The sequence below is a fragment of the Triturus cristatus genome, chromosome 7 (genome assembly GCF_964204655.1).
Source record: "Triturus cristatus chromosome 7, aTriCri1.1, whole genome shotgun sequence".
Taxonomy (NCBI): Eukaryota; Metazoa; Chordata; class Amphibia; order Caudata; family Salamandridae; genus Triturus; species Triturus cristatus.
In genome coordinates this window covers 1,102,353,071-1,102,425,159 of record NC_140590.1, presented here as the reverse complement: position 1 = coordinate 1,102,425,159, position 72,089 = coordinate 1,102,353,071, and positions in this window count along the sequence as shown.

Sequence of the window (72,089 nt, the reverse complement as noted above, 5' to 3'; positions counted from 1 at the left end):
CTTCGAGAGAGTGTACCATCAAACCCTACCGATGTAACCATTAAGCCAGATGGGGGAGCCCTCGGAACCAATTGTTTGGACAGCGCACTGCGGGTGGCTCCTGTATCAACTAGGAACCGATCAGTAGAACCCAAAACCTTTGCTGAAACATAAGGACCCTTCTGATCAACCGACACTTCAACTGATTCCAACGCAATCCTACGCATGCTGCGAATCATGGTACCCAGAGCGGTCAGTCCCAGACATCTGATACTGATGTTGTCGATCAAATACGTTAGGTCTATCTTGTTGCTGCACGTTAGGTTCAAACCGAGCACGATCATTAGAATTTCCTCTGAAATTAGAAAAGCCCCCTCTACCTCTCTGTGGTCCTTGACCACGTCCCTGGCGAGATGCATACAACGCCGGGCAATCTCTGGCCCAATGACCCAACTGTTTACAATACGCACATTGATTCCTATTTACATCTGACCGACCCGAAGGGGGACCATAGAATCCTCCCCTACCTCTATCGACACCCCGACGAGGCAGACCATACACTTGCGCTAACATAGGTGATGATTTGGATGTAAAAAACTCCTCAGATTGACATTTGGCTGTCCATTTTTGTGCAAGGAGTCCTTTTTAAAAAAAAAAGTTTTTGGGGGGAGAGGGAGGAAGTGCCACAGAGTCTCCAACTTCCTGTTCCTGTCCATCAGGCTCCTCCCAGTGCTTTGTCCATCTCCTGTTCATTCTGCCTTTGGATTTCAGCTGAAAGGATCACACTGTGTGTCTGCTGCATCATTACCAGTGGATTTGAGGACTTTTGAATTTGATATTTTACAAGTAAGTTGGTTTTGTGTCTGTTTGATTGGGGGCATTGCAGCTGCTGCAACTACAATTTTGGTACTTATCATTCATTTTTTTAAATTGTTGGGGGTAGCCAGTGGGCCCAGAGCTAGTCATGGGTGGATGCATGATGAAGCAACTGTTCCTTTGTTGTGTGTTGAATGTTTTTCCAACATCATTTAGTTCATGGATGGCATTGGATTGAGTTGGAAAATGTATTTTTGGGAAGATATTTCTGTTTTTGGGTGTGTGCTAAAGAAATGCCTTTGTTGTATGTGCCTGGTGTGTTGGTGTGCAACCTGCAGACCTTGTTTTGCCCTGTGTATTTTCGTTTTCGCATTTTATTGCATTAAAAGGGCACAGCAGTGTGGTTTAGCATGCACCTTTTGCCTGGCTTCTTTTATAGGCCGTTTGGCAGTTCATTGTTTCCCATGCCTCCTGCTTGTTGCTTGTGAGTGTCCATGTGGCTGGTGGCCTTTTCTGGTGGGAGTTAATATGGGCCTGCATGGTTTTCCTATTGGCTTCCTGCTTCCATCCATCCCCTTTGCCAGCAGCAGCTCCCTTCCATTACATTTGTATTTTGGTTGTTGTTCTTATTCTTTCATATCCTTCCTGAGAGTGTAGTGTGTACACTGTACAAAGTAAGTAGTATACCATAGCCCTTGTTGCCAAAGTCTCACAAATGGCTACACTATATATTCTATTTGTTTGTTTGTACTAGTAGTAATTGAACCACAACAACAAATGCAATATTTCACTGCGGTTCTTCTCCTGGCTTATTTGCATTTAGGTGCACAAAAAAACAGAGGAGGAGGAAACTATCAACATCATCCATTGCCAGACAGAAGTCCTGCTGCGCACCACATCACGTCCAACTGTGACCATAGGCATCTCTGCAACTTGTGCACCTGTGTCCTGTCTGACCTCTGAAGAAAATGGGCCCAAAGAAAGGTACAAGGTCCTCCAGTACCAAGAAAGTTGCCGGTGAGAAGAAGAAGGAACAGAAAAAGCAAGAGGCACTAACCACGACTGGGGTGCCGGCATATATGTTTTTTGGGACCAAAAAGCACACGCCTGCAGCAGCGTTGTCCGGCAGGAACCAAGGTGGGAGCAGCACATCCGCACCAGCGGGTCAACCCCACCAACCTAGGCCCAGCCCATGAGTGTCGCAGGTGTAGCCAGTCTAGTAAGAACAGCCGCCGCCACAAGAACAGCCACAACAACAGCCCACAATAGTAGTTGTTCCTCCTGAAGGAGGGGCATTTCAGGAAATCAAGCTTCCTGCAGACAAAGAGGGGCAAGCCACTGTTTCAGACGATCCACTGTCTTCCAGACCCCCAGCAAGGAAAAGGAGGGTTAGTCCATCATCTTCTTCTTCAAGCCCCGCTTCTGATGATCTTGATGCCACTTGGAAGCCACCAGCTCAGTCTGAGAGTGATGCACACCACAAGACAAGGCTTGTGAAAAGGAAGGTTCCAGAAAGTCTTAGAATTATGGAGGTAGATGTACAAGAGGGGGATGATGATGATGATGAGCCAATCATCACAGACATCACTCCCGGCCCAAAGGATATGGAGACCAACATTATTACCCTATCCAAAATGGCTGCAAGGGATGTAGCACGGATACCGCCAACACAGGTAACACCACCACAACCTCCAGCTTCCATATTTTCATTTGCAAAGGAAAGGCAGGGACCTACATCCAGCTCAACCACCACCTCAGGTAGTGGTAGAAGTCACAGTGTAGCTGCGCAGAGTCACATTCCAAGCACACCCTCCAGTTCATCTGGTATTAAAAGTGGCACATCCAGCAGCACCAGAAACTTTTCCTCCCCAGTTTGGGACTTCTTTTCGGTTAGCAGTAAGGAGGAGAACATTGCTATATGCTCAATTTGTCGACATGCTGTTAGGCGGGTTAAGCTTGGTACAAACTATGGTACCGGAGGCCAAACAAGTCATCTCAAAATACACCACACTATCGTGTGGGAGGCTCACCTACTTCGGTTAGAACAAAGTAAAACTCAACCCATTGTTGTTGAGCATGAAGAATCAGGGAACGATATTATCGTGGTGGAAGGTGAACAAGAGGGAGATATTTCTAGCCCTGTCCCCAGTAGTTTAGTGGTACTGCCCACATCCTCCTCAGCAACATCTCAGTGGCACCACAGTAAGAGTCAGAGTCAGGCTAAGACACCAAGGTGACCGAGTAGTTCTGCAATGAAACAAAGTGCGTTGTTGAGCCTAACTGGGTTAAAGAAAACAACTACACCACAAAGGAAAATAATCCAGCCTACCATTGACAGCATGCTTAGGTTGGAGGGGCAGTACCAACGCAACCACCCAACGGCACGGTTGTACAATGCGAAGCTGGCTATAATGTTAGCGCTGGACCTTCTCCCTTTTTCTTTTGTGGAAGGGGTGGGTTTCCTTGAATTTTGTGTAAACCATCTGCCCTAAATGTAAGGTTCCCAGCCGGTCCTATTTCGCAAGAGTTGCTGTTCCAGCACTACATCATGATGTGCTGGAATTGGTTAGACAAGCTTTGCAGCAGAGTGTTGTTCACAATATCCCCCTAACAACAGACATGTGGACCAGTTGCCAAGCCACTGATTACATGTGCATCACTGTACACTGGGTCTCATATGTGGGGGTTAGAGATACGCTATCTGAAGTAGTTGCTGTTGACACCGCTGAGATTTTTAAAGCTATTCGGAATCATGCAACTGTATCCATGTTTGCCCTGGAGAAATCTCATACTGCTGAAAACATATTGGAAGAGTTTCACAGCAAGGTTTTTGAATGGCTGCACCCAAGAGGGATTAAGATTGGTTTTGATTCCACAGATAATGGCAGTAATGTACTTAATGACATGGAGCTTGGTTCCTATTTCAGGGTTCCATGTTTGGCGCACTGAATTAACATTATTGTTCAAGCCTTTCTGAAAAAAGAAGCCATAGTCAGCGACTTACGGACCACCTGCCGAAGAAGATGCAATAATTTCAGCCATTCTTTTAAAGCTCAGATGCAGCTGAGGATCATTCAACGTGACTATAGAATGCCAGTCAAAGCACTCATCCAGGAGGTGGCCACACGTTGGAACTCAACTTATTACATGCTTGACCGTCTGTTTGAGCAGTACAGGCCAGGGGATGCTACTGTGAAAGGCATGACCCTTCAGATGGACCAATGGTGCCTAGTTAAATGCCTGACTGAGATGGTTCTTCTTTTCAAGGTCTTCACACGTGAAGTCAGCAAGGAGGACTGTACTATGGGCCAATCTATCCCTTTGTTGCAAATGCTAGAGCATCAGCTGAAGGAGGTGTCTGAAGCAAACAAAGATGTAGAGGAAAAAAAAGAAGCATATGAGTTGGTGGAGAACATTGAGTGGATGGTCCAGGCCTATCTGGACGACCCAGCAGAGGTGTACATTGATCAAAACCCATTGCAGTATTGGTATGGGAAAAGGGGCCAATGGCCACTGCTCAGCAGGCTGGCAATAAACTATCTGGCTTGTCTTGTCGCAAGTGTCTCTTCGGAACGTGTTTTAAGGACTGCTGGTTCCATTGTAACAGTGAGAAGGACCAGTCTCTCTCCCAAAAACGTGGAGAGGTTAACAATGATCAAAATGAATTAGCACTTTATACTCCGAATTACACAATACATGAATCAAGGGAGGAAGATGAGGACGGCGGCTCAGGTGACGGAAGTGGTGTATTAGATGATGATTATCTACTTCTGGTTAAACCCCCAGAATTTGAGAACGAGCTATACTTCCCTGACAATTAGGATTGCACTTCCTGTTCTTACTGTCTTCCTCCCTTATTTTCTTTTATTTGTGTGTCTGTCTTTCTGGTTAGAAACTTCGAATCATAACAAATCCATCACCACCGTCTTCTAATTGTTTTAATGCCATATAGAAGTTTCGACTGTCTGCATATCTCACAGTACACTTCTCCGAATCCTGCTCCTCCATCCTCCTGAATCTCCCTAAATCCATTGCCCTCAAGAAGACAGATGATGATTGGGTGATGCAAAATAGAAGAAAAAAGAAAATCTGTCCTAGTCCCTCCAAAAGAAGTGGAACATGATTGATGATGACTACTATAGCTGTCCTCCTTTCTGATCAGAGAGAGACTGCCCATTAACTGAAGATGAGAAGGCACAGGTAATGAATGATGCCATGCATTGGACGCTGACTGAGTGATTTTGTTGTTGTTTGTTGTGCATGAAGTTACTTAATTGTGTACTTTATGTAATAATCTACACACTAAAAGTAACTCAAGTCCCTTTTCCCTTATTGTATTTTTAATAACAAATTTGTACTTCTACTGCAGGCCGATACATTGCATTTTGAATATAGGAAGGTGACTTACTCCGTACACTGCAGACTGAATTGAATAACACCATCATGATGACCACAGTGACATAATATCTTTCACAGTCACTCAGTACACGGATCCGATATGATTGATGGAATAAGTCAGGGCGTTTCTTGAGTGGCATAAAAGGTAAACAAGTAAACAACAACCACAGCAGACCTAAATGTCTGTGTAGCGGTGGAGTCAAGTGTAGCGGTGGTATGACTGTGGTTCATTGATTGGTTCATTGATTTAGTCACTTAAATTGTAACATGCTATGTTGCTGGATGTGTGCTTTGCCCAACTCTTTTAAAAAATGTACGCGAAATGGAGGATGTGCAAAGAGTGCCGTCACCGTGGGCCTGCTCTGTCCTGTTGGTGTTGTAGGTTACTGCTGGAAACAGACTAGAGTAGAGATGATGCATCCATGCCGCCTCGGAAAGTGTTCTTGTTGCACTACACCATAACTTGTGCATTTTTTTCAACTTGGTTTCTCAATATCCCTTTTGTTTTTGCATCTACAATTACAGGCCGGGCCTTACCCTGTGCTATACTTGGGAAAACAATGCACACTTACCTTACCAATGAATCTACATCTGCCAGGCAGGCAGTGGCGTCACCCAAGATTGATGGACGGAGCATCCATGGAAGGGAGGACCAAGAGAAATGCCGAGATTCAACTCCCCATTTGACCAGGATAACACAGTAACATTATCAACTTTCATCATCTTTTAAATAATTTGATTCATTTTTTTTCTACAATCATTACAACAGTGTGTTCTTGTTGTTATTTCTATTATTATCATTAGGTTTGCTCTGCCTATAACTCATCCCTACATATCTTTTAACATTTTCTTTGCTATCTGTAAAAGTAAGCCCGGTAACACTGAACACAAACTGTATGTAATCCGGGTCTCCTTATCATCATCATGCATGCATTTACTTTTTCTCCCTTAACATATTGATATGGATATAGTAGTCTAGATTCTGTCGTTTGATGTCTGTCCATGCGTACTGTTTTTCTTTCTCAAACCTTTCCCCAAACCCCCCTTCCCAACCATTCAACAAACCCTAACCCTCTTCCCCGGACTGTGTGACTTATTGAGGTATAACTACATTAAATGTACACCAACAATTTATCACACGCTTGCTGGGGCGGATGTGGCAAAAGCAACAGTACTTCAATTTCAAGGCAGGGGGGATCTTCTTCTGCTTGCCGTATATTTGTGAGGTAATTTTTTTACTAAAGGAACCTAATACATCAGCATTAATTGCCAGCATTAATTGGATTAATGGATTTCATTTGTTGTCATCCTCCTACACAGCACTAACAGTTACGCTTGTGTCCAGTGTACTGTAGGCCTAGTCAAGTGACTCGACACAACTGGAGTTTATAACTCTGTGTACTACTAGGCTATCCCCACCACCATTATGTTTTGTTGTATTTTTGCATACTATTATTTGGCAGTAAGTTCTGTACTGTACTTCATTCAACTTCTCCTCGACGAGTCTCTCTCAGGCTACTGACTGTCTCATTTTCTTTTTTTGAAAATTCTGCTGCCAGTGTCTACTACTACTTCTACCACCACCACAACCATGGCATGTTAGGAAAGAAAACCATCATCACCATGCAGTTATCACTGTGCCTAAGATAAATATCAAGCAAAGGTAAGAGAAGTTTGGGGGAGACATAATTAATAATGGACATGTTTTCAGTAATTCAATTTCACACACCCCTTTAAGTCCAGTTGCAGAGTACCTAGAGTAGAAGAGACTGACAGTGCTAGTAGGACAAGTCACTCAGTGAGGGGTGCTGCATCTATCTGTTTCTGTCTTACAAAGTCATCCAATTATTAAAATCAAACACTGGCTGTGGGCAGCCCTGCACCTGCAAGGAAAGAAGATACAGTGTGATGTAAAATCGTAACCTAACCCAGAAAATATTAACAACATTGTATGTAAAGTAGAAATATATTATTTAATACCCTAACAAAATAAACTATGTAAAAAAATCCCACAACACCTGACCCACCCCTCTCCCTAACCCCAACCAATGTCCTTAAAGAAAATGTCCAGTTGTCCAGAAGAGAAAACACAATGCCCGATTCCCACCCACCCAAAGAATAATTAAAAAAGGGGCAATAAACAGGGTCTAAGTTTGGCGGGATTGACTCAGGTGGACACAAGCTTGCTCCTCCAGGCGGGCAACACGGCGCTTCTATGCGTGGCAGTTGCATCCACAGGGGGGGCAGCACTGATGGAGGGGTGGTGGCGGGTGGCTGCCAGATGATGGCACCGTATCACTGGAGGGTGGTGGATGGAGCCCGAGGCATTGGAGGAGGCTGCAGCTGCTCCTGCCTCCTCCTCCTCCTCTTCCAGAACCACCAGCCGACGATATTCAGTCTGTATGGCCTCCAGCTTCCGGCGCCGGGCCTTGTCTGCCAACTCCTTCCGGTCAGGTTTCCCCTTGGAAGTAGTAGCTATATATGAAGAAGAAAAAACAAGACTATTGTAAAATATAGTCTTTGCAAAGCAGTAAGACAAATTATTTCTACACATAGTGTCACGGTATCACTAGCAAGCACAGTACATAACATTTGTGGTATGTATCTATCCTCCCACTTTCTTGGACTTTACCATTTGTGGGAGTTTCAGGCATTCAATCAACCATGCATCTGATTCCTATCAGCCACCTATGCATGCTGCATGCATCCCACAAATCCTTCTCTGCCAGTCATAAATATTAAATCACTCCTGTCCTTCTTCCTTCCACTGTTCTTTCCCTTTTCGTTAAACCCATCCATCAAGGTCATCTGATCTGCATTTTTAGTCTTCTCCATAAAACTTTCACAGCTGAGTTGCAATCAGATAGAAGAGGCCATTGGTTACTCAACATTTCAGCCACTAATGCTTTTACTAATGCTAAGTAAAGGATGTCTTCAACCGTTCACAACAACTTCTTACTTAGTAAGTCTCAACTGTACAGTATTATACAGTACACCCTTGCAGTGAGTGTAAGTTCAATAAGTAAGGATTAGGAATCTAACTTACCACCGCCCGCCACTGCTGCTGGCTCACCCCCTGCAGCTCCTCCTGCAACTGCCACATCCTCTCTTCCGTCAGCAGCCACGTCGCCTTCGCTGCTGGCCCCGGCACTGGTGGTTGATAGTGCGCCTTGAAAAAACATTACACATTTTTTAGGTGTCATATCTACCTCCCCCTATTTTTGACTAGCAAAATTGAAAAATGAGTTTAGTAACACATACTTATACAACATACATCACTGGTACAAATCAGGTAGTAGTAGAGTAGACACTAGTAGTTATATGGTCCCTAGGGTTGTTCTAGTCTTTGCTTAGTTAGCCCGAGCCATGCTACCATTTTACCTTTATGTCTTTTTTTTTGCACACAGTCATTACCTCGCAGCTTGTTGTATAAAGAGTGACGCCTTTGAGCCCACATGAGCTCATACTGCTACTGTCTAAGCGCTGCGTACAAGGTCAAACAAAACAAGCCACTTTGTTATAGAGTTCTGGTGTTAGTCCATATTGCTTATCCAAAATGCTACACTTTTTGGCACGACTGAGAAATGCTTGCAATATACTAACGCGCACCATTTTTCTCCTAACAGGCTGAAGATTCCCTTCTATGAAACAGAGCTTTGCAGAGCTTATGATGTAACCAGTACTAGCTTCTTCTAAGGTGAGGGGTCCACAGAATTCGCTCAGAGATCTTCATTTATAATTTTATATAAACTATATTCCTACAAAGGGGATGGTAGTGCTTCCACCACTGTTCATTTATCATGATTTCGCATTTTTATTTTCTTCGCTCTATGGACTTGTAGTTGTAAGTGTAACTAAGTGTGACAATGTTTATAGTTTTATTCTTATGCATTTTTCTGTTGGTGCTGCATTATAGAACAACGTACAGAGCTTGTCAGTTGTAAATAAACTTTTTTAACTTACATAGACTCTGTGGTATTTGGTGTGGATGGAAGGGTGTGGAAACTGTGCATGTGCATTGCTTCCATGACTGAGAGGTCGGGACTGTTATGCTCTGGGTTGTCTACTAATTGGGTATCTTGGGGGGGTTCGGAGAGCTAATATTAATGAAACACTATTATAACTAGTCAGGCAGGGGATTGTGGTGGGTTCTGTTCTGATTGAGGTATGAGGAAGGTTCAACCTCCCATCACCATCATCCTATTTTCTTGTGCAAAGTTCTGTATGTGGAAAATCCCTACAACAGTAGTAGTATGTCCTATCCTATCAAAATAGTAAAATCTGGTTGGGCATTTTGTTGGTGGGAATTGTCAAAAAACATCAAGATTAATGAAGCCTCAAAGATTAAGAAGAATATAAGTAGTACAAGAGGACAACCCAAAGGACTGGACTCAATGGCTAGAGCTACTGGTGAATCTGAGTTTTATTTAAAACCTTTTAAATAAAGAGTGGTCAACTGGGCATGCTTAGCTACAGACAGACTAATATTAGTAGTACAGAGAGTCATAGCAGAGGCAGTTAGAGGCAGGGATAACAAGAATTTAGAAACAGGTAGATCGAAGGATAATTGTTGGTCAAAAATAGCATTAGGAAACGGAAACAATAGTTCAGAAAAAAAATACGGTGCAGTAAAATTTAGTGAAAAAGAATTATTAATATTAAAAACAGGAAGACTTACTGGGGCCAGCAGAAGAGCCCTCGTTCTGGTCCTCCTGTCCGACTGGAACTGCTCCCGTCAACTCTGCCCCCGTCTTCTTGCCCATGGGTGCTGATCATGAAAGATATAAGAAAGAAAGAGACAAACATTGATGATTGGTGTGAAACAAATAAAATATTGTTCTAAGACTGTCCCAAAAAAATTGTATATACAACAATTGCAATAAAATTGACCTATCTAAACTGGTCGACAAGTAGTATCTGGGGATTCGCGGACCGAGTAGTTATTATTTATCTACACTAATCCAGTGTTCCATTCTGATTCCAGAATACTAACTAAGCCTAAGTAGTATGTACCACCTGACCTAGCCCACATATTCCAGGCATGCCAATTGTACATTAAGTAAGCATTTCCACTTCTTTTAGTCCTCAAAAATGCATAAATGGAGGACATATGCCTGCATTTTGCATACACCAAATTGTTGGTTGGTTGATGCTGATGTTCTGCTAGTGCTAAGCCTATTACCACTCACTGAACAAACTACAACAGGTTCTACTAAGGACTGAGGTAAACACTAGCAGCACTCAGCAGCATGTGATGTAACAGAGGGGATGTCACGCGTCGCAGATCAGTAAAAAATTATACACCTATAATAAGTAACTAAACCTAAGTATCAATCCGACCCTATCTCTTAGTGACAGGACAAAGGAAGGACTAGAGTCACTCTAGCATTACCTAACTTAAGTTTTCTAAAATAAACTCTTACATAATTGCACAAATCGAGCGCAAACGCAAAGTTGCAAATAACAAGATTAGTATTAGGATATCGGACCACCAGTGCGTCAGCTGTTTCTGGCTGCGCTGGACACTAGAGCAGCGAAACACTGCCAGGCGCACCTTTCCCACCGCTGCCGACGCTCCCGGAGCCCGTACCCGGACCCAGACCTGCCGCCTGCTGCCGGGGTTAAGGGGAGGTGGCGCTGCACATAAAAGTACAGTGCGGCCAACTCCACCTCCCCAAATAAGGCCCATGCCTGCACCCCTTGTGGGCGCCGCCTTCCGCAAGGAAGGAGGTCACGGCTCTGGCTGCGATGCACCCTGTGGCCCTTTGCCATGGTTCTGGGGTAGCGTTACAACAAACAAATGATGGACGGAATGCTGACAATGCATACATTCTCCCCCAGTCAAGAGATCTGGGTTAAATCCATCGTTCTTTTGCCCACTACACCACCCCAGTTTAGACATGGCCATATGCAAATCAGTCTTGACCCTGTGCCTCATGGGAACAGTCCAGCCCGAACTGCCAAGCCATGTCTTCCCTGGACCGGAATCAAGCATCCTAGGACCGGTTTCTGGCTATCAGCCGTCATCAGCCAGGATAGCTTGACTCCAGTGGCGTAGTGAGCACGGGTCCCACGTCTGGGAATACCCATCCCACTTAGGGCGAAAAGCGTTACAACAAACAAATGATGGACGGAATGCTGACAATGCATACATTCTCCCCCAGTCAAGAGATCTGGGTTAAATCCATCGTTCTTTTGCCCACTACACCACCCCAGTTTAGACATGGCCATATGCAAATCAGTCTTGACCCTGTGCCTCATGGGAACAGTCCAGCCCGAACTGCCAAGCCATGTCTTCCCTGGACCGGAATCAAGCATCCTAGGACCGGTTTCTGGCTATCAGCCGTCATCAGCCAGGATAGCTTGACTCCAGTGGCGTAGTGAGCACGGGTCCCACGTCTGGGAATACCCATCCCACTTAGGGCGAAAAGCGTTACAACAAACAAATGATGGACGGAATGCTGACAATGCATACATTCTCCCCCAGTCAAGAGATCTGGGTTAAATCCATCGTTCTTTTGCCCACTACACCACCCCAGTTTAGACATGGCCATATGCAAATCAGTCTTGACCCTGTGCCTCATGGGAACAGTCCAGCCCGAACTGCCAAGCCATGTCTTCCCTGGACCGGAATCAAGCATCCTAGGACCGGTTTCTGGCTATCAGCCATCATCAGCCAGGATAGCTTGACTCCAGTGGCGTAGTGAGCACGGGTCCCACGTCTGGGAATACCCATCCCACTTAGGGCGAAAAGCGTTACAACAAACAAATGATGGACGGAATGCTGACAATGCATACATTCTCCCCCAGTCAAGAGATCTGGGTTAAATCCATCGTTCTTTTGCCCACTACACCACCCCAGTATAGACATGGCCATATGCAAATCAGTCTTGACCCTGTGCCTCATGGGAACAGTCCAGCCCGAACTGCCAAGCCATGTCTTCCCTGGACCGGAATCAAGCATCCTAGGACCGGTTTCTGGCTATCAGCCGTCATCAGCCAGGATAGCTTGACTCCAGTGGCGTAGTGAGCACGGGTCCCACGTCTGGGAATACCCATCCCACTTAGGGCGAAAAGCGTTACAACAAACAAATGATGGACGGAATGCTGACAATGCATACATTCTCCCCCAGTCAAGAGATCTGGGTTAAATCCATCGTTCTTTTGCCCACTACACCACCCCAGTTTAGACATGGCCATATGCAAATCAGTCTTGACCCTGTGCCTCATGGGAACAGTCCAGCCCGAACTGCCAAGCCATGTCTTCCCTGGACCGGAATCAAGCATCCTAGGACCGGTTTCTGGCTATCAGCCGTCATCAGCCAGGATAGCTTGACTCCAGTGGTGTAGTGAGCATGGGTCCCACGTCTGGGAATACCCATCCCACTTAGGGCGTATGGCTGGGTTCAAACTGGAACGGCATGGTGAGCAAAAAAACTATGGATTTAGGCCAAGATCTCTGTACTGGGGTGAATGTATGACATTGTTCTGCATTCTGTCCATCAATTGTTGTTTTTGCAATTGTCACCCCGAGTGGGAAGGGTATGCCCAGACGTGGGTCCCTTGCTCTCCATGCCACTGGAATCAAGCTATCCTGGCTGAAGAGGGGTGAAACCCCAAAACCGGTCCTAGGATGCTTGTTTCCATTCCAGGGAGGACCTGGCTTGGCAGTTCGGGCTGGTCTGTTCCCATGAGGCACAGGGTCAAGACTGATTTGCATATGGCTGGGTTCAAACTGGAACGGCATGGTGAGCAAAAAAACGATGGATTTAGGCCCAGATCTCTGTACTGGGGTGAATGTATGACATTGTTCTGCATTCTGTCCATCAATTGTTGTTTTTGCAATTGTCACCCCGAGTGGGAAGGGTATGCCCAGACGTGGGTCCCTTGCTCTCCATGCCACTGGAATCAAGCTATCCTGGCTGAAGAGGGGTGAAACCCCGAAACCGGTCCTAGGATGCTTGTTTCCATTCCAGGGAGGACCTGGCTTGGCAGTTCAGGCTGGTCTGTTCCCATGAGGCACAGGGTCAAGACTGATTTGCATATGGCTGGGTTCAAACTGGAACGGCATGGTGAGCAAAAAAATGATGGATTTAGGCCCAGATCTCTGTACTGGGGTGAATGTATGACATTGTTCTGCATTCTGTCCATCAATTGTTGTTTTTGCAATGGTTCTGGGGTAGGCGAGGGGTGGAAAAGAAAGGTAAAAATTTAAGTAAGTAAAAGAAATGAAAATAGCAGGTAATAGAAAAAGAGTGAAAAAGTAGTTAAAAAACACACAAAAAGTAGACAAAAACAAAAATATAGAATCAGGAAAATAGAGAGAGAGATAATAAATAAAAAAGATCAAAAAAGTTATCAAAAACAAAGGATTGAAAAGATAGAGGGAGGATTGAAAAGCAGGCCCCAGAACCATAGCATAGAGTGAAAAACAAGATGGCCGCGCCCATTGCGACCGCATGGGCAAGTTCGCAAGATATTTTCCCCCCGAGCATGCAACTAGCGTCGCAAACACGTAATACGCATTCCCGAACAGCAAATACCTATCACGAACGGGCGCGAGCCAGAACAGGAAATAGCATCACGAGTGGGCGGGACAAGTAAAAACAAGATGACTGCACCCATTAGTGACCGTATGGGCAAGTTGGCGACACATTTCCAACGTTTTCGCGAAGATTTGCGTAACGCGATTACGCAATTTCCGTCCACCCTTATTGCTTAGCCATAACATGTACATGTTACACTTTTTGGCATGACTGAGAAATGCTTGCATTATACTATCTAACATGCACCATTTTTCTCATAACAGGCAGAATATTCCCTTCTAAGAACTAGAGATTTGCAGAGCTTATGATGTATGTAACCAGTACTTCTACTTTCTACGGTGAGGGGTCTCCCAGAATTTGCACAGATTTTTTGTCTTCTTGTTCTATCATGCACTTGTAACAATGTTTATTGTTTTAATCTTATGCATTTTGCTGTTGGAGCTGACTGTAGTACACTGAATTTTATAGAACAACGTACATAGCTTATTAGTTGAAAATAAATCTTTTGAACTTACACATAGACTCTGTGGTATTTGGTGTGGTGGTGGACTTACACGAGTAAGTGAGCGAAAGTGTGTTATGTTCTGGGTTGTGTTATCATTGGGTATCATCGGGTGGGGGTTCGGGTCCTAATGAGACACTATAGCTAGTCGATCAGGGGATTGTGGGTTCTGACTGAGGTGTGAGGAAGGTCCATTTTCCCATCACCAATATCCTACTTTCTTGTGCATAGTTCAGTACGTGGCTGTACAGAACCCCCACAACAGTAGTAGTGTGTACTATATCCTATCAAAAATAGTCAAATATCTGGTTGGGCATTTTGTTGGTGGGAATTGTCAAAGCCTCACGATTAAGAAGACTAGAAGAGGACAACCCAAAGTACTGGACTCAGTGGTTAGAGCTATTGGTCAATCTGAGTTTTATTCAAAACCTTAAATAAAGAGTGGCCAACTGGGTAAGCTTATCTACAGACAGACTAATAGTAGTAGTACAGAAAGTCATAGCAGAGGAATTTAGAAACAGATAGTCAAGAAGATCAAAGAAGCTTTTGTAAAAAATAGAATTAGGAAGTGGAACCAGAATTATTATTTCGGAAAAAATAAGGTGCAGTAAAAGTTAGGGAAATATAATTGGTAATATTAACCACTGGAGGACTTACTGGGGCCAGAAGCAGGGCCCTCGGTAGAGGAGCGGTCCTCTGGTGGTCCCACCGACTCAGACCATGTCTTCTTACCCCCGAGTGCTGCTCACGTAAGATATAATAAAGAAAGAGACAAACATTAATGATTGCTGTGGTTGTGAAACAAATAAATTATTTTAAAAAACGCTCAAAAAATATTTTAGGAAACAACAATTTGGCCTATCTTAACTGGTCAACTACTGGCTTGCAGGAATCACGGACCGTCCACTTATTTATGAACACTAATACAGTGTTCCATTCTGATTCCAGAATATTAACTAGGCCTAAGTACCACCTGACCTAGCCCACCTATTCCAGATGAGCCAATTGTTCACTAAGTCTGCATTTCCATTTCTTTTAGCCCTCAACAATGCTTACATGAGATTGAGGACACATGCACATGCATTAATTTGTGCATAAACCAAATTGTTGGTTGGTTGCATCTGATGTTCTGCTACTGACTGACACTGCTAAGCCTACCACTCACTAAACAAACTACAAAAGGTTCTACTAAGGACTGGGGTAAGCAGCACTCAGTGACAGAGGATGCGTCATGCAGACCACTAAAAAATTACCAACTAATACTAACTAAACCTAGTATCAATCCATCCACCACTATTTGACAGGAGGACAAAGGAAGGACTCTTACATAATAATCAGCCCAAGCAAATGCAAAGTTGCAAACAAGTAAGAGTAGTGACGAGCACCTGTGTCCTACAATCACAGAAGATTTTGAAACTTAATTTAAATGCAATGTAAGCAGCAGTATTCTTGTTATTCGTAAACAAATTATACAGAATACTTATATTACTATATATTAGCTACTCACTAAGCCCACAACCTCGACACTTAGCAGGTCCAAAAGGTCCTGCTCCCAGTCCAGGATGTCTGACCACCTGTGGGCCAGCTGGTTATGGGTGTGCCGGATCCCTGAGCAGCGAAACACTGCCTGGCACACCTTCGCCCACTGGCGGTGACGCTCCTGGGTAAGGTACCCGGAACCTGGCCTGCCGCCTGCCGTCTGCTACCAAGGGCAAAGGGAAGTGGCGCTGCACGAAAAAAACAAGGGCGGTCCCCTCCGCCTTGCAAAAAAGCTGCCGGGCCTGCACCCCTGCAGGGCGCAGTCTGCCACAAGGCAGGCGGCTCTTGGGCGCTGGCTCCTTGCCCTTGGAGCCGCTAGTGCTGCTTCTAGCCTTTGCCATGGCTCTGGGCTGTGTGGGAGGTGGAAAAGAAAAGTTAGAAGGACAAAATAAAGTTAGGGGAAGAAATAGGAGCTTAAAGAAGGAAGTAATATAAAAAGTAAAAAAACACAGTAAAAGTAGAAATAAAATGCAAAATATAGACTTAGGGACAGAAAGAGATAGATAATAAATAAAAAAAACTGAAAAACAGAGTAAAAAACTAAGGTTTGCAAATATTGAGGGAGGATAGAAAAGCAGGCCCAGAACCATAGCAAAGAGTGAAAAACAAGATGGCCGCACCCATCACGACCGCGTGGGTAAGTTTGCACGATATTTTCCTCCGAGCATGCAAAAAGTGCCGCGAACAAGTAAAAAGCGTTCCTGAACATGAAATGCGCATCAAGAACACGCTATACGTGACCCGGAACAGGAAATAAGGCATCGAGAACGGGCGGGACAATTGAAAAACAAGATGTCCGCTCCCATAGGCGACCACATGGGCAGGTTCGCAAGTTACTATCCCCCGATCACGCAAACAGCATCCTGAACATGCACAACACGTTCCCAAACAAGAAAAACGCATCGCAAAAAGGTGAGACAAGCAACTAAGCACGCTCGCGTAGCTACGCTTAGCTCATGTAGCGCGGTAACAACTTTGTGTAGCTTCACATAGCACGACTACACGAACTACGCCCAGGGTTAATAGCCACACACATAGTTGGATGTAACTCTAAGAACACACATAGAACATTCTCTTTTTATGGTTTGATGTCACACCCAAAGACCCAAGGGGAATTAATAGGGAATTAACACTCAGGAGGAAAGAGGCGCTATGGATTATGAGACTTAAAAGTGTCGAACAGAGCTTGAACATGAACTATGAGCTTCAATACTTCCTTGGGGATTAGCCCGTACCCATGTCCAAAGAACTGAAAGGCTTGCTGGCTTACGCCATGCCATCATTACAGTTTATAGAGTAAGCCCATTATCCTCCCTACTTTTCTTGGTAGACTACATACTTTTGCAATAAATGACTGTTTCTATATTAATTAAGTGATTTACTTGAACTGGATACTTAACTTGCTATAGACTATATACTGTGAGGAATTGAGACCTCGAGACTTAACATGCTGTAGACGATGTGCACCTTCACAGTTTATAGAGTACTCACATTATCATCCCTATTTATTTTAGTAGACTACATACTACTGGAATATATGACTGTTTCCGTGTTAATGAAGGGATTTACTCGCACTCGATATTTGTTGTAGACTATGTACAGTGCGGAATTGAGACCTTGAGACTTAACATGTTGTAGAGTATGTACAATAAGGAAATGAGAATAAATGTTATGGTCCCAACCTAGCTATGGCACAGAATACACTTTTACATTGCATTACACTTCATAAAATGCTTTGGATCAGATACTAGCGAGAATTGAGACCGGCTGCTGTAACAAGTCTAAGAATTTATAGTTAAATATGAGGTTCACCCAGTTATGTCATTGTCACACGTCAAATGTCACAAAATACACTACCATGTTGATTAGTTTGGGTCAGAACGACAAAGCTCTTGGATAGCAAGAGGAATTTCTTACAAGGATGTACTTATGTATAAACACCGCATGTACTTTGCCACAAATGTCACACTTGTTTGGTAGTGCACCGCAATGCTGTCATGTGCCCTTGCAGATACAAATTACTGGCAGATAGCGACTATTCTTATGGGCTTTCCACCAGCCCGTTGACACCGACATTCGCAAGTTCACAATAATATTGAATCCAGTGCCCCGGGGGTCCCGATACACCACTCCAAGATGGTGCCCAAAATGGGTACAGGGTTTGCACTGCCCCGGGTTCCCGATACACCACTCCAAGATGGCGCCCAAAATGGGTCCAGTAGCGGCTTAGTCCGCCCTCATGCTTCATTATTTAAGACAACGCCGGGGTTGCCAGCTGCAGACTGCTGATTTGCACAGAAACACGCCACGGACTGGTGATTGGAAGTTTTCTACCTAATACTGTCGGTAAGGAATGATAAAATGGACGGGACAGAGGAGTAAGAGATACAAATGTTAATACACTGTTAATTTTACCTTAGGGTGGGGCAGCTCTTCTAAAAGAAACTCCCTTACATTTGGAAGCATATTTAGCTTTCCGGACACAGGACTAATTGGTCTAACTCACCAGGAGCAGTACTTATAGGAACCCCTTCCGGGTTGGAATTTTCTCCGGAATTAGGATAGGGAGATCCCTTCATGGTACATAGTATACCTTATTAGAATGTACCGACTGCTACTCTTTAGCTGATGTGCCCTTTTCTGTTACTTAGAGACTACTTGAAACTGACTTCAGATATCGTATTATAACAAAATACGTTATTTTATACATGTTTGATTACACTATATAGTCAGCATGTATGTACTATTTAGTGACAGCATGAGGGAGCACTACTTCTCACTACGAATATAATAAAATAGATTATAAAACTAAATAGGTTGATTGCATGCCTGCACTTGCCAACCACAGGATTACTCCTATAAGGGAATCTCAAACACCAACTGTACCTGTATGTTTTATAGCGATAACATAAATGATTGGGGGATTTGCTTGTTCTTTTGTTCCCCCATTGATATACGGCTGCACAAAGAAGTTGTATGATAAGCATGTACAACACCAGTTTCACATTGATTTCCACACAGTTCCATTCACTTTTTTGAAAATTCACCGAAGTCACTTTGTCAATACTCTGAAAAGTAAAGTTTTCTTACTACATTGCATACACGGACAAGTACATGTTACATATTCACTTAGCCCTGAAGGAGTTTCGGGGTAATCCCCTGTAACAGCTCCGAAAAACGTGTTGGCTAAGAAGGCTTAAAGATCTTGAATTAAAGACATCTGAAAATATATAAAGACAAGCTTTATTGTGATATTTTGTGTAACTTTATGTATTTACTTTTGAACGTGTGCAGAGGATATGTATATATAGCATAAGTGGTCTGACGGCCACACACGTGGGGAATCTGGTGGTTTTTCCCTACCTTATGCACCGTGCCAGATTACCTGCTATAACTGATTTGTACTTGTGATAGACCTTAGAGTGCCATTATGCCTATTACTGACCACCGACTGTATAACTAATGCCCTCACACAAGACCTGCAGGTCCTATCCAAGGGGCCTGAATGAGAGAAGAGCAGTGGCAAGTTTAATTGCTCACTATGAAACAACACATATACCCCATACTATCCCCCATTTTCAACTTTTTCTTCCTCTCTCTCCCTTCTCCTCCTGTCCTTCTCTCCCCCCTCCTATTGTTATTTCGACCCTGAGCCTGTGATCTCACTTTCAATATAGTGTGCCCTTGCCTGCCTTGGTGCTGGAGTGATATGTCCTCGTATACTGTCTGCAAGCAGAGTGGTACTGTGGATACTTCCCAGCATGTGCCATGGACATCTGATCTTTCGGCGCCTAGCTCTTAAATGGAAAACTATTAGTGTCCTGCTAGTTACTTGTGTTGCATATGTTGCTTGTTGCACATAAGAAAAAGAATATATCCTGTCACAACTGTCATTGGTGTCTGTAGACGTTGTAAAAAAGAAATACAAGCATTTTGTACAATTCAATTTTAAAATCAATAAAATTGGTTAAAAACAAGGAAACTCTAAACCTGCCTTTAGTCCTCTATACATCCTCACCATCGACTCGACATACTTAACTTAGGTAGAGGGTAAATCTCTTGATAATGCCCCTTTCACATTTTCCAGTATTGCTTTAGAAGATATGGGTATAAACAGATGCAGTTTCTTGTCTTTTCTGAAAATAAATATGGTAAGTGGCAGCTTTATCGTCTCCAGTAAAAAGCTGCAAAATGTGAAAGTGTGACGTGAAAGGCTAAGTTTTCAGTTTTGGCTTTTACCTGATTTGGTATTTCTGATAATGCTTTTGATCAGCTTCCGTTATCTGTGATCCTCCCGAGAAAATCAAAAATACTTGGGGGCAGATTTACAAGCCCCTTGTGTGACTTTTGCGCTGCAGTTGCATCACTTTTTTGTCGCAACAGTGGCGCAAACAATGCGGCCTATTTACAACATGACGCATCTAGGGAGATGCGTCACGTTGTAAAGCCCTGCGTCACATTATACCTGCGTCAGGTATAATGTATGCAGGGTGGGCGTTCCCATGCAGGATGGCCTCGTAAAAGTGACTCAGTGAAATCTACAAGATTTCACTGCGCCACTTTTAGGACGCCACTGCGTCCAAATCTTACACCTGCTTCAAGCAGGCGTAAGTAGTGACGCAGTGTAGTGGGAATAAGCCTCAACACGCATTGCTGGATTTGCGTCGTGCTTGCGACACGACTCCAGCAATGCGTGACTTTTCCACCAACAGATGCGTCATAATTTCTGACGCATCTGTCAATCCTTGTGCCATAGTGCGCCGTATTGTAAATACGGCGCATCTATGGTGGCGCAAGGGTTTCTAAGGGTGGCGCAGGGAAAGTGACGCATCTGTACAGATGCGTCACTTTCTTGTAAATCTGCCCCTTGATTTGCAAACTACTATTGTCTCCAATATTGGCAAAGGCAGGCTAATTCCTAAAAATCACCAAAAATGCATTGTATATGTATTAAACTTTCTCCATGTTGTATCATTTCTACCAAAGATTCTGAAGGAACTGCTCCCCAGTTCCCATAACTGATTTTTCCCTTTTTGTTGTTGTTATTACTTGGGCTAATTTCCACCAAATCATACATTTGTGTGGACGTTTTAGCAGTAATAAAAATCCATGAAGTTATAAAGCTTGAAGACAATTTAACTGAAGGACATTATTTTCTCCAGTGTCAGCTACAACATCCGCGTCTCAATACTGAAATCCTGGTCCTCCTCCAGGAAACATTCCAGTCCAAATAATTTTTCTTGCTGGTGCATCACACCCTGTGCCAATATTTACTTTCATAAGCTTTTGGATTGCATTGTTTATCTTTCAAAAGAACTTGGACATGGGAGAACATTTTTTAGGGAGATGTAGCACATACTGTTCTTTAACCCACTTAATAGCTCAGGGATCTCCCCTTAAGGGGGGCTAAAGACTGCTCATAGGAAACAATGCAATCCTCCTAACCGAATTGCATCCTTCTTAACACACATGAATTAAAAAAAAAAAAAACTTAGGTACTAAGTTGAAAATATCTGAGGAGACTGATAGAAATGGACAACAAATACATTATATATGATTTATTTTCACCAAATCAATAAGCTTGCAAAAGAGCTCATTTACTTGTTAAGTAGTTCCCTACCTTCTCTTGGAAGCTTCATTATTGACAAAAGTTAATATATATAGGGCAGAAGGAGATATTGTGAAATGATTGGGAGACGGTAGACATATGGAGAGTAAAAGGCGTAAAAATAGAATAAAGCCAGAATTTCAAATGACAGTAAAACAATTTCTAAAAACACCAGAATGCAGGTACATGCCGCTATATCACCATTGGTTCATTCTCAAAAGAATTATGCCCCAAACACAAGTTAGGTGCACAAAAACAAACATTGGTAGGGCAAATCACATCCAGAAGTAATAAAATAAATAATGTTCAGTTTGTGTCTTTCTAAATGGAGTCTGCTACCATACTAATATTGTCAGTGTGGTAGAATGTCTGTGTGAATAAATATGCTGACATGGGCTGATGTGTGGGCCTTTCTGAGTTGGTGCACCAGCAAACCCTGTTTGATACCCATACTTTGAATGTTTATTTGTCTTCACCGGTAATTGTCAAGAAGTTCCCCACACCAAAACATGTTTAAATTCAAGCAAGTCAAGGGCAGGATTAATTTTTTTTTTGCAGTATGAAGGGAGAGAGTACCACACCTCATATTGAAAAGGGACTGAAGGAAACTTTCTCTTTAGGGAAAAGTTTGTCAATATTGAGAAAAAAAGAGTTACAATAGCATTTGCTATCACATTGCTACTGACTGGATGTATTCACAAACATTGCCACATGCGCTATTTCTTTATCAAGTGAACACTCTTGAAAATCTGAAAGAGCTACACAATTGAAGTCTACCACTGAAATCATCTCTGAGTTTAAAAAAAACCCTGTAATTTGCTCAAAACACCTGAATACCCATACAGAAACAAGCCCACAACTTTCCACAGAGAGCATTTCTGAACCTAAGACAAAAGCAAAATAAACTGTCTATCCCGCATGTATTAATTATTAGATAGATGGGTTATAACAGTGAAAATATGCAACCAATCTATTCCACAGGTATAGTATTACCCTAAGATATGCAAGGCCATGGCAGTGCTCCCTGCAGACAAAGGGCCTGGTTATGAGTATGGTGGACTGCCAAATCCACATTGGCGGTGCGACAAACGCCCTGTTATACCCCAAACCTCCCTGTTTGATGGCTGTCTGGAAAGTATTTACAAAGCATAGCTGTCACTCTATCATAGATGTGAATTTTGAGCTGCAAAACACATAGAGTTAAGCACAGAGAAATTCCCACTTTCTAAAAGGGGTATTTCTACAATAGTGATGAAAAATCCACCTATACCAATAAGCAGGGTTTATCACCACTATTACAAACATACCAAACATGGCAGTGCTACTATAGGCTCCATTGTTGTGAGAAACCAAATAGGCTGTTTGTCAAAAAGGAAATGCAACACAATAGAGGCACATGTCCTACCTTTTATTTACACAGCACCCTGACCATAGGGTTACCTAGGGCCTACCTTAGGGGTGTGCTATATGTAGTAAAAGGGGAGTTTCGGGCTTGACAAGTAATTTTAAAGGGCAAATCGATGTAGAAGTAAACTGCGTACGCAGGTCCTGTGCGTGGCACAAGCAGCGCTGCAGGACCAACCAGTAACATTTAATATAGAGGCCCTGGTATATGGGGTACCACTGTACAAGGGATTTACAGGTAAATTAAATATGCCAAACAGGTTTAAACCAAATTATACCATGTTTAAAGGAGGGAGCACATGCACTTTAGCACTGATTAACAGTGGTAAAGTACCTCGAATCCTAAAGCCAACAAAAAAAGGTCAGAAAAAACAGGAGGAGGAAGTCAAAAGGTTTGGGGATAATCCAGCTAAAACGGGTCATATCCAACATAACTCCATTCCAACATAAAGCCAGGGTAGACTAATAAATACCATGATGGGATTCCCTGTTTGGGGTGATAGAATGTGGACCCTGGCCCACAACTGCAATGGCACATTCCAGTTCTATGCCCCTCTGAACCCAGTTGGATCCCTCTGTCTATGCTCCCCGGACAGACCAAGCTAACCCAGAGAGGTAGCTTAGCTGAAGGTAGCCATAACCAGGTCCCAGGCCATCCAGGGGTTTCTGATATCTGTATTCTTTCAGAGTGGGAGTTGGTAGCCCCAGGTGCTTTCCATCCTTGCCCCACTCTACCTCTTACCAGTTAAGGGGCTCTACCCTGCCACTGATCCCTAACCCAGGGCCTGCACTCTTAGGTTGGACAGGCATTCAGGGAGAGTGTTTCCTCCCCCTATCCATGCTTGTGGGGTGCCACACTCTCCTCCTAGAAGTGGTACCACAGAATCCAGAGCACTCGGTTCTGAACAATTCTCCCACCAGTACACGGTGCTACCCTGCAACTTGTTCCCCCAACCCATAGCCTACAACCATGGGATGAGCCTGTGCCTGGAAAGCCAGCAGTTCCTCTGTAGTACTCCTCCACCCGAGATAAACACATTATTCATGTGCTGCGTGAGAGTGTGCTTGCCACTGGCCTCCTGAACCTTGGCCATCTGAGAGAGCAGGAAGACCTACCAGAGAAAATATTGATTCAACAAGGTAATTCCTGTGGGGGCTCTGAACTCAGAGCTGGCACCTGCTACTCTGGTTCTCCCACTGGGGACTGCCTCCCCCTCTCACCAATCCATCTGGACTTCTGTACCCTCCACTCCGGAGTCATTTTGCCAGACACCATAACTGGTGGCACACTTGTGACAGCTGCCCCCCAAGTTAACCTGACACTATGGGGTTCCCATAAGGAGATCGTCTCCCGGTACTAGTCCAACACTCCTGGTGCTCCCTCTGGAAACAATCCAGGCTCTGGAACTGGGTTTTGGGCATCCGGGGCCTCTGTCAACCCCCACCTCTCCTCCAACTCGGAAATATGACATGGGACCCTCTACCCAACCCACTACATTGGTATATTCCATATAGGTACCATATATAGGTGTAGGTAACATTGCAACCTTTCACCTTTATTCTTCCCTACATTACATTAATAACGGTTCTTAGTGACTGACCTTTTACCTAGATATGACACTGCATTCAGAACGCAGGTTTTTCCCTAGTTTGAATCTCATACATTATCCATGAGGTTTATTGGAAGCACAGCAGGTCTACCATCTCCTACATAATATCTCTGTATAAAGTTCAGGCCCGTTGTCATCCTTTAGGCCGACACAGTAACACAGCAAGGTAGGACCCCTGGGGAGACCAATGGGTATATATACATCACATCTTGCATAGAAAGACAGAGGAGACCAAGACTTCCTGGCTGACACACTGACCAGAGACAATGAGGTTCTTGCATGCAGACACTCCAGCTAGCAGTGGACTAACATCCCTTGCGGGGTATCCAAACCGAGACCAGGACAGGGTCCCATGTTCTCTCATTTTCAGGTAATGGGATTGACTAGATCCTAGAGGGATTCTTGGCATAATACATACACAGATGCTAGGTACATTTAGGTACATCTAGTTAGGGATGCATAGTAGGAGTAAGCACTTGTTATCATGTATTTTATGTATTTGTGTATATTCATGATTACTGCAAAATGGTAGAACTGTACCATCATTTTACTTTCATAGTACTTCTCATCATATATCTCTGCTACTGTCTAATGGTTGTTGCAGCTCAACTATTCTACACTAGACTAAAAACTGTCCAACAAATTCTTATTGACAAACGCCCAGTATGTTTATTCTGTGTATCTCTGAGACAAATTAAGTGAGCATGAGTGACTGAGTTAAAGGTGGTATATTGTTTCGACGATTTTGAGGGATCAGGTTTGTCATGTTCTGATGCTGCCAAGAACTACTCTCTCCCCGATAAGAGGATATTCTAGTGGCACTGTGAATTAGCTAATACAGACAAACCTACATACCCGGTAGGGGTGCACAGATTCAGTCTGCCACCAATCACACAGTTTATGTTATCCAAACACGCAAATCCTGTATAGTTTATATAGCAACTACACAACATGGCACCGTCAACTTTGGTTGGGTACTTATTTAATAGTAGAATCTGAGTAGTTCAGTTGTGCTATTCTTAGAGACCCCTACTCACAAAACACCAGAGACGTCTGGAGTGGGTGGGCACAATCTCTGCCACAGCTAAGTAGGCAAAGAAATCCTATTTATTGGCTGTTGGTTAATTAAGCTTGATGGACACATTGTTTCTAAATTGTGCATAAACACCTTATCTTGGTTCCCTTGAAAAACTATTTAGTGTTGTAAAAACAATGACAGACCAGGTCTTAGACCCACTGCAACAAGCACTGCGCCTCAGGGAAGATGCAGACACAATACACATTCTGGCACATGCATCAAGCAAAATTGTCCTCGCTAAAATAGCGAATCATTAAAATCGGCCGTTGGCGAGTGCCAAACAACAGATGCCAATGCATCAACCCCAATAGCGAAAAAACTAAAGAAACGCTAAAATAAACCCCGGTACATTAAAGAAGCGCTAAATAAAAAATCGGAAATAGCAAAAACACCAATAGCGCATGCCAATAGCGATTAGCAAATAAATAATAGCTAAAGAATGCATCAAAAATCGCTAATACCGAAAACCTTCAAATTCGCTATTTAGCGTGAGCAGAATAAGGGGAATCTCAAACAGGAGGTAAAGTTGCAGACACACCCAAAAAAAAATAATAAAGAGTTTTAAAGTGTACCACAGGTGTAATGAATCAGAAAGCCTTCAAAAATGGGCCTGGAGACCCCGTATTCTTCTACAAAATGGCAGCCCTCTGCGTGCTCGCAAGGAGGATGAGAATAAATGCAGCAGCACAGCGCAGGAGGAGGATCCAGGAGAGGGTATTAAGAGTGCACATTACAATGCTGGGCCAAAATGAGGATGAAGTAATATGACAAGTACCGTCTTAATCGTGCCACGATAATGCGCCTAATTGCTGACCTGGAACCCCTACTGCAGCACCAGACACGTAGGACCAATGCCATTCCTGTGCATGTCCATGTTCTATGCAGCCTGCACCTACTGGCGTCTGGAAGTTTCCAGGGGGTCGTAGCGGTAGCAGGAGGTGTATCACAAAGCACACTTTCATGCTTCTTCCGTAAATTCATTGATGCCATGCTGACAATGATACATACCCACATCACCTTCCCCACAACCCCACAGCAGATAGACCAGACCAAACAGGACTTCTACCAGGTGGCCCAATTCCCCCAAGTCATAGGATGCATTGACTTCACGCATGTCCCCATCTGTCCCCCCTCAGCCAATGAGTACATCTTCCGTAACAGGAAGTCCTATCACTCAATCAACGTGCAGGTCGTGTGCAATGCCAAGTACATAATTACGGACATAGTGGCACGATTTCCAGGGAGCACACACGACTCATATATATTCAGACAGAGTGGCATCCACTCAATGGTGAATTCAGAGAGGGACTCCTGCTTGGTACATACTCATACCTATTCAATACATCAGTATCACATATGTATTAGCATTGCTGCCGGTAAGCCTTTGCTTCCCCCCGTAGGTGACAGCGCATACGCCTTGTGGGAATGTATCGTCACCCCCTACCTCAACCCAGCAACACCACAGGAGTAACGCTACAACGCGGCACATATTAGCACCAGAAATGTGGTTGAGAGATCATTCGGGATCCTGAAGAAGGATCTTACATAAGAGTGGTGGTGCTTTGCAATATAACCCCGAGACCTGCTGCAGGATTGTAGCAGTATGTGCCATGCTGCACAACATTGCAAACAGAAGGGGTATACCCATAGAGCTGGACAGAAACGACAACAATCGGGATGAACAACCACCCGCACAACACCGACAGTCACACGAGCCAAACACAGCTAAAGGTCAAAGGAGGCGGAGATACTTCATACAACATAATTTCAGAGCCAGGTAAGAATGAGCCATGACAATATATTGTGGAGTGCTATTGTGTACTTCACATGAGCACTTGTCAAAGTGAATTTACATGAGTAGAATAAATGACAGTGATTCTACACATTGTAGAGTAAAACAGATCTGTTGGCATCATGGGAGTGCAAACGCAAAATGCAAGTGGCCCATGGTTACACCACCATGGACAAAGATATGGGACTGAATGTCTAGTGCCACTTCCCACGTACCCCCAGCCTCCTGTTGCATGTCTTCTCTACCTCACCACGCTGTGTGTCTGTAGCTGTAGACCTGCGTGAACTGTGCCTCCTGTTACAGGTCTCCGGCACGGACACGCTGCTCACACTTGATGCAGCCTCACTGCCCTCCTACCCTCCCAAGTTGCTGGCACTAAATGTGCCAGACTGTAAGTGTTCAACTGCAGTGGTCACCTGGCCTAAGGCCTTCGCTACATCCTCACATTAATGCCCTAGGTCCACCTGCAGTGACACGGAGCGGCGGGACAAAACTGCAGTGCTGTTGTAGAGCTTGGTGATGGCCCTGGTAGATGCAGTAGTATGGTGCAAGTTCTGCCGATGCCTCCTGCGCTCGCTGTGTTGTCCTGCTAGGATGGCACGGGTGAGCTCCTGTAGGCTCTTGTTGATGTCCCGATTCCCCTCAGCCACAACTGTGGTCATGTGCCGCAGAGCGTCTGTCGGAGTGCACATGTGTTTTGCCAGTTTGGAGATGTTGAGGTTCATTGTTCCCATGTGTCTCCCCTGCAGGCGCTGAACACGCAGCATCTGGGCCTCTACACCACCTAGATGTTTCTTGGCTGTTTGGGGAGCTCAGCAATACTGCGCATGGACCTGCGCTGCTGTGTGACTCGGCCACTTGCTGGTGGTGGAGCTGGCGGAGTGACACGTGTCTGACTGGGGACACTTGTGGGTGCTGGTCTCGCCTCTGTATCCATCACCTGCAGGAAGGGGACATGTGCCCTGCGTCTTGGTGGTGTTGTCGATTGTGGTGGTATTGTCGGTGGTGGTGTTGTCAGTGGTGGTGGTGTGGATTGACGTTCCTGCGGAGTCTCTTCATCGGTCTCTGCCGGTGTCTCGGAGATGATGAGGCGCTCACTGTCATCAGAGTCCACCAGAGATGCATCTGTGTGTGAAACAGTGCATTGTTAGTTTATTTTGTGACTATATCTGTTTGTCATTCCGCATACTTTTACTACAGTAAATGACATATTTAGACACACTTTTGGGCCTGTACTGCTGATCTCATTTATTGTGCATTGGTGATAATACATGCACACTTGGCTAACATGACTACAACTCCCATGATGCAATACTAATGTGATGGTATATGTGTTATGCACTTCTCCCTGCACACTGTGATTGACCTGGGGGGATGGGCATGGGTATACAATACGCAGCGTATAAGCGCAGGCATGCATCTTACCTTGTTCTGTGGTTGCTGCGCTGGTGGTGTCCACCTGGGTTACTCTGACGACCGCCTCTGGATCAATGGTCCCCTCAACAAGCTCCTCCAGGGCTGTGTTGGCAGGTACTCTGGATTGCCCCCCTCCTGTGCCAGCTGCTTCCTTGACCCTTTCGGCAATGCGCTCCTTTGCCCTTTTCCTGAGGTCATACCACCTTTTCTTAAGGTCGTTGATGCTGCGGTGCGTGACTCCGACAGCATTCACCCTGTCCCTAATGTGAAGCCATATCTTCTGCTTCTCGGCTTCGGGCACCTTGAGTGACAGCTTCCCAAACAGCTTATCATGTTTGCTGCTCACCCCCTCGATCAAATGCTCCAGTTCCCTGTCACAGAACTTTCTCTTCCTCTTCCTGGGCGTGTCTGATGGAGAAGATGCATTCTTGTCCATCCTGGATAACTGTAGTCTGGATGGGTTCTGAGGGTAAAGTCTCTTGGCTCAGCTTGTATGCTCTGCCTCCTCCTATGAGCTCCTCAGGGCAGTGAATGAGGCATGGGCTGGATGACTTCCTGGTTGTGATGTCATCAGTCTGCTTCAGGTGCGACCCGTTTTTTGCGAATTCGCTATCGCTATTACCGATTTCGGTATTTGCTATTCTTTATTTTAAGGAATCGCTATTGTGTTTTCCGTTAGTTTTAGCGATCTTTACGGAATCGCTAGATTTTACCAAATCTGTAGATGCATCCCGAAACACGAATCCTTATTTGCAATTCCTTATTTATCGCTAATAAGGACTCGCTTTTCTGATTTTTGATGCATGTGCACCATTGCATTGTATTTTAGAAATACGGTCACCCTGAAACTGCTAGAGAAGTATAGTAGTATTCGGGATTGAGGCACATGAATCAAACAGAACAGAGGTATTTTATTCATGGGTCACATTCCCAGCAGCAAATGCCAGAACAAAAACATTTCACTCCTACACAGAAGGAGATGCACCAGCAGAATGCTGTCCATTTGAATACATAGAGGTTCCGCTCACGTACCAGGAACACTTATACTGGTTTAAAGGCACACTAACCCGCATAAGAAGAAGAGCAAGACTTGGGCCGCTCAGTGGAGAAGGGGCAACATGGCCGATATTAGCCGCCTACACACCACATTCCGATATTGAAACAATGCCAGTAGAAGACTTACTCATACAACACAAAGATTTAATTAAAATCTATAGAAACTTGACGCAATTCCTAATAAGGACACTTGCAGTCCAACCAGCAATAGTTTCAACAAATGGAACTCAAGCTCAGGGTACCGCAACTAAAATCACACCTCAAACATTACACGCACTGATGGGCAAAATCTCCACAAAACGTGAACAAATGCCATTCTGGGTAGCTCAGAAAATAACACTGCTAGAGGCAGTATTCACGAATACTACCCCGTATGATGAACACAGAATGCTAGCAATCTGCTTGCCGATGGGGATAACACCACAAGTAGAAGATTGTGCCAATTGGGGTAAAGTTGATGCTGCCATTTATACCAGGACTCAATGTATGCCTTCATTAGCAGTGATACCAGATGTATTGAGACAAATACAAAACAAGTACAGAGCAGAGCCTGCTCTAAACTTAGGGATGAAGTTACTAGGTAACTATGCCCAGGTACCAGTCATAATTTTAGCTAATATTAAAGGAGAAGCAGCTTCAGTGACTATCCACCAACGCCTAAGAGAGTTCAGTCCTTTTAGAACAGGAGCATGAACTACCAAAAATAATTGAAACTGCATATGGAGAATTAGGCAGAGACAGTTTTGGGTGGGATATCTTTAAAATCACAGCTAATGGGCAGTCCTGAAAAGGACACTTCCAAGCAGATACCTGCTTCAACTAAGAAGAAGTGGGACAATAAAAAACAACAAAACTTTAGAGGAAACAGATCTCAATCCCGGGGTAGATCTCCTCCACAGGAGCCCTCCAAAAATAGGTATAACCTCAGGGTTAGGGATAATATTAGGAAACCTGACAGGTATCAGGATACTGATACACATTCCTCTCGTTCCTTTCAGGGTTCATCAAAAAACTCTAAGAGGGAAGGACGGTCAGACAGACAAGAGATGTGTAGAATGTCCAGAGACAAGCAACACTCTCAAGATTACACTTCTAAAAAAGAAGAGAAGCCAAAGCAAAAGCCACAGTTCAAAAAGAAGATTGCATATCTAAAGATAAGACATGCCCAGAATTCTGAGAACTCGACTACTGAACGGGGAATGGGCTCTGATGATGCTAGACAGTGTGGCAGGTGTAACAATAGCTTGCCAGAACCTGATGGAATTTCTGGTGATAGAGGACTTGAATGATTATATCATGGTAGAATCGCCCGATACTAGGGTAAGTGTCCCACATAAAGTATATGAAATACCGCTCCAGATGGAGGGGGACAAATGTAGAACAGTGAGAGTTCTCTTTCAGGAGAACTTGATGTTTGGCTATAACATTGTGTTAGCTAAACAGGATTGGCTGCCAGCATTCGTCGTGGATTGCTGTAAGGGGAAACAGTAATTATACCGGCATATTCATATCATATTCCCAGGCACCTAAAATAAACTGATGCGCAGGAGTGGGCATTAGCCCAGGCTCCAGCATTATCCAAAAACCATGTTGGATGGGATGAGGATTCAATTCCTTTAAAAAATACTCCAACTGCACAGAGGCAGTATTCAATAAAGCAAGAAGCTAAAAAACAGGTCAGGGAGATCTTAGATCAACATTAATACCAAGGGGTGATCGAAAATTGCACCTCATCAATGAATAATCCCTTGTTTCTGGTCAGGAAACCCGACAATTCATATTGTCTAGTTTTAGATTATAGACATATTAACACTTGCACTAAGACATTTGCAGTCCAAAATGCACACAGTGCCGCAATAATGAATAACATTGTGCAGAAAAAATATAAAACAACACTTGATACACTATGGATTTTTCTGCCAAAATATAGCGCCTGAAAGAAGGTATCTAACACCATTCTCAGCGCTAGGGTCCCAAGGGCAATTTTATCGACTGCACCAAGGGTATAAGAACAGCCTGGGTTTTTTTTCGGCCAGAGTAACTGAGTTACTTCAAAATTTGGATGAAGAGGCATTGTCCTATGTGGATGATATTTATTTGACGGACAATGAGCTAGAGGAACATTTTAACAGAGTCCATACCATCATTTTGGGGTTTGCATCTGAGGGCTACAAATTCAACTTTAAAAAATCAAAAATTGCTCACCACAGTGTGCTGTTTTTAGGATATGAGCTTTAAAGTGTAGGAAAAAGCCTGGCAGACGTTTTAAAAAAAAAATTTGCTCTGCTTCATTTTCCTATGTCATTACAAAATCTACAATCAATCCTGGGATTTGTAAATTTTGGTAAAACATGTATTTTAGATTACGCTGAAAGAATAAAACCTTACTACAACTTAATAAAACCTGATTTTCAGTGAGAAAATGGACACAGGAACACACAGATACACTTTGTTCCTTATAAGCTGACATGATAGTATCCAAACACTTAGAGACACGCGTAAACGTATGCTGCCTGGTGATCCGTATAATTGTGGGTCAGTGTGAGTACACCTATCTGACATATAATTAAGTTGAAACAGTACCAATTGCATACAAATCACATTTGTGCACAAATGATGATATGCGCTTCGCATCTTCAGAAAAGATCGTGACAGAAGTACAGACTGCTCTAGTGAGGGAAAGGCAAAAGCAACAGTTGATGGACAGAATGCAGAACAATGTCATACATTCACCCCAGTACAGAGATCTGGGCCTAAATCCATCGTTTTTTTGCTCACCATGCTGTTCCACTTTAAACTCAGCCATATGCAAATCAGTCTTGACCCTGTGGCTCATGGGAACAGTCCAGCCCGAACTGCCAAGCCAGGTCCTCACTGGACTGGAAACAATCAATTGTGTGTCTTTTGCTTTCTCGCCCTAAGTGCGCCAGGCATGCCCAGATGTGGGTCCTGGGCTCACTGTGCCACTGGAATCAAGCTCTCCTGGCTGAAGAGGGGTGAAACCCCAAACCCGGTCCTAGGATACTTCGTTCCGTTTGAGGGAATACCTGGCTTGGCAGTTTGGGCTGGACCGTTCTCATGAGACACAGGGTCAAGACTGATTTGCATATGGCCAGGTCGAAACTGGGGTGGCATGGTGAGCAAAAGAATGATGGATTTAACCCAGATCTGGAGGTGAATGTTTAGATTTGTTCTGCATTCCGTCCATCAATTGTGTGTCTTTTGTAGTGAGAGAAAGAGCACTGGCCCAGGGGAAACAAATAATAGTAGTGACTCTAGTTCCAGCCTTAGAGGCTGCGACAAAAGCAAACATTCCTAACTCTAGAGCCTTACATCCGAGATGGATACAATGGGCTAATTCTCTCACTGCAACAGATGTAGAATACAGATACGACCCAAAAAGACACAATTATTCCTGCAATACGAACAAGAATATCCTCTACAAAACAAAATAATGCCTGTAGATCAGTATGAATCTATCATTTACACTGATGGATCTGCTCAACCGGCCATAGGAAGTAAGCAACAATATAGCACGGCATGTGCAATCGTTAAAGGTCGTATGCAAGATGGAAAGTTCCATCCAAGTTGCAGGAAAACATTATCTCTAGGAGAGTGCACAGCACAGCTGGAAGAGTTAAAAGCCTTGATACTGGCACTGGGAAATATGGATTGAGAATTCCCCACACGAATTGTGTGTGATTCCTTTTACCGTGTGCAGTCATATAATTAATATTTAAATCACTGGGTTCAAAACAGGTTCAAAGATGTAAAAGGTGGCACAATTAAGCATCAAATGCTATGGGAACAGGTAGTGGAGTTGAAAACCGAACTACCAAGGGGTCACATGATACAAACACTGAGTCATCAGCGTGATGGTGTTCACATTGAAGGGAAATCATTGGCTGATGAACCCACAAAGGGGGCTGTATGTACGGAATCAGTAGCTGCAATCACTTGTTCTAAAATTAAAATATAGAGTGAGATTATGTTGGTTGTCATTGCTTCATGCAAAAACAGAGGAGCAGTACCAAAATGATTTCCACTCAAGTAGTCCCACAAGTTAGATGCCAATAACATTCCATTTGCTCAGATTCCTGGAGTGGCGGATAGAGTAATTCCAAACATGGATCGTAGATTAGGTTTAATTCTAACAGCATTCAAAGGGATAGGTTCTGCACATGCAGGAGTTATGGTGACTGTTTCTTTTTTGAAACAACGCTAATGGTGGCCTGGTTTAACAAAGCAGATTAAAGACTATGTCTTGAAATGCAACATCTACCAGCAGATGAAAGGTTCCACCTTAACACGTCCAGCGCAGACACCATTATTAATATCTGATAAACCACTAGCATGTGTTTACTTGGACCACTGCGGCCCCTTACAAAGAGATGGGGCTTACAGGTATATCATGCTTGCAGTGGATTCCTGCTCAAGATTCCTATGGGTGTGGCCCCAACGTCGCCTGACGCTCGAAGTGTTATAAAAGATTTGCGAGTTTTCATAGGGACATACGCAATTGGCACATTACATTCTGATCAGTGCCCTGCATTTAGCTCTCAGTCTTACAAGGAGGCCATGAGTGGATTGGGTGTTGCATTACGGTACTCCTCTCTGTACCATCCTGAGGGAAATTCAGTTGTGGAGAGGAAAAACCAAAACTTAAAGCAGTCTTTAACAGCTATAGTATTAGGCACGGGTGAGAGCTGGGTAAAACATCTGTATGGAGTGCAGCAGGCTTTGAACAATATGCCAAGAAGTTCTCTGGGGGGTCACTCCATATTTGGGAGAAGAATGTGGGTACCTGATCTTGATGGTGAAGGCGCAGTGGAGGATGAAAAACCTTTTGACATCCATGATCGTTTGGCTGTTTTACAGGATCTAAATGAATTCAGGACACACCAAAGTAATGTCCATCTGAAGCAGACCACCACTGGGGAAGTCAAATCAGTCACGGCAAGACCTGTCTGGATCCAAAAAGTCAGGGATCTGGTCAGAGAGAATAAGAAAGGCAAGAAAGAATTTGGGCCATCCTACAGAAAGCCTGTACAGGTCCCAGCAGTCGAACAAACAAGAATTGTACTTCTACCACCTCTTGCCGGAAAAAATAAAACATTTGTCTCAATTGAACTAATCAAACCAAACTATGTGGCAGATACTGAGTAGTAGGCCATGTGGACTCCACAGTAGCTGATGCCCTCCTCTCGCTTCAATTCAAGAAGTTAAAATAGAAAGACTCATCACGTTTGAAGAGTCCCCTGTACGGAATGATGGACTATGCAATAATGATATAGAACTCGTTCCTCTTGAACCTGAAGTTCAAATTCAAAATCAAAATGAAAGACAAATTTCTGTTCGACAAAATACTGATGTCTACATTAACATGCCTCGACAAGAGCAAACTACGATTTCCACAAATCCTAATGCAATACCAATAATTGATCAAACTGCTTCTGGCTACTTCATGAACTTTGATACGTTTTCTTTGGATCCAAGTGAACCTTAAACGATGCCAGACCAAAAATCACGCAAGCAGCATGTTAAAGACTTTCTGAACTTTCTTAAAAAGTCTTACCTGGTGTCACCTTGGGTAGAACTTTGGGTAATCACTGGGATACTTTTATTCCTATTCTGGGTAGCTTAGTAATCGTTTTTAGCATGCTTAATAATGGAAAATACCATCGACAAAGCTCTGCAGCCCAAAAGGTGAATTTGATTTTAAAACCACATCAACCATCTCATGAAGAACAAACAGACTTGTCATCAGTGAACATTATAGCAGTTCCTGATGGTATAGTTTGGGACAAGGTTGATTTTGATATATTTGGTCTGAACGTCCTTTTAAAATTCCTCATTTATTTAAAATAACCCTGGGTGTAGTCTGCGTAGTAGCGCTACGCGTAGCTACGCAAAGTGCACTTCTCACTACGCGAACTGCGTAGTGCGCTGTTCACGATGATTGCACAGTGCCAGATGCTTGTCCGCTCTGTGCAATCATTGAAATCGGCATCTTGCACAGTGCGAGCTGTCGTTTTCTGCCGCTTGAGTAGATTTTCAACGCGGACTGCTAGTTTCTCATCGCGAGCGGTCGCGAGCATACGCGAGCACTCGCAATGAGAAACCTGACCTCCCCGCGTTGAGAATCTCGCCAGGAGGTTTATTTTCCACACTACATCAAGTTGCTGATCGCGAACGAGGAAAAGGTCTTGCCGGGATGTCATTTTGCTCACTCGCAGTCGCCAACTTGAGGTTGAGGACCGTGAGCGAGCAAAAAATGCCATCTACACTACGCTACGTGTTTTTGAGTTGTGTTTGAGTTTAATGTATTTGTAAAGCGTGCTTTCACCGGCGGTTTCATGGCGCTGCAACAGACAGATTCTCAGAGTAGGAGAAGGAAAGCAGAATAGAAAGGAGAGAAAATAAGTGGTCTAGTTAAAACATTTTGCAAAGAAATGGGCCTTGAGTTTCTTCAGAAATTGAGGGTACATAGTTATAGATCTGAGCTCAAAAGGAAGGGAATTCCACAGGAGTGGGGCATGGGTTGCGAACTTTGATCCTCCCCATTTCTTTCTCCAAAAATGGGGGGCTGACAGCAGGGATTGCGTAGAGGAGCGCAGTTCCCTGGTAGGAACATAGGGAACAATCTCAGATGTAATACAGGCCGGGGCTGCGCCCAGTCGTGCTTGAAAGGTGATAGAGGCAAGCTTAAACTGGACGCGTTCACGGATAGGAAGCCGTTTTCGCCACCGCTGACCCGCTCTCCTCCTTCCTGCTCCCGCCTGCAGTCCCCGCCTCCCCCCACTGCCCATTGGACAACCCGCTCCCGCCTCCCAGCTGACCCTCCCTCCCGGCTCCTTATTTATGACGCCCCCTGAGCGACCGCGCAGCAGACGCGCGCAGCGGGAGCGCCGACTGAGCGCCGAAGGTGCGCCAAAGGTAAGCCCGTCTGTGCCCGTCTGTGCCTGGACCGCGCCCAGCGCCAGACCCCCTGGCCCCCGCGCCCGCCAGCCTCCCCGCAGGACCTACGACTTCACTACGCTCATCGCACTCAAAACCGCCCGAGCCCCCGGGTGCTACCGAGCGTCCCCGCGACACACCCATGGACCCTTCGCCTGCCGATCCTGCAACTTCTCCTGCCTCCAAACAAGCACCACGCCCACCAAGACGGACAACAGCAACCACCTCAAGTGCATCCTGATCAACACACGCTCCGTCCACAGACACGCCGTGGAACTCTGGAACCTCCTCGACACCGCATCTCCAGATGTCGCCTTCCTCACGGAAACCTGGATGAACACCTCCTCAGCCCCCGACATCGCCATAGCCATCCCGGACGGCTACAAGATCATCAGGAGGGATCGCGTCAACCAGACCGGAGGAGGGATCGCCATCGTACACAAAGACACCATTCGCATCTCGACTGACTCCACCGACGCATTCAACACCGCCGAATACCTGCACTTCCAGATCCACACCGACCCCAAGACTACCCTCAGAGGCACCCTCATCTACAGACCCCCGGGACCACGCGCACAGTTCTGCGAAGACATCACGGACTTCATCAGCCCTCACGCCCTCCCCTCCGCCGACTACATCCTCCTCGGGGACCTCAACTTCCACCTGGAGAACAACAACGACCGCAACACGACCACCCTGCTGGACAACCTCGCCAACCTCGGACTCCAGCAACTGGTCAACACCCCCACCCACCACGCCGGCCACACGCTCGACCCCCTCTTCTCATCCAGCAAGCACGTCACCTTCAGCCACTGCACCGGACTCCACTGGACTGACCACAGCTGCGTCCACTTCAGCTTCAAGAAGAACACGGTCCAGCACCACCCGAAGCAGGTTCCCCACAGAAACTGGAGCAAGATCACCGTCGACCAGCTCACCACCTCCCTCAGCCAGAACCCACCGGTCAGGACAACGGACCCTAACACAGCAGCCCTCGACCTCACGCAATGGCTGACCTCCTGTGCCAACGACCTCGCCCCACTGAAGAACCCTCTCACCAGGCCCAGAAGCAAGAAGGCCCCCTGGTTCACCGACGAACTCAAGGACTCCAAGAAGGCCTGCCGCACCCTCGAGAAGGCCTGGCGCCTCGACAAGACCACCGACAACAGAACCGCCCTCAAACTCGCCACCCGCAGACATCATCAGCTCATCCGCACCACCAAGAAGAAATCTTTGAAGGAACGACTGGACAAGAACGCCCATGACAGCAAGGAGCTCTTCAACATCGTCAAGGAGTTCTCCAACCCCAGCGCCGGCAACAACGACATCACCCCCTCGCAGGACCTCTGCGACTCCCTCGCCTCGTACTTCCACCGCAAGATCGCCGACATCCACAACAGTTTCGGCGCTCCACCCCCGCACCCATCGACCGAACCTACACACCCCGCCGCTATCCTCCAGACATGGACCAAAGTGGCCACCGAAGACACGACACGCATGATGAACACCATCCACTCCGGATCTCCGACCGACCCATGCCCCCACCATGTCTTCAACAAGGCCGCCTCTACCATCGCACCTCACCTCCGAGACATCCTCAACGCCTCCTTCGACACAGCCACCTTCCCGGAGAGCTGGAAGCACGCCGAGCTCAGCGCACTACTGAAAAAACCAACAGCGGACCCGACCGACCTCAAGAACTTCCGCCCAATCTCGCTCCTTCCATTCCCTGCCAAAGTCATCGAGAAGGTCGTCAACAAGCAGCTGGCCGCCTTCCTCGAGACGAACGGATCCCTCGACCCATCGCAATCCGGATTCAGAGCCAACCACAGTACCGAGACCGCCCTCATCGCAGCCACCGATGACATCCGAGCCCTGCTCGACAAAGGTGAAACAGCGGCACTCATCCTCCTTGACCTCTCCGCAGCATTTGACACGGTCTGCCACCGCACCCTAGTCCAACGCCTCAATGACACCGGCATCCAGGGGACTGCTCTGGAATGGATCATCTCATTCCTCTCCGGCAGAACACAGAGAGTACGCCTCCCTCCGTTCCGCTCTGAGGCCACCGAAGTCATCTGCGGCGTCCCGCAAGGATCGTCGCTCAGCCCCACTCTCTTCAACATCTACATGAAACCCCTCGCTGCCATCGCACGCCAACACAACCTCAACATCATTTCCTACGCCGATGACACCCAGCTGATTCTCTCCCTCACCAGAGACCCCGACACCGCCAAAGCCGACCTACACGAAGGGATGAAAGATGTCGCCGAATGGATGAACATCAGCCGCCTGAAGTTGAACACGGACAAGACAGAAGTCCTCATCCTGGGACCGTCGCCCTCCGCATGGGACGACTCCTGGTGGCCCCCGGCCCTGGGCACCGCACCCAAGCCAACGGACCACGCACGCAACCTGGGCGTCATCCTGGACTCCTCCCTATCGATGACCAGACAAGTCAACGCTGTCTCCTCATCTTGCTTCCACAACCTCCGCATGCTCCGCAAGATCTTCAGATGGATCCCGACCGAGACCAGGAAGACTGTCACCCAGGCCCTCGTCACCAGCAGACTAGACTACGGAAACACCCTCTACGCCGGCACTACAGCCAAGCTTCTGAAAAGACTTCAGCGTATCCAGAACGCCTCCGCCCGTCTCATCCTGGACGCCCCCCGACGCAGCCACATCTCGAGCCACCTGAGAGACCTGCACTGGCTCCCTGTCAACAAGAGGATCACGTTCAGACTCCTCACCCACGCACACAAATCCCTCCACGACCTGGGCCCAAGGTACCTCAACGACCGCCTGACTTTCTACACGCCCACCCGACAGCTACGATCCGCAAACCTCGCCCTCGCCGCCGTCCCTCGCATCCAGAGAGCCACCGCCGGAGGAAGATCCTTCTCCTACCTAGCGGCCAAGACATGGAACTCCCTGCCCGTCCACCTGCGGCTGACCCAGGACCACTTCGCCTTCAGGAAACAGCTCAAGACCTGGCTGTTCGAGCAGTAGCAGACCCCCTCCCCCAAGCGCCTTGAGACCCTTCCGGGTGTGTAGTGCGCGCTATAAATTCCATGATTGATTGATTGATTGATTGATTGTAGGGATTTGAGGAGGGGAGTTACGTGGTGGAATTTCGGAATATTGAATATCAGCTGTGCCGCCTGGTTCTGGATCAGCTGCAAACACCGTAGACTATATGCAGGAATACCCGCATATAGGGCGTTGCCATAATCCAGGCGGGAGATGACCATCGCCAAAATGATCATTTTCAGGGCGTCGAAGGTAAAAAAACGGGATACCCTGCGGATGGTGCGAAGTGTCAGGAAGGAGGAGGACACCACAGAACTAACCTGGGAGTGAAGAGTGAGCTGAGAGTTAAGTTTGATACCTAGAGTTTTAACTGAGGCAGAGGGGACCGGGGATGAGCCTAGTGAGGGAGGCCAGAAAAGTGAAGACCAAGGACAGGTGCTACCACCTGTCAACACCAGCTCGGTCTTATCTGGGTTAAGTTTCAGGTGGTTGTAGTTCATCCAGTCCTGGATAAAAGTCATGATAGACTGAAAGTTAGAGATGGAAGTAGGGGAAGAAGACAGATTGAAAACAAGATGAAGGTCGTCCGCATAATTGTATATGCTGACATCCATTTGCTGTAGTGAGAAAATAAGAGGGGCAATATAAAGGTTAAACAGGAGGGGTGAAAGGGAGGAACCTTGGGGAACCCCGCACTGAACTTTCCGGAAGTCCGCAGAAAAGACACCCAGGTGAACAGCCTGGGTGCGGTCCCTCAGGAAGGAGGATAACCATACCAGAGCGGTACCCCCGATCCCCGCCGCCCTGACACGGGAGAGTAAGATGGTATGGTCAACCGTGTCAAAGGCGGCTGAGAGATCAAGTAGAACCAAGGCCTGGGCCTGGTTGGTATCCATTCCCTCCCTGAGGTTGTCTAGGACTGAGAGAACTACGGACTCCGTAGAGTGTGCGGGGCGGAAGTCAGCCTGGCTGGGAGCCAGAATCCCATACTCCTCCACAAAGGTGCTCAGGGACCTGGTGACATGTCGTTCGAGCACCTTAGCCAGAAATGGTAGGAGGGAGATAGGGCGGTAGTTGGCGGGGATTGAAGGGTCTGCGCCAGGTTTTTTTAGAATGGGGACAATGACAGCGGCTTTCAGTGGTGTGGCAACAACCCCCTGGGAAAGGGAACTGTTAAGGAAGTGAAGGGGGGGGTCTGGACAGGATGTATAAATGTGGCGAAGGATATGCGCAGGGCAAATGTCCAATGGGGATCCAGATTTGACAAGAGGAATTATTGTAGTCAAGGAATCTTTAGTCAGGGGAGGAAAGGTGTCAAGTTTGCCGTTAGGTGGAGGGCGCTGAAGGTCAACAAAAGTCGGGGGGGCGAGGGGATGTTGGCTTTAATAGTAGCAATCTTTTCAATAAAGAAATTATTTAAAGATTGACTGAGGTCCTGGGAAGGGGAAGGCTTGAGAGATGTCCTGTCGGAAAATGCCAGAGTGTGGACAATCGAGAAGATTTCCCTCGGTTGATTCTCAGCTGCAAGAATCTTAGATTAGAAATAAGCTGTTTTTGCAACCAAGATGGCCTTCTTATATTGAGCTAGAAGAGTGGTAAACTCAGCTCTGAGTGAGGGAGAATAGTTCCTCCTCCAGGCTCGGCACGGCGTACTGCAAGTTTGGTGGTTTTAAGATTCTCGTTAAACCACAAGTTGGCGTCTTTCTCCCGCTTAGAGGTCACCCGCTTCAGCGGGGCGATGGAGTCACAACTAGAGGAGAGCCAGTGTTCAATGGCAATGGCCTGGGAATGAGTGGAAAGGCCTTGTAAGGTAGGGTAGGAGGAGGCTAGTAATGTAGATAGGTTCTCCGGGTCCACTCGGCTCCATGAGCGGACCCAAACATTCTTTGGACGCGGGGGCCTGATAGTGGGATTGAGGGGAAGGGTAAATGAGATCAGATGATGGTCGGACCAGGTGCATGGCAAGATGGACAGAGAGTCTACCGGACAGTTCAAGGACCAAATCTGATCTAGGATGTTTCCTTTGACGTGAGTAGGAGAGTGAACATGTGATACGAAATTGAGGGTTTGGAGTGTATCTGAAAATTCTCTGGAGGACGGACATTCCGCTGGGTCTGAAGGCCAAAAGTTAAAATCTCCCAGTAATAGAATGGAAGAGTTATGGACCGTCAGTGTGGAAAGTACCTCCTGAAAGTCAGGCAAAAAAGATAAGGGTGATTGAGGGGGGCGGTAAGTGAGAACACAAGTGAGAGGGGGAGTGGTAGAAGTAGTGCGAATGGCAAGGTACTCTGTTGTAGCAATATCTGGCAGAGGTAGACATTGGAAGGGAAGGTCGGTCCGGGCGATGACCGCTACGCCGCCCCCATTCCTACCATTGAACGGTCTGCTCGAAGAGCATAATATGGAGCGGGAAGGGTGGCCAGTAAGGTAGGGAGAGAGTCCTCACTGAACCAAGTCTCTGTTAGGAAGAGGAGATCAGGAGCGTGGAGGTCTAGCAGTACCGACAGCTCGTGTGAGTGGGCCACTGCTGACCGGGTGTTGAGATAATAGGCAATAAGAGTCCTAAGTGAGACTGGGCTGGCGTCTTCTGTGAGAGGGTGAGAAGGAGTGGGGGGAGCGAAAGGGTTGGAAGATGAGGGAGAGGGGGACAGGTCATGCGAGGATATGAGAGAGCAAGTGGAAGCGGAGAGAGGCCAGGGGCCATGAAGACTGTGGAGTTGTGAGGAAGAGTAAGTGATGATTTGAGCAGAGTGACATGCCCCTGGCCCCGGTCGGCCGCGGACGGGCGCAGACGGGCTTGCCTTAGGCGCGCAATTGACGCGCCCTCTGCGCTCGTCCGCTGCATGTCCGAAATCTACACATGTTTTATGGATCTGTAAGAGGGGGTGGGGGGGCGTGGCCTCGAAAAGGGGCATGTCCGCGGCAAGCGCCGGAAATGGCGCCAAGAGTGTCCCGGTACCAACAGCCGTGGCAGCGCTAAATCCGCTGCACGGGTGGTCTGGGCGAGTGAGGTCTGCAAGCAGCAGTCAAGGAGCAGATGGTGAGTGAGTTAAAAGTACAAGAAATAAGGTGACACTCAAATATTTTTAAAATCAATTTACACAAGGTTCGTGCTCCCGGCTTCCGCCTCAGGAGTATCTGTCAATCTGCCTGGCGCTCGTTATTTAGCACCTTTAAAGGCTAGAAGGAGGGCGTGGCCTCGAAAATGGGCGTGTCCGCGGCAAGCGCCGGAAATGGCGCCAAGAGTGTCCCGGTACCAGCAGCCGTGGCAACGCTAAATCCGCTGCACGGGTGGTCTGGGCGAGTGAGGTCTGCAAGCAGCAGTCAAGGAGCAGAAGGTGAGTGAGTTAAAAGTACAAGAAATAAGGTGACACTCAAATATTTTTAAAATCAATTTACACAAGGTTCGTGCTCCCGGCTTCCGCCTCAGGAGTATCTGTCAATCTGCCTGGCGCTCGATATTCAGCGCCTTTAAAGGCTAGAAGGAGGGCGTGGCCTCGAAAAGGGGCATGTCCGCGGCAAGCGCCGGAAATGGCGCCAAGAGTGTCCCGGTACCAACAGCCGTGGCAACGCTAAATCCGCTGCACGGGTGGTCTGGACGAGTGAGGTCTGCAAGCAGCAGTCAAGGAGCAGAAGGTGAGTGAGTTAAAAGTACAAGAAATAAGGTGACACTCAAATATTTTTAAAATCAATTTACACAAGGTTCGTGCTCCCGGCTTCCGCCTCAGGAGTATCTGTCAATCTGTGCTACGTGCAATTCGTGTGGCGCAAAGTAGCACAAACTATGCAAACTACGCGAGCGCAGCGTAGTTGTCCACCCAGGGTTATTTAAAATATCATTGAGTGATATCATTACCTTAAGTACATTTTCCGATGATTGGGACTTTGAAACTGTAAATAACATGTTGTCTGATTTAGAAAAATCTGCTGCATTTTCTAATAGTGAAACATTGGAAACCACATCAGATTTCGAAACGATATATTGTTTTCAACATTTTGGTCATCACTTTTTGCATAAATCTGCTTAACCTAGAAATGTGCTCACATACCATCAGTGGGAACATTGTCCAACACCGCCGAAAGGCAGTTCAAAAACATTTGCACAAAAGTTTCCATATTTTTCAGAGTTTAATATGCCTGACCCAGCCTCATATTATTATGAGGTTTCACCAACACCAGCACAGAAAAATATGTTAGCAAATACCAAACAGATTTTCTCTGCCTCCTTTATTGCCCAGTTGTCTGAACAAGGTTACGACTTATGGAAAGACGCCATAGACTTAAAACCAGTCTGGGGTACTAGAGAATGACAAGTTCATGGAACGGAAGCTTTGTTTAGAGCATGCCTTATCCCTCAACAGATCATCTTTTTGAATGAAACAGTGCAACAGACGTCTTGCCTTGGACTAGCCAAGAACAAAGACTTGAACACACCTCGGCTGCCAACTCCCTCACACACCGGGGGTAATGAAACATCACAGAAAGAGATTACAGTAGATGACATTGTACAATACAATAGATCAGACCATTATTGGAGGAAATTGTTGATTTGGCCCACAAGTGACATCCTGCAGTGTTGGGAAGTTGTGCCTTGATTGGCTAAAAACCTCAACACTCACACAGGTGAAACAACACTATCCTTACTGTCACGGGAGGTGGATCTTAGGGATCTTTTACTAGGTCCCAGGAAGGCACGTCAGAAATGTTTCATTTATGCTGGCATTTTTGCTGCCTACAATGAAATATGGAAAATATCCCAACAAGAGGCCGCAGAGAGACTACAGAAAATAGACCGTATAAATCTAGAAAAATCTCTAGCAGTGGTAGACAATGGGTAAACAACATTGACCTCCAGGATATTTTCCTTAGGAAACATTGTATCTTCTGTAATAGATACACTGGACCAAGATTTGGCCATATTTCAACACGGGCAATCTCAGTTATGTTCTATTATGTTGTTAAGCTGGATGCTGCAATCTTTGCGTGCAGGCTATGTGCCTGGGTGTTTTATCAACAGCACGTCTCTGTTTTCTGAATACAATCTGACAGATAAGCAGATAGAAATGATACAAAGGGGAGCTAAGCAGATAGAAATGGCACAAAGGGGAGCAAAATATACAATGCTGGGTAGCGAAAAACTGGATGGATTACCATTTACAGTGGCAGAATCACTGTCCACAGAATGGCTAATCTATGGCCACAAAACTCTACCGGTCACTACTTTTCAGTTTCAGTATCGCCTTGAATAAGAGTAGACAGGCAGATGTGAAAAAATGGGTAAGGAATACATTAAGGAATCATGGGAATTACCATACAGATTTCAATGATGGAGTGGGGATCGAGAAGTGTTTCTAAGCAGTACAAACTGTGAGAACGCCTTAAGTGGATAACTCATATGTCAGTATATTTTGTTCCACGGGGCTTGTAATGGTTCTGTAGCGAACTTGTCCTGTCATCTGAGGGATGCTCCAGCTCAGTGGTTACTCCAGCATTTAGGCTACTTTCAAATGGGAGTTACTTAATGCTGAACACTCAAGGCTGCTGCGGAATGCTCCCTGGCATTGCATATCTAGTAACCATGAGCTCCAGGGTTACTTGTTGTGTGCAAGTATTGTTTACATTGACACATACAGTCAGGGAGGCACTGTTATGGCCTTCACTAAATGTTTCTTTAATACTGTTTGATACTCTAAGCAGAATGAAAGCCATGCTTTTACAGAAGTCTGTGCCCTTAACCTCTGCACTAGAGACTTTTGATCTCCTAAAGGCAAGGTCTTCAGCAGAGATACAGGTGCTTATCCATACAAATAGGCCGTTCCATTTCACAGAAATGGTAAATCGTTTGATATGACAGGCATAGACTGCCTATTTAAGACCATAGGTTCTGGACTTCTAGGCACCTTTCAGACGGTACTTGGAGCTATACCAAACTTCACACACTCCGTTTTTGGAAACAATTTTGGAGGACTTCCGCTAATACTGTTTCAAATAGCAGGTATCCTGATTGTTTTCTATCTGCTACGCAATGGACGTCCCAGTCACCATTTAGATGGAAAAAGCACGCTTGGAGCGTAAATACCATGACCGCATGGTACAACATTGCGGAACGCCTCGCCAAAGAGAACTAAGTGCATCTTGGTTCTTGTAATTTTGACCAGTTTGGATGGACTGCATCTTACCTGCCCTCCAAAGCCTATTTTGCAGAGAAGAATGCGTGGTAGACATTTGTTTGACACTCCCATCATGTGCGCAACCGGATGTGAATGCTCTACTGGACCCGATAATGGCCCATGTTCTGTAGTGTCCTCAGTGTATTCCAATGTTGATGGCGGCATAACTTGAGCCACCACAGGTAGTAACTGCACCTCTTTGTATGGATACTGGCTCCCCCACTGACACCCAGGCTTTGGACGGTGCACAGGCTGCCCCAGCACCAGCTGCGGACAGCATGGAACATCATCTGTGCTCAATTGACATACTCTGCGAGGTGCTACAGGGGCTGTCTACTGCGGAAGAAAATGTTGTGTCTACCAGACAGGATACATATAAAATTTACTCATTTGGTTTGTCATGTGCTGGAAGAAATTCGCCCTTTTAAAAAACAGGCTCAAAATTTGGAACTCAAAAACAAAATTGACATTCCTTTAATTTATTGGGCATACATGGCTTTCTAATGCTTATAGTGGTTCGGACTATAACTACGGAGACTTTAGCGCTATGGCTTTCAAAGATTTTCTTTTAACATTTGTACGTTTTTTTTGCATTTTTTTGGGAAGTTTTAAACATTCTAGCAAAACTAATGTTTTTATGAACTTTGTGCACACCTATATCAATGTAAAGGCTAGTAGGACGGTAATAAGTTACATATGTTGTCCAGTTCGAAGAGGAGTGAGTGTTATATTACATTTAGGTACCCTATATGGGCATACGTAAAATTGCAACCTTTCGCCTATATTCTTCCCTACATTACATACATAACGGTTCCTAGGGACTGACTTTTTACCTAGATTCGACACTGTATTCAGAACTAAGGGTGGGCGTAGTTCGCGAAGTAGCGCTTCGCGAAGCTACGCAAAGTGAAGTTCGCACTACGCGAGCTACGCGTAGCACTTCGCGAACTGCGTAGTAACATGTTCGAACTGTGCAAGATGTTGTTTTCAATGATTGCACAGTGCGGACAAGCAACCGGCACTGTGCAATCATTGAAAATGGCATCTTGCACAGTGCGAGCTGTAGTTTTCTGCTGCTCGAGTAGATTTTTACTCGAGCTGCAGCTTTCTCAACGCGAACTGGTAGTTTCTCATCGCGAGCGGTCGCGAGCATACGCGACCCCTCGCAATGAGAAACCTGACCTCCTCGCGTTGGGAATCTCGCCGGGAGGTTTATTTTCCATGCTCGCGATCGCGTACAAGGAAAAAGTCTCGCCAGGATGTCATTTTGCTTGCTCGCGGTCGCCAACTTGACGTTGAGGACCGCGAGCAAGCAAAAAATGACCGCAGCACTACGCAACACTACGCTACGCGTGTTCGCACTGTGCTACGTGCAGTTCGCGTAGTGCGAAGTAGCGCGAACTTCGCAAACTACGCGAGCGTAGCGTAGTGCTTCGCCCAGGCCTATTCAGAACGCAGGTTTTTCCCTAGTTCGAATCTCATACATTATGCATGAGGTTTTTTGGAAGCATAGTAGGTCTACCATCTCCTATATAATCTTGTATAAATTTCAGGCCCAAAGTCATCCTTTAGGCTGGCACAGTAACACAGCATGGTAGTTCCCCTGGGGAGACCTATGGGTATATATACATCACATTTTGCTTAGAAAGACAGAGGAGACCGAGACTTCTTGGCTGACACACTGACCAGAGATGCTGAGAATCCTGCATGCAGACACTTTAGCTCACAGCGGTCTAACATCCCTCGCGGGGTGTCCAACTCGAGACCAGGACGGGGTTCCATTTTCTCTCATTTTCAGGTAATGGGGTTGACTAGATCCTAGAGGGATTCTTGGCATAGCACACACACAGATGCTAGGTACATTTGTGTACATCTAGTTAGGAAGGCATAGTAGGAGAACACACTTTTTTCATGTATTTTATGTACTTGTATACATCCATGAATACTGCAAAATGGTAGAAGTGTACCATCCTTTTACTTTCATAGTACTTCTAATCATATATCTCTGCTACTGTCTAATGGTTGTTGCAGCTCATCTATTCCACACTAGAATAACAACTGTTCAATAAACTCTGTTTGATAAACATCCAGTATGTTTATTCTGTGTATCTCTGAGTCAAACTAAGTGAGCACGAGTGACTGAACGAAAGGTAGTATATTGTTTTCACGATTCTGAGGGATCAAGGTTGTCATGTTCTGAGGTTGCCAAGGACTATTCCCCCTGATAAAAGGAGATTCTAGTGGCAATGTGAGCTAGTTGATACAGACAGGCTATCATACCCAGAGGGTCATGGTATCAGTCTGCCACCAATCACACAGTTTATGTTATCCAAATGTGCAGATCCTGTATAGGTTATATAGGAACTACACAAAAACACTTGGACCTATCTCGGTTACTGCAAACCTCCTCCACCCTTGGTTGGGGGAAACTGAGCCAAAACCTTTAGCATCACTCGCAAATGACTTTCCAGACTCTCTGGAACTCACTCAAAGTTTTGCATCCTTTGTGCAAAACAACAACAGAACATGTGCTCTCTGACATTCAGATTGAACAACCCTTCAAAATTGTTTGCTGGGCAATTGTTCCTCCACAAACTTCTCCCAAGACTGGTGAGACAGTTTCCTACTTCCCCAGAAACTCAATCTATGCTCTTCAGGGGCAAATCCATTCCTCCTTGTCAGTGTTTCTTTCATGGGGTTGTAACTCTGTCTTTCACTCCTTTTGTAAGGCCAGTAGGGCATCCCACCCATCCTTAGTAATATAGCCCTCCATGACAGTTCCTAAATCTTCCTCAGGTATCCTGCGCACTACCAGAGTTCCCTCATACTCCTGTAATAACTGATGTATGTCATCCCCTCCTTCAAGCTAGGCACTAGGTTTGTGGGTATGTGCGTGGTTTTCCAAACACTAGAACCACAGTTTTTGCCAACACTGAACTCCACCTGCAGAACTTTCAAGATTTGCTCAAGAGTGAGCATTTCCCTGACTAAGGCTCTTTCAGTCTCTGCACTCCTGTTCCGAACTAAGGCTCTTTCAACTTCAGCCGTTCTCTCCTCCAAAGCCAGCTGCGCTAACTGCAACCTGAGGTCCCTCTCCTACCATCTATCCCTGGGAGACAGGGCAGGGGAGGTAATACTGCTCCTGGCACTGGACTCAGCAAGGCACTACCAATCTATGGGGTCCTCCCTGTCTACTGGCGTCCCTTCCCGGTCATTCTCTTCCTCCCCCTCAGAATCTTCAGTGTCATTGCCCTTTTGGTGTGCCAATTGGGATCCCTCCCAGTCAGGATCCTCTAAGTGGCTCAATCACATATGCTGCCATGGTTTACCCGGAGTCCCGCAAGGAGTTCCCGCTCATACTTCTTCCCAATCTAGGGATCCTCCCAGGGTCTTCCCTAAACCCAGCACTCCCCGGTTTTCTTTTAAGACTGCCACCTTGCATTCACTTTCAAAATAGAACAGGGTTGTCAGAAGGGCTCACTCATTGACTTCCCCACTCACAGTGAGTCCCATGACCCTGCAGAACTCCCTCAACTCCTCCTGATTATAATCCAACATGTAATCTTCATCATAGATTCACCCCATTTTGACAAGGTGCACAGATGTAAGTGCAGCAAGCACATTCCCATGTGTAAGATCTGAAGCAGAAATAACAATAAAAAAATGACCAATGAGAGAATCAGGAGAAAAACAAAACATGTAAACGTTAGAAATGGGGGACTCTAGTTGCAATGGTTTGCACCTTTGTCCAAATAGGGACCCTTCCTTATAGTCAGGATGAGTGGGGTATACTAATGAATAACCCCTGTTCAGCCCCTTGGTAGCTTGGCATGAGCAGTCAGGCTTATCTCACAGGCAGTGTGCAAAGCATGTGCACATAACCAACAGTAACACAGTGAAAACACCACAAAAAGACGCCACACCAGTTTTGGAAAAATAACCAATATTTATCTGTGCAAACAAGTCCAAAAATAATAAAAGACCACCTTACAGTAATTAAAACTATGCACTTTGCAAGATTAACTTTAAAATGCGTTTCCTGGGAGTCAGTAGCTCCGTCCGGGGCTACAGGGGTGCTGAAAACAACAGAATCCAAAACTTCCAGCCGACTCTGCTGGTGCGGTTCAGCTGTAGCGTCAGCAGACTCGTAAACAGTACCTTAGGTTGCAGCTGTTTTCGTTGGTGCAGGCAGGTCGTGGCAACCAATACGGTTGTGATAGGAAACATAGCGGTGCAGTACCTTCAGGTCACGGTGCAGGCAGCGGATTGGTGATGATTTTCAAGCACTGTCGATGAGACCAGGGCTGCGGTGCCAAGTGAGGGAGTGCTTGTTGCAGTGCTGACAAGTCACGGTGCAAACTACAGAGTCGGTTGATTGGAGCTTGGGTTGGTTGGCAAAGACTGCTGTGTGGGACGGGGTGGTGAGTCATAGGACTCACAAGCAGTACCCCAAGCCACGGTGCAGTCACTGGGAGTCGAAGAAAGTGTGCAGCAACATCATCAGTGAGACCAGGGCGACAGAGTAAAGCAAGGCTGTGCAGAGTGTGGTGCCCATAGGTCGCAGTGAAAGCAGTGGCTTGGTAGCAGCGGCGGTCGTCATCGTTAGTGAGGCCAGGGTTGCCAAGTGAAGTGTGGCAGTGTCTTCTGTGGTGGCTTCAGGACACAGAGCCAGCAGTTGAGTCAGTGTCAGAGCCGGTGGCACTCCCTCTCTGTGGTAACTGAAACCCATGGTTCCAGAGGCGGTACCCAGAGGTAAGTGAAGTCTTTGTTGCCCCTGAGACTTCCTGAACAGGAGGCAAGCTCTATTTCAAGACCTTGGGAAATACTCACTCCAAGTGGAGAAAGTTCATTCCAGTCCTTTCACTGCCCAAGGCTGATGCAGCTACTGCAGGTCAACCCAGCAAAGCATCAAAATAGCAAAGGGGCAATACTCCTCCTGACAGTTCTTATAGCTCTTCTTCCTGGCAGGTTCCTTGATTCCTGTGAGTTCTAAGGTTCTGTGGTCTGGGCCCCAATATTTATTCTACAATTCTCTTTGTTCTCTCGGGTAGAGAGTGTCTGTGCTTAGTCCAAACCAGTTTGGTCATCTCTGACCCAGCTTCCAGGCAGAGAGAGTGTGGAGACAGCATTGTCCAAGGCAGACCAGGCCCATTCAGGTGCAAGGAAATCTCCTCCCAGTACACTAAATGAGGCCCATGTCTATTCAGCCCAGCCCTGACTCATCCAGGAAAGGTAGAACATACCTCAACCCCCAGTGGCTTTCTGAAGAGAATGCACATCCCCAACCCCTTTCACTCTAAAGGCAGACAGTCAATCCACAAACCCAGCAGAGGCACACGGGATGGCTAAGCAAGAAAATACCTACTTTCAAAATGTGGTATTTTAAAAACATGGGATATAAAAATCATCTTTAATAAAATATGCATTTCTACATTCTGAGATCAGGCATACTAAACTCAATTTCTCTATCTTGTCCCAATGGAAAGTTATAATAATACGATGATATGAGTAAACTTCCATACTATCCTATGGGACAGATGGCCTTTCAATTGTGAAAAATGAATTACACTGTCTTTCACAATCAGGACACGTTACTCATACACTGCACTCTGCCAATAGGGGTGCCTTGGGCCTATCTTAGGCAAAAAAAAGGGACGGTTAGGGCTTGGTAGTGGGTGCACTTGCCAAGTCGACATGGCAGTAAAAACTGCTTGCAGACACTGCATTGGCAGGTCTGAGAATCCTTTGAAAGGCTGCTCAAGTGGGTAGCAGAATCAGTACTGCAGACAAACTAGCATAACTGCAACAAATGATGGACGGAATGTTGAATGATTCAAACATTCTCTCCAAGTCAAGACATCTGGTTTAAATTCATTGTTCTTTTGCCCACTACACCACCCAAGTTTGGACCCAGCCAAATGCAAATATGTTTTGACCTTGTGACTCATGGGAACATTCCAGATCATACTGCCGAGCAAGGTCCTCCTTGGACTGCAAACAAGCATCATAAGTAACCCTGGACGTTGTGCTCCACTTTGCCCACGGAGTGCACGTAGCGCTGCCTGCTTCCCCGTTTACGAAGTAGGCGTAGCAGGCAGCGCTACGCACACACCGCAGCGAAGCAAGAAATGCGCATGCGCGGGCGTCCGCGCATGCGCATTTGCGTGAAGAAGTTACCGTCCAGCATGAAGAGGGAGCCCCGGGACGCCGCACTGAAGGTAAGGTGGTTTATTTACCTTTAACTTTCTTTAAATTATTTTAAAATGAGGGTGGGCGGGAGGTGGGCGGCGCGTAGTGGGGAAACGCGGAGCTCGCGAGTGTGCGTAGATTTTGCCACACTACGTGCTGCTTCACGTAGCCCCACTACGCCCACTACGCCCAGGCTTAATCATATGACCAGTTTTGGGCTATATGTCACCCTTCATCAGCCAGGCTAGCTTGAAGGCAGTGGCACAGTGAGCAAGGGACCCACCTCTGGGCATACCCATCCCACTGATGCAAAAAGTGTAACTGCAACAAATGATGGACAGAATGCTAAATGATTCGAAAATTCTCCCCCAGTCAAATGAGCTTGGTTAAATCCATCATTCTTTTGCCCACTATGCCACCCCAGTTTGGGCCCAGCCATAAGCAAATCAGTCTTGTCCCTGTGCCTCATGTGAACTGTCCAGAGCGAACTGCCAAACCAGGTCCTCCACGGACCGGAAACAAGCATCCTGGGATCAGTTTTGGGGTATGTCACCCTTCATCAGCCAGGCTAGCTTGAATCCAGCGGCACAGTGAGGAAGGGACCCACGTCTGGGCATACCCACCCCACTTAGGGTGAAAAGTGTAACTGCAATAAATGATGGATGGAATGCTGAATGATTCAAACATTTTCCCCAGTGAAGAGATCTGGGTTAAACCCATTGTTCTTTTGACTACTACGCCACCCCAGTTTGGACCTAGCCACAACCAAATCAGTCTTGACCCTGTGCCTCCTGGGAACAGTTGAGACTGAACTGCCAAGCCAGGTCCTCCCTGGACCAGAAACAATCATCCTGGGACTGGTTTGGGGGTATGTCACCCTTCATCAGCCAGGCTAGCTTGAATCAAGTGGTGCAGTAAGTAAGGGACCCATGTCTGGGCATACCCATCCCAATAACAGCGAAAAGTGTAACTGCAACAAATGATGGACGGAATGCTGAATGATTCAAACATTATCTTCCAGTCAAGAGATCTGGTTTAAATCCATTGTTCTTTTTCCCACTACGTCACCCCAGTTTGGATCCAGGCATATGCAAATCAGTCTTGACCAAGTGCCTCATGGGAACAGTCCAGACTGTACTGCCAATCCAGGTCCTCTCTGGACCGAAAACAAGCATCCTCAGACCAGTTTTAAGTATGTCACCCTTTATCAGGCAGGCTAGCTAGAATCCAGTGGCACAGTGAGCAAGGGTCCCACGTCTGGGCATACCCATCCTACTTAGGACAAAAAGTGTAACTGCAACAAATGATGGACGGAATGCTGAATGATTCAAACATCCTCCCCCAGTCAAGATCTTGGGTAAAGCCATTGGTCAATTACCATCTATGCCACCCCTGTGTGGACCCAGCAATATGTGTTACAGAATTGACCAAGTGCCACATTGGAACAGTCCAGACCGAATAGCCAAGCCAGGTCCTTCCTGGACCGGAAACAAGCATCCTGGGACCTGTTTCAGAGTGTCACCCTTCGTCAGGCAGGCTAGCTTAAATCCAGTGGCACAGTGAGCAAGAGACCCAGGTCTCGGCATACCCATCCCACTAAGGTCAAAAAATGTAACTGCAAATAATGATGGACAGAATGCTGAATGATTCAATCATTCTCCCCATGACAAGAGATCTGGGTTAAATCCATTGTTCTTGTGCCCACTACGCCCCCACAGTTTGGACCCAGGCATATGCAAATCAGTCTTGACCTGGTGCCTCATGGGAACAGTCGAGACCAAACCTGATCATACCTGGACCGGAAACAAGCATGCTGGGTCTGCTTTTGGGGTGTCACCCTTCATCAGCCAGGCTAACTTGAATCCAGTGCACAATGACCAAGGGACCCACATCTGGGCATAGCCAACCCACTTAGGGCGAAAAGTGTAACAGCAACAAATTATGGATGGAATGCTGAAAAATCTGGGATAAATCCATTGTGCTTTGGCCCACAATGCCACCACAGTTTGGACCCAGCCATATGCAAATCAGACTTGACCCTGTGCCTCATGGGAACAGTCCAGACCGAACTGCCAAACCAGGTCCTCCCTGGACCAGAAACAAGCATATTGGGACCGGTTTTGGGATATGTCACCCTTTATCAGCCAGCCTAGCTTGAATCTAGCGGTGCAGTGAGCAAGAGACCCATGTCTGGGCATACCCATCCCACTTATGGTAAAAAGTGTAACTTCAACAAATGATGTACGGAATGCTGAATGATTCAAACTTTCTCCCCCAGTCAAGAGATCTGGTTTAAATCCATTGTTCTTTTTCCCACTATGCCACTCCAGTTTGGACCCAACCATATGCAAATCAGTCTTTAACTTGTGCTTCATGGGAACAGTCCAAACCAAACTGCCAATCCAGTTCCTCCCTGGTCCGGAAAAAAGCATCCTGGGACCAGTTTCGGGGTATTTCACCCTTTATCAGCCAGGCTAGCTTGAGTCCATTGGCACAGTGAGCAAGGGACCCACGTCTGGGCATACCCATCCCACTTAGAGCGAAAAGTGTAATGGCAAGAAATGATGGACAGAATTCTGAATGATTCAAACAATATCTTCCAGTCAAGAGATGTGGGTTAAATCCCTTGTTCTTTTGCCCACTACGCCAAACCAGTTTGGACCCAGCCATATGCAAATCAGTCTTGACCAAGTGCCTCATGGGAACAGTCCAGACTGTAATGCCAAACCAGGTCCTCCTTGGACCGGAAATAAGCATCCCCGTACCGGTGTCAGGGTATGTCATCCTTCATCAGACAGGCAAGCTTGAATCCATTGGCATAGTAAGCAAGGGACCCACGTCTCGGCATATCCATCCCACTTAGGGCAAAAAATGTAACTGCAACAAATGACGGACAGAATGCTGAATGATTCAAACATTCTCCCCCAGTCAAGAGATATGGGTTAAATTCATCGTTCTTTTGCCCACTACACCACCCCCAGTTTGGACCCAGCCATTTTCAAATCACTCTTGACTCTGTGTCTCATAAGAGCTGTCCAGACCGAATTGCCAAGCCAGGTCCTCCCTGGACGGGAAACAAGCACCATTTGATTTACAGGCCCTGGCACTCACAGTGCACCTTATTAGGGACTCACCAGTAGATCAAATATGCTAATCATGGAAACACCAATCCATGATACAATTTACAATAGGAGCACTTGCACTTAAACACTGGACAGCAGTGAGAAAGTGCACTGAGACACTAATATAGTAAAAACAGAAAGTCAGAAAGTAAAAAAAAGGGGAAACATGCCAATATATACCAGTTCTAATAGTAGTGGTCTAAATGCAGAGTTTGTAGTGCAACAATGACTCACTGTGGCATCACGCCAACGCAAGTCCTATCCTCACTGCTGATTAAAAATTGGGACTTTGATTGGCTAGCATATGCACCTAAGCCAGGCAAAACCCACCACTCTAGTCAGGGCAAGGGAGTTACAAACCCAAGATAACATCTGCTCACCCCCTTGGTAATATGGCACGGGCATTCAGGCTGATCCCAGGGGCAATGTGTGAAGGTTTTGTACAACACACACCAGTAACACAATAAGTACACCAGAAAAGAGACCCCACACAGGATTTATAAGAATATGTCATATGTTGTTGATTAAACATACACAAAAAGACATACATCATAAGTGCTGTGTATCATATACGAATTCTTAATCAGTACTTGTTATCCTGAGAAGGCAAGAATCAAAATGACATACATGATTCCATCTCGGCATGAAATACACCAGGTTGGGGGTGTGGCTTGGTGCCCATGTTGACGGTAGCAAGTTTCAGAGCTCTGACCCCGGACTCCTGTAGATAACATTATCCTGAGCCCCCGGCCCTCGGAAATGCAGGGAAATCGGTGCATGTCCACCCTGGGAAGCAGCTGCGATGACCTGAGGCGGCAATTTGCAGTATCCGGCCGGTAGTGGCGGCCGATGAGGGGGTGACGATCCTGAGGAGCGGGATCCAAAATGGCACCAGCAGTGTGAGGCACAGTTTGCTGCCTGATACCCGACCCAGCGGACCGAGCCATGTGGCGGGCAGGGAGCGCTCGCATCGAGGGGCAATAAGCAGTGGGGGTGGAGGCTGATGACCCACCCCCTATGTGGAGCTTCTCCTGACTCCGAGCTTGCAGTTGAGTAGCTGGACTCCGGGCAGGCATACAGAGGTGAGGAGCGAGACACAACGTCCAGCCGTGGCTATGAATGGCAGAGTATGGCCGACACGGTAGGATGGGAGAGGAGAGCACTGAGGTTCTGTAGCGATCCGAACCCGTGAATTCGGTATCGTAGTACTGACACGATTTCGGTACCAATGAACCGCAAATGATCCATTGTATAAATGGCAGTGTTTTCGCTGCGCAACTAGCATGAATTCACTGGAAAATAGGGCATTCTGTCGTAAAAGTCATGGCATCCATTTTGTGTTACGGCATCCATCTTGTTTCTTGCCCTCACATAGTCAATGAACGGACGATGACCCCGGCAGAGTCACCTTGTTAAGGACACGTAAGCTCGAGCCCGAGAAAGGCTGACGCTGCATGACTAGGCAGAATCAAGCTGCCTCCCTTGCCTGAGGCCAGTCCTGCTATACTGGTTCTCGTGTCCGTTGTCCTGACTGAAAGGCCGAAGACGGTAGCCATGCCCGTTTATGATCCATAAACACCTCTTATCCTACATTTCAATCCTTTGCACCTGGCTCTGCTCCTTTCCTTCTGGGCTTTTACAATGGGGAGGTTACGATTTTTATGATGGGGAGGATCGGGCGAAGAATGGAGAACTGTCGAGGGGACCTGATCGAATACCGAAAACCTGCAACTAATTATTGTTTAATGTCAAATTTACTGTTTGTTTGGGATACCGGGTTGGGCATGAGAAATATTCGTGTAATGTTGCCTAAAGACAATTTGCGTGTATTTAAGGAGTGACCCACTTAATGCAATCTCGTAGATTCTGCCTCTGTGTGGTTCCTATGATTTCTGTGTGCCTGCAGTAAATAAACCTTGGTCTTTGACGCCGCCATCGAGAAGCCCGTGTCTCTGTTTATTTGTGCACCGAGACAGGAGGAACTCAGGGGTCTTCGGGTGTTGTTTCCCTGACACCTCTGGACTCTTAAAAGTCCAGAACCTCAAATTGGCGCCCAACGTAGGGCGACGTCATCCGGTACCGGTCCAAAGCCTGAAAAGTTCGAGAAGTTTCGTGTGAAGATTCCGGAGGGAGGTACCCCGCTTCATCGATCCCTGCATGTCGTAAAAGTGGCCCGACGATCTCTTCCACGAGGGTTCCCGTTCCCAGACGGCTACAGAGGACCGCTGCCTTGACTGTCGCCCTGTCTTGGACCCGAGGTGCAGACCTTAGTACGGCGAGACGTAGACGGGTTCTCCTTGGTGACGTCTTCCACATTTCAGTTAAGTATTTAGTTACGCTCGATTTGGTTGTTCCTTGTTGCTCTGGTTTGATTCGTAGATTATCATTGGTTGCTCTTGTTTAGATAATCTTTGTTTTGGTATAGGTTCATTTTGGTAGGCCTAAGTTCTCTGCGCATATTTGTTGGAATTTGTTTTTTTCATGACTACCAGTAGTAATTGTTTCCTGTCCTGGTTACGTTGCAATGGGGATTCCCGGTTGGAGGATTCGTGTTCGGTTCCTCCGATTGGAACTCCTACGTATGAGCTCTATTGTAAACACGGTGTGGGTCCTATTACGTATAATGAACTATGGGTCCGTTATACCAAAAAAGATGGTGTCCTTAGTTGGCCACCGCATGGTAGCTTCGAAACGGAAATACTAGATAATTTAGAAATGAAGTTATTCAAGAGAAAAGCCCGGCCGGCAATGTTTGATTCTTTTCGCGTATGGCGCAAAGAAGCCAAACAGAGAGAAATTAGGAAAACGAAGAAAGAACAGAAAGAGAAAGGGTTGACTTTAATGGAGTCTGCTAGGCAGTTGCATGTCAACGAGACTGAGAAAGCAATGGAGGTGGCGAATAAAAAACATAATTTGGCAATTGATAAATGTTACCCTGTATTGCCATCATGTCCTGCTAAGCCGATGGAGGATCAAGAAAAGGATCCTCTGTTGTCTTACCTGTTGAATTCACCTCCACCGTATGCACAGGGTATTACAGTACCACAGTTACTACCTGTTGTACAGCCAGCTGCTGGCCAGCTTGGAATAGCTGCTCCACTTCCCTTGATTGCAGCTCCTATCCTTCCCGTGGTTAATGTTCCTTCGGCACCCCCTCTTCCTGGGTTGCCTGTTCCGCCTTTGCCTGTCGTTTTGCAAACTGCTTTACCTGCTACTCCCTCCCTTACTATTTCATCCGCTCCAACTACCTTGTCCCCGAACCCTGTGAACACTCTGACTCCGCTTTCCGTTCGTCGGAAAATAACCGACTCTGTAACTAATATCTTAACTCCTCTCTACAGGTCTTTAATTGGGACCCCCGTTTCTGACTCTATACAGAGACGTAGCCAGCTTCCTGGTTCCCAAGAACGAGACAATTTAGATTCGACAGCTCTTAGGTGGATGTCGAAAGCTGCGAAGTATGATGCACGAAGAGTGTTAGAGACATTTATGCAATGGAATGAACCGACTCAACGTTATGTTTTTGATGTGATGTGTTCTCTTGTGCGTGAGGAATGGGAAGATGATGATTTAGACTCCATCCCCACTGACCTGATAAATATTCAGCAGAAATTTGCTGCAGGAATGGTGATAGGTCCAGAAGTAAGAGGAGCGATAGAACTGATTTTAGCTTATAGGGATGAGTCCCCTCTTCGAGCGACAAGAGACCCTGATGGTTCACCGAGTACTACTAGGAAACGACGAGGACAATATCCAATGAGGGAAGTTCCACCGATATGGCGTGATGCAGTTCAAGCTGATGGGAACTTGGGTATTGCAGCTGCTCCGGCACATTTCCAGAGAGTGTGGATACACATCCCTTGGAAACGGGCTGAAGTATTAGCAGTAAAACAAGCATTACCAGACCCACGTAAAAATCCTGCTGGTTATTACAAAGAGTTAACGCAGACAGTTCAAGCGTGTATCATGAATTTGGCAGACATCGAAATGTTATTTGGTAATGTGGTGCCACAGCCTATATGGGCCAAAATTCGGCAAGAGAACCACCCAGTCGCCTTAGGAGGTGATTGGCCAGCTATTATAGCGGCAGATACGCAACAAATTGGCGGTGCTAAGCCTGAACCTCTGATTGCTGACTTACCTGGCAGAATAATTACTCTAATGAAAACGCTGATGCCAGCGTTACGAGTCAATTGGGATAAATTATCAGCATGCAAGCAAAAGAAGGACGAAAGCGTCTCTGACTTTTTCACTAGATTTGAAGAAACCTTCGTAGATCACAGTGGGCAAGATATGAGTACTGAGGGAGGCCAGAGATTGTTTGTCGACAAGTTCGTGTTTAATTTATTACCTGAGCTTAGTAACAAGTTAAAGGATTCTGAAAGTGCATGGGCAGTGTCGACGACAGCACAGATACTTGCAACTGCTCAGTATTACGAAAATAGAGAGAAAGAAGAGAAGGAAAAATCAGAAAAGAAAACGAAAGATTTAAAAACCAAAGTTCTTTTGCAACAGGCGTATCCGCCTCGTTCAAATCAGTCAGATTCACAGCAGCGACCTCAGTTTCAGCAGCAGCCACAATTCCAGCAAGGGATGGCCCAAAGGTTTAATTATAGTTTTCCCCGGCAACAGTTAGCATGGAATCAGTGTGCTTATTGTAAAAAGGAGGGTCATTATAAGAATGAGTGTCCAGTTCTGCACCCACAGACTAGTGGTGTCCCAGCTCAGAGAGGTAATGTTGGGTTTATGCAAGCTCCTAGAGGTAGAGGGCGTGGTATGATGACACCACAGACTGATCGCCAATCGAATTATTTCGATCAGCGAAATATACAACCTACGCAACCAGGTAGATCTCCACAGTATCATGTTGAGGATTACTATGATCATAATGAAGAGATCCAAAGAAGCGAGCAATAGGACAGCCGCAGGCAGAGAGAGGGAGTAGTATCAATTCCAGTTGATCAGAGTGGACCTTATGTCGCAGTAGTTACCTCAGGCGTGGTCGAACCGTTTCTGTTGGATACTGGTGCGGCAAAAAAGTTCAATTATGCATGCGAAACTCCCTGGTGCACCTTTGTCTGGCTTAACGAACACTTCAGTAGGTTTCTCAGGCGCCCCTGTTCACAATCCTGTTTCTAGTCCTTTGTCAATTTCTGTTGGGCCATGCGAACTAGAAGCACCCCTTATCCTAACAACCGGTTGTAATGAGAATCTGCTTGGTTTAGATCTGTTGAAACGCCTGCATGCGACATTGTACTGTTCTCCTTCGGGAGTACAGCTCACATTAGGCAAACGAGTCATCTCTCCAATGTATATGTCGATGGATAAGCTCCCACCGGAGCTGCGTTCTCTCCCTGATACTCTTTGGGCAACTGGTCCTAATGATGTAGGCCTCTTGGAAATTCCCCCTTATGTGGTAAGCCTGAAAGCTAATGTTAAATTTCCACGAATCCCACAGTATCGGATTTCGAATGAGGGTGAACGAGCACTCTTGCTGATTGTGAAAGACTTAATACAGAAAGATGTGATAGAGGAAACTAGAGGAAATGTCTGCAATAGTCCTGTTCTGCCGATTTTGAAACGTACTGACCCTTCCAAACCTCCAATTTACAGATTTGTGATTGACCTCAGAGAGGTTAACAAAATAGTGATTCCGCAGTTTCCTGTGGTACCAGATATCACTGCATTACTGACGTTGATTCCTGCCTCAGCTTCATGGTTTACAGTGATCGACTTGAAAAATGCCTTTTTCAGCATTCCCATAGCCGAAGAAAGTAGAGACATTTTTGGTTTCTCCTTAGGAGGTCGCAGTTTCAAATTCAAACGCGCTCCACAAGGTTATTGTGAGAGCCCTTCAATTTACAGCCAAGCATTAAAGAGTCAATTAGATACCCTCGTACTTCCTCATGGTGTTGCTCTGATCCAATACGTAGACGATCTTTTACTAGCCGCTGATGACAAGGAAACTTGCAAAGCAGCTACAATTTCTTTGTTACGTCATTTGTCAGACTTACATCACAAGGTGTCACCTTCTAAACTGCAATATTGTTGCCAAGAAGTGACCTACTTAGGTCATCTTTTGTCAAAGGAGGGAAGGAGGTTGACCCCAGAGAGAATCAAAGCAATTTCGCAAATGACTGTACCAAGCACACAAAGAGAAGTGCGTGCGTTTTTGGGTATTATGTCATACTGTAGGCAATGGATCCCAAATTTTTCTCTCATGGCAAAACCGTTGGTAGCCCTGACTGGAAAAGGTGTTCCGAGCCCTTTGCCATGGTTTGATGAATGTCAACAGAGTTTCTCTGACTTACGTGATGCGCTGTGTTCAGCTCCTGTGTTGGGTACTCCTGACTACAGTAAGCCGTTTACTCTATATGTCCATGAAAGAGAAGGTTGTGCATTGAGTGTATTAACGCAACAATTTGGTGACAAACAGCGACCTTGTGCATATTTCTCATCCACATTAGATCCGGTAGCTAGAGCATTGCCAAGTTGTTTGAGAGCTACAGCAGCAGCTGCAGTGTCGATTCGACAGTCTGCTGGACTAGTCATGAACAACATGTTAGTAGTCATGGTTCCACATGCTGTGGATACACTCATGAATCGAACGAAAACTCAGCACCTCACCAGTGCTAGGCTATCAGGCTATGAGCTGACGCTTTTGGCAAGTCACATTCAGATCAAGCGATGCAACATATTGAATCCAGCAACACTGTTGCCGACTACTCAGGAGTCGAGTGATTCAGAGCCCCATGATTGTTGTTTGAAAACTGAGGAAGAAACAAAAGGTAGGATTGATTTAAAAGACACTCCGTTGCTAGACCCAGACGGCACCTTATATGTCGATGGGTCATGCTTCAAACTACAGAATGGTGATGTGACGGCCGCGTATGCAGTTACGACTTTGAGTACGATTGTTGAGACTGCAAGAGTGAGTCAGAATTCTGCCCAAGCTGCAGAATTAATTGCACTAACAAGAGCGTGTGTTTTAGCTGAGGGAAAGAGAGTGTATGTGTTTACTGATAGCCAGTACGCCTTCGGCGTTGCGCACAATTTTGGGCGTCTTTGGAGAGAAAGAGGTTTTCTCACGTCACATGGGACTAAGATCCAGCATGGACAGTTAGTCAGTGATCTATTGGAATCCCTGACCCTACCGAATGAAGTTGCAATTGTGAAGTGCAGTGCACATCGGAAGATTACGGATGATGTTGGGCGTGGGAATGCGTTTGCTGATGAGGTTGCTAAAGAAACGGCCAAGAACATGACGAGCCGAATGTACGTTGCAACGTCTGCAAGATGGATTGCTGAATCAGGAATGTGTGAGAATACGATTGAAAGTGTGAAAGCAATCCAGAATGAAGCAACTGAAAACGAGAAGAATGAATGGAAGGAGAAAACGGGTAAAATGGATTCAAGTGGATGTTGGGTTGATTTGTCTGAACAGCAGCGTTGGATGTTACCTGACGCGTATGTGCTTGCAGTAGTCACGATGGCGCATGGAGCGGCGCACATAAGTTCGAAAGGGATCTGTAAAATGTTAGCTTCAGTATGGAAGAACGATGGAATTACTAAGTGTGCAGAAAGAGTGGTGAAAAATTGCATGATATGCCTGATGCATAATCCTGGCAAGGGAACCCCAACCCCATCTGGCCATTTTGCTCCCCCTTCTTGTCCCTTTGAAGTGATTCAGTTGGATTTTATCCACATGGACAGCTGTAACAATCTCAAATACGTTCTAGTGGTAGTCTGTGCCTTCTCAAGATGGATTGAGGCATATCCGTTAAAGGATAACACTGCTATGTCCACTGCCAAAATCCTCCTCAAAGAATACTTCCCTAGGTATGGTATGCCACGGATTGTTTGGCCGGACAATGGAAGTGAGTTTGTAGGGAAAGTTATGAAGAGTGTGTGTGTGGGCCTGGGCATTTCTCAGAAATTCCACAGTGCGAATCACCCACAGTCAGCGGGTTTGGTTGAAGGGTACAATGGCACCCTGAAGCTGAAACTTGCGAAAATTCAAGCTTCCACTGGTCTCTCTTGGCCAGACGCACTGCCTTTAGCTTTACTGTCCACCAGAGCGACTGTACACTCTCGAGTAGGGCTTAGCCCATATGAGATTGTGTTCGGCCGCCCTGCTAATGTTTGGGGAGTCCCTAGGCCAAAGGAATTTAAACAGATTGAATACCCAATGTTGATTGATTACCTTCATGATCTGACTGCTAAATTGAGCCTTATTCATCAACAGGTATTCGAATCCTTGCCTAAACTGCCGGAGAGTCCAGGCCACACGTTGAAACCCGGCGACCAGGTCGTGGTCCGGAACTTTGAACGTACTCGGAACCTTCAGCCAAGATTCGTGGGCCCGTTCCAGGTCCTCCTCGTAACCAGAACTGCAGTACGCCTAGCTGGCAGAAAAAATTGGGTGCACGCCAGCCATACGAAGCCTGTCCCTCTTCCACTCCCCTATGACAACTGGGTTAGACAGGGAATTGGTGTATCCGAGACAGAACCTGTTCCTAGGCACATCCCTTTCAGTGATGCAGAGTACATAACGGACCAACCACGAACAGAAACACAGAACTTTGACACTTCAACAGGAACCGCTCCTTTGAACCCTGAACCGAGTATTGTACAAAGTGAACACTTGTCACCTGTGAAGTTGAACATTTCCGCACCTGTAGACCAACTATTCCAAGACCAGACGAGACCTGGAAAGTACAGATATAATCTACGTTCTCATGCTATGAACGAATGACATTGCATTATTACCTTTCTGTTTGAAGACTGTAAAACTGTTTTGATCATATTGCATTCCATTCAGTCAGGAAGCTTGCTAGAGTTTTTATCTTTTTATTTTTTCTGTTTCTCTCACCTTGCCATCTGGGTTACCGTAGGGTCGTAACGTGTGCCTTGTTTTAATTTGCAGGGGATCAGACACTAGGTCGGTTTCTTCTGTTTGTCTTGGGAACTCCCAGGATAAACAGAGGCAAGTTTTTAACAGGTACAAATCATCCGTTGCGAACGGTTGTAGAAGATGGAGCTTCCTGAATTACGACGGGTTAATGTCATAAATGTGCACAAGACAAAACTACATGACATATTGTACAGTAAATGTTTCCTAATGCAATGTACCCTGACACTTCTGATTGTCTTAATAACCTTGGTAGGCGGAATTATTTTTGGTATTCAATTGATCTTTACACCTGTTGCATCTACAGTGTCTCCCCATGCTCCTGTTTCCCCGACTGTTGTTTCTCTTCATTCTTTCCATCCTTTTCCTGCCCACGAGCAAGCTCGACGCTCTGAGTTTATAAATAACACTTTCATTCAGCTCTTGCACCAACATCAACTAGTGGTCAACACAACAAACTGCTGGGTATGTGGCTTGATACCACATACCATGGACAAGGGCATCCCTTATTTGGTTCTGCCTTTTAGTTATAATGGATCATTCTGAGCATTTCAGACCATGTTCGCTTATGCCCTAGAGACCTATCCCCCACGACCTCCGCGTTCCACCCGGTATAGCTCTGCTAATAGAGCCTTGGTAAAAGGAATCACTGACATGGTGAGAGATGTCAATAATACTCCGTACATTCCCAAGGATGAATTGCGAGTTTACATGGGTTGGAATGTTACAGAATACGGCATTACTCTGGGTGAGAACAAACGTAAGAGCTCAACTCCGATCTGGGTCGTACCCCACCAAGGTCAAGTCTGTTTGCAAGGAAATGGGAGGAATCCGAAAGCTCGACTAGGGAAGAGTGACTGTATCGAAACATATGTTTTCCCCTCACAGTCTTCCCCTGCATTCTTAGCTGCTAAGGGTACCTATTTTGTTTGCCAAGACAGAGCGTATACATGGCTGCCTGCTGACTTCTCAGGCTCATGTTATATCGCTCAACTGTTACCTCCGACATATACTGCTGCACCGGATCATCACAAAACCAGAGTTGTGAGAGGTGTTTTCAGTAAAGAAGATACTGCTGGCCAAGAGGCAGGAGACTTTTTCAAGGGTTTCCTCCCATTCTGGGGGCCTATGGCCAACAGTAGAAACTTACGTCAACTAACACGGGTAGTTGAATCCACCATCACTGAAACTGCGGGTGCCCTTAGTAACTTGACAGCTGAGCTTCAAGCGGATCGCCTCATGACGTTACAGAACCGTATGGTTCTTGATGTGTTACTTGCAGATCGAGGTGAAGTATGTAAGATGATCCAATCAAGTTGCTGCGTTTTTATTCCAGATAATGCGCCAACAGTATACAAGGCCATCTCTAAGTTACATAAGATTTCTGACTCTATTCATGTAGAGGAAGGTGACTGGTCATTAATGGGATGGTTCTGGAGCCTGTTGTCCGCGTGGGGATGGAAGGTTCTGATAGTCACTGGTGTTGCGTTAGTATTTTTATTTTCGTGCTGTCTCATTGTTCAGTGTGGTCCTGCCTTATGTAATCTCTGCGTTTCTACATGCGTAAGAAGACCACCTGTTTTTAGAGATACGCCACGAGATAGAGTAATGCTGCAACAACACATCAGTGACCTGATGAACATAGAAATGGACTCCGACATAGAGTGAGTTATTGCCTATGTAAGGGCAAAAGGACGGTCTGAGGTTCTGTAGCGATCCGAACCCGTGAATTCGGTATCGTAGGACTGACACGATTTCGGTACCAATGAACCGCAAATGATCCATTGTATACATGACAGTGTTTTCGCTGCGCAACTAGCATGAATTCACTGGAAAATAGGGCATTCTGTCGTAAAAGTCATGGCATCCATTTTGTGTTACGGCATCCATCTTGTTTCTTGCCCTCACATAGTCAATGAACGGACGATGACCCCGGCAGAGTCACCTTGTTAAGGACACGTAAGCTCGAGCCCGAGAAAGGCTGACGCTGCATGACTAGGCAGAATCAAGCTGCCTCCCTTGCCTGAGGCCAGTCCTGCTATACTGGTTCTCGTGTCCGTTGTCCTGACTGAAAGGCCGAAGACGGTAGCCATGCCCGTTTATGATCCATAAACACCTCTTATCCTACATTTCAATCCTTTGCACCTGGCTCTGCTCCTTTCCTTCTGGGCTTTTACAATGGGGAGGTTACGATTTTTATGATGGGGAGGATCGGGCGAAGAATGGAGAACTGTCGAGGGGACCTGATCGAATACCGAAAACCTGCAACTAATTATTGTTTAATGTAAAATTTACTGTTTGTTTGGGATACCGGGTTGGGCATGAGAAATATTCGTGTAATGTTGCCTAAAGACAATTTGCGTGTATTTAAGGAGTGACCCACTTAATGCAATTTGAACAGTCTCATAGATTCTGCCTCTGTGTGGTTCCTATGATTTCTGTGTCCCTGCAGTAAATAAACCTTGGTCTTTGACGCCGCCATCAAGAAGCCCGTGTCTCTGTTTATTTGTGCACCGAGACAGGAGGAACTCAGGGGTCTTCGGGTGTTGTTTCCCTGACACCTCTGGACTCTTAAAAGTCCAGAACCTCAGCACTGCACGCCCAGCTGGTATTCCCCTGATTGCCTGAGGCCCGAGATGAGAAATGGGAGTGGGGGCCCCGAGTGAGGTGCTTGGCTGCAGAGGGATGTTTCAGCTGAGCTAAAGCGGGAGGCCGTTTTAGAGGGGAGAGGAAGTATCGGGAGCCGCAAGTGCTCAGGCCCCCAGGACATAGTGAACCACGATAGGAGACAGCCGGAGAGGCCCTGCCGATGGATGAGGCCAACTGGGGACGTGTCAGGCCCATGGAGGAAATCGCCTGCTAATGTTACGGCCTGGAGGGAGACAGGCTGCAGGGAGGCCAAGACAAGGAACACATGAGAGATCCCGCACCTGAATGCGCCATAAGGATTGCCAGGGAGTGTGTAGAGGAGCAGCTGCCCATGTAAATATTATCCTATGACCTGTTTTGAGCCATAGATCGTGCGCTGCTGGGAACTTTGATGTGAGCACAGTGAGCGGCCATCTTAGTGGATAAAGAGGCCTAGAAAATGTTCACGTGTGGTCGGGTGATACACGGCCTAAACGTCTAAGAGACCAGATCGGGGCATCTACTCTGGGCTTATTTAATGGAATGTGAGCTATGTGGACCCTAAGAGTAGGCGTGTGCCCTGGAGACGAGAAGGTGCCATACTCTGACAGAGAATAGAACCTTGACCAGGCGGTGAGATCACTGTGGGGTACAGCGATGACTGAACAAGGACGCAAGCCCATACATGCAGGCCACTAGACTGGCTTTCTGAGCATCCCTTGGAGGAGTGCCGCTCAGACCATTGGGAGCCTGGCGGAGACACACAAGAAAGGTGCTGCATATACAACATGACCAGTTGCGCAAAGAGTACCTGAGTGAGCGATCATCATGGGCAGAGTGGCCTGGTGAAAAGTGCAAGGCGCTGCAACAGCAGGAGGGGGAAGTGTCCCAACAGATGAAGAGGATGAGACTCTGGATTCAGGAAGGGACCCACCCACCTTGAAGCTTACCCTGGCAGACATAATGGAAGCCATTACGGCATCCCGAGAGGCGCTCAAAATGAAAATAGACTCCATAGGCACGGATCTTAATCTTCTGAAGGGTGACCACCGCCGGCTGTCGGAGAGGGTCGCTGGTGCAGAAAAGGTACTAGCGACGTCCCAGAGGAGGTGACAGAACTAAAGAAATCTCTCACAGTGGTGGCGGCGAAAGTTAAAATATTGGAGATGCGAGCAGAAGATAGTGAAGGGAGATCTTGTCACAATAATTTGTGCATTATAGGGGTGCCTGAGAAGGAGGAAGGAGAAGATATCGTGCAATACTTAGAGGATTAGATTAAGAAAGAGGTAGCCCTTGAGGGACTCCCGCAGTTTTACGCAATTGAAAGAGCGCATAGGGTGCCGACCAGACCTCTCAGGCCAGAAGTACCCCCAAAACCAGTTATTGCTTTTCTGCTCCATTTTCGAGACAGGGACCATATACTCAAGCAGGCCTGTCAAGTGAAGGACTTACAAATTGGAAATAGCTGAGTGATGGTGTTTCCAGATTTCACTAGAGAGGTACAGCGACAAAGATCCACGTTCCTGGCAGTGAAGAGAAAGCTACAACAAATGCAGCTCTCATATGCAATGCTATTTCCATCTAGATTGCGAGTTGTGGGGCCTAAAGGAGTGCAATTTTTCTAATGCCGCAAGAAGCCTGGGATTGGCTGGACACTGTCCCTGGACAGAAATTGGGAGGTAGTTTGCTGAGACCGCCTGCAGGAGATGGCGGACCAAATCAAGGACAATCGAGAGTGCCGACAGAAGTTCAAGTCAAGTCAAGTCAGAGAATTTATATAGCGCACTACATACCCAGAGGGTCTCAAGGCGCTTAGGGAGGGGTGGGGGATTACTTGTCAAATATCCACGTTTTAAGTTGCTTTCTGAATGCTAGGTGGTTCTGGGTAAGGCGAAGGTAAGTGGGAAGTGAGTTCCAGGTTTTAGCTGCTAGGTAGGAGAAGGATCTACCTCCCATGGTGGTTTTGTTGATGCGAGGTACAGTGGCGAGGGCTTGGTTGGAAGATCGTAGTTGCCGGGGGGGGTGTAGAAGGACAGTCGTGTGTTGAGGCATTCTGATCCGATTTCGTAGAGTGCTTTGTGTGCGTGGGTTAGGAGCCGGAAAGTGATCCTCTTATTGACGGGAAGCCAGTGGAGGTTTTTCCGGTGACCAGAGATGTGTTCTTTACGCGGGATGTCTAATATGATCCTGGCTGAGGTGTTTTGGATTCGTTGGAGTTTTTTCTGGAGTTTAGCGGTAGTACCGGCGTAGAGGGTGTTTCCATAGTCCAGTCGGCTCGTGACCAGAGCGTGGGTGACCGTTTTCCTAGTTTCGATGGGGATCCAACGAAATGTTTTTTTGAGCATGCGAAGAATGTTGAAGCAGGATGAGGAGACGGCGTTGACTTGTCTGTTCATTGAAAGTGAGGAATCCAGGATGACGCCTAGGTTCCGTGCGTGGTCTGTCGGGATGGGTGCTTTTCCAAGGGCTTCTGGCCACCAAGAGTCGTCCCATGTGGAGGGGGATGTACCTAAAATGAGGACTTCTGTTTTATCTGAGTTCAGTTTCAGACGGCTGTGCTTCATCCATTCGGCAACTTCTTTCATTCCTTCGTGAAGGTTAGTTTTGGCGGTGCTAGGGTCTTTGGTGAGTGATAGGATCAGTTGAGTGTCATCCGCGTAGGAGATGATGTTGAGGTTGTGTTGGCGGGCGATGGCCGCGAGGGGGCTCATGTATACGTTGAAGAGGGTGGGGCTGAGTGAGGATCCTTGTGGTACACCGCAGATGACTTCAGTGGCCTTTGATTTGAAAGGTGGAAGACGGACTCTCTGGGTTCTTCCGGTGAGGAACGAGATGATCCATTCTAGTGCTTTGCCTTGGATTCCGATATTTCTGAGGCGCTGTAGAAGGGTGCTATGGCAGACTGTGTCTAAGGCTGCGGAGAGGTCGAGGAGGATGAGGGCGACTGTGTCTCCATTGTCCAGTAGAGTTCTAATGTTGTCTGTTGCTGCGATGAGGGCTGTCTCAGTGCTGTGTTTTGCTCGGAAGCCGGACTGTGAGGAGTCGAGGGATTTGTTGGCTTCGAGGAAGGCGGCGAGCTGGTTTTTGACAGCTTTCTCGAGGACTTTGGCCGGGAATGGAAGGAGCGAGATGGGGCGGTAATTTTTGAGTTTGGTGGGGTCCGCTGTGGGTTTTTTCAGACGGGGCGCTGAGTTCAGCGTGTTTCCAGCTTTCCGGGAAGGTGGCGGAGTTGAAGGAGCAGTTGATGACGTCTCGGAGGTGCGGTGCTATGATGGAGTCTGCTTTGTTGAAGATGTGGTGAGGGCATGGGTCTGTGGGGGATCCTGAGTGGATGGAGTTCATCAGGCGGATGGTGTCCTCAGTGGAGATTGGGTTCCAGTCATTAAGGATGTTCATGTTTAAGGGGGGTGAAGGTTCAGCAGATGGTTGGGTGGGTTGGTCTCCGGGTTGGTTGTCGAAGCTGTTGTGGATGTCTGCAATTTTGTTGTGGAAGAATGAAGCTAGGGAGTCGCAGAGGGCTTGAGAGGGGGTGATGTCGTTGGAGTTGGCCAGGGATTGGTAAATTCCTTGACGATGTTGAATAGTTCCTTGCTGTTGTGGGCGTTGTTATCTAGTCGATCCTTGAAGGCGGTTTTTTTGGCCTTTCGGATTAGTTGGTGGTGACTGCGGGTGGCGTTTTTGAAGGCGTCCTTGGTGCTGGTGGTTGGGACTTTTTTCCAGGCCTTCTCAAGGGAGCGGCAGAGTTTCTTGGACTTCTTGAGATCATCGTTGAACCATGAGGCCTTCTTGCTGCCAAGTTTGCTTTGTCATTTTTTCAGTGGTGCTAGGATGTCGGCGCTGTTGGATAACCATAGGGTGAGGTTGGTGGCGGCTTGGTCGGGGTTTGAAGAGTGGGCTGGGATGTTTAGAAGGAGCGATGAGGAGATCTGGTCGATGGTGATTTTGTTCCAGTTTCTTTGCAGAGTTGGTTGGGGGTGGTTGATGGGTTTGGGCTTGTTGTAGGTAAAGTGAACGCAGCTGTGGTCAGTCCAGAGGAGAGCCGTAGTGTGGCTGAAGGAGACATGATTGCTGGAGGTGAAGATAGGGTCGAGTGTGTGACCTGCGATGTGGGTGGGGGAGGTGACCAGTTGTTTAAGTCCGAAGTTGGCGAGGTTGTCCAAGAGGGTGGTGGAGTTGCGGTCGTTGTTCTTTTCAAGGTGAAAATTGAGGTCTCCCAGAAGGATGTAATCTTTGGAGGGGAGCGCGTGTGGGGTGATGAAGTCCGTGATGTCTTCACTGAATTGTGCGTGGGGTCCCGGTGGCCTGTAAAGGAGGGTGCCTCTGAGTGTGGTCTTGGGGTCGATGTGGATCTGGAAGTGAAGGTGTTCAGAGTTGGCGAGATTGACGTCAGAGCTGGTTGAGATGTGGATGGATTTTTTATGGACGATAGCGATTCCTCCTCCTGTGTGGCCGGTACGGTCCTTGCGTATGATCTTATAATTTTCTGGGATGGCGATGGTGATGTCTGGGGCGGAGGAAGCGTTCATCCATGTTTCTGTTAGGAAGGCGACGTCCGGAGAGATGGTGTCTAGTAGATTCCATAGGTCGATGGCGTGTCTGTGGACCGATCGGGTGTTGAGCAGGATGCATTGTAGGTGGTTGGGGTCGGGAATCTGGGGTGTGATCGTAGCGGGGTTGGTGACGGTACCGATGAATTTGCAGGAGTAGCATGAGAAAGGTCCATGGGTGTGTCCAGGAGCGGCTTGGACGCAGTTGGTGGAGCGGCCGGGGTTGAGGGCTAGGAGGGTGGTGGCATCGTAGGTAATGCGGGAGGGGTGGACCTTACGAGGACCAGGGGCTATGGCGCTGGGCGCGGTCCAGGCACGGACGGGCGTAGACGGGCTTACCTTTGGCGCACCTTCAGCGCGAATGGGGCGCGATCGCTGCGCGTGAACGCTGCGCGCGGGAGCAACTGTCATATATGGATAGTGGAGGGGAGGGGCGAGGGCGGCTCAGCTGGGAGGCGGGGCGGGCTCACGAGGACGACAACAACAAACAAAATGGAGACGGAGGGGGGAGCACAGCGGAGCGCTAGGGGCAAACGCGCAAACAGAGTAAAAACACAGTATTAAATGATAAAAGTGCAAATGAAGCAAAGCGGCGACCAGGCAGATAGCAGGCAATACTAATTGGCAATTTTAGGTAGCAATGCAGCACAACGATACCAAATGTCTCCAAGGGACACTGGGAGCGACCACTCAGCCCGAGAGAGAGGAGCGAGTCACGGCGCTTTCAGGTAGGGGAGCGCTGTTTCTAGTCAGTGGGAGGGCGGCTCAGCTGGGAGGCGGGGCGGGCT